At 32.5% G+C, this 57,812-nt stretch overlaps 5 protein-coding genes and 1 pseudogene across 5 annotated transcripts; 4 read left to right on the top strand and 2 right to left on the bottom strand.

Moving 5' to 3' along the window:
* The first annotated feature begins 12,004 nt into the window (after positions 1 to 12,004).
* LOC114736856 (probable E3 ubiquitin-protein ligase RHY1A) lies at positions 12,005 to 14,666 on the top strand. Its single transcript, XM_028924742.1, has 3 exons — positions 12,005 to 12,240; positions 13,281 to 13,468; positions 14,025 to 14,666. Exons 1-3 carry the CDS (start codon positions 12,031 to 12,033, stop codon positions 14,437 to 14,439), a joined length of 813 nt encoding a protein of 270 aa, XP_028780575.1. The 5' UTR covers positions 12,005 to 12,030; the 3' UTR covers positions 14,440 to 14,666.
* A 2,258-nt stretch (positions 14,667 to 16,924) lies between these two features.
* On the top strand, positions 16,925 to 19,326 carry LOC114736866 (probable protein phosphatase 2C 63; annotated as a pseudogene).
* Positions 19,327 to 20,667: 1,341 nt separating this feature from the next.
* LOC114736859 (zinc finger SWIM domain-containing protein 7-like) lies at positions 20,668 to 22,357 on the top strand. The gene is made up of 5 exons (XM_028924745.1): positions 20,668 to 21,003; positions 21,145 to 21,166; positions 21,266 to 21,371; positions 21,873 to 21,980; positions 22,157 to 22,357. The coding sequence occupies exons 1-5, from the start codon at positions 20,943 to 20,945 to the stop codon at positions 22,256 to 22,258; spliced, it is 399 nt and encodes a 132-aa protein (XP_028780578.1). The 5' UTR covers positions 20,668 to 20,942; the 3' UTR covers positions 22,259 to 22,357.
* A 478-nt stretch (positions 22,358 to 22,835) lies between these two features.
* Positions 22,836 to 25,092, bottom strand: LOC114736858 (upstream activation factor subunit UAF30-like). The gene is made up of 2 exons (XM_028924744.1): positions 24,740 to 25,092; positions 22,836 to 23,222 (listed from the first exon to the last, which is right to left on the bottom strand). Exons 1-2 carry the CDS (start codon positions 25,025 to 25,027, stop codon positions 23,103 to 23,105), a joined length of 408 nt encoding a protein of 135 aa, XP_028780577.1. The 5' UTR covers positions 25,028 to 25,092; the 3' UTR covers positions 22,836 to 23,102.
* A 9,658-nt stretch (positions 25,093 to 34,750) lies between these two features.
* On the top strand, positions 34,751 to 37,034 carry LOC114736857 (classical arabinogalactan protein 9). The gene is made up of 2 exons (XM_028924743.1): positions 34,751 to 35,462; positions 36,699 to 37,034. The coding sequence occupies exons 1-2, from the start codon at positions 34,851 to 34,853 to the stop codon at positions 36,780 to 36,782; spliced, it is 696 nt and encodes a 231-aa protein (XP_028780576.1). The 5' UTR covers positions 34,751 to 34,850; the 3' UTR covers positions 36,783 to 37,034.
* An 8,099-nt stretch (positions 37,035 to 45,133) lies between these two features.
* On the bottom strand, positions 45,134 to 48,303 carry LOC114736854 (uncharacterized). The gene is made up of 3 exons (XM_028924738.1): positions 47,521 to 48,303; positions 46,452 to 46,799; positions 45,134 to 46,370 (listed from the first exon to the last, which is right to left on the bottom strand). The coding sequence occupies exons 1-3, from the start codon at positions 47,974 to 47,976 to the stop codon at positions 45,753 to 45,755; spliced, it is 1,422 nt and encodes a 473-aa protein (XP_028780571.1). The 5' UTR covers positions 47,977 to 48,303; the 3' UTR covers positions 45,134 to 45,752.
* Between the last annotated feature and the right edge of the window lie 9,509 nt (positions 48,304 to 57,812).

Below are 57,812 nucleotides of genomic sequence, written 5' to 3'. Positions count from 1 at the left end.
ATAAAAAAAGTTAACACCAATTTAATCTCTAAAATTTGATTTCATTTTAATTTTAGTCTTTAACAGTCTATAATAACAAATTTTATAGTAAAAAATAATAACTTTTGAGACTTTTTTTTAATTATTTTTTTTACTTGGAACCTTATTGTAATTCTTTTTTTTTCATTCATTCATCCCTCCCTCTTCATTGGCAAGAAACTTGGCAGAAGCAGGCAATGGAGCAGGGTCCAAGAAAGCAAGGGCAATGAGGAAAAGCAGAGAGCGCGTAAAGGAGAATTGAGCGATGCTGCCCAAGTGCCTGTTAATTAATGTCCGTCCAAATCTCTCACATTTTTTCTCGGAAAAATTATAATGGAATTCTAAACAAAAAATAATCATTATTAAAAAATCATAATAATAATTTAATTAACTTATAATGACAAATCTTAGAATAAAAAATGAGAATTTATAAAATTTATTTTATAATTTTTTTTCTCGAATCTTATAGTAATTCTCTCCTCTTTATTTGAAGAAACTTCTATTGAGATTCCATTTTAACCACAATGCACGCATATTTTAGCAAATGGAATCAATTTCAGCGGTGACGACCATTATGCTCATTGTGATGAAAGAACCATACCGTATATTTTTATCTGTTTGAGTTTAAAATTTAAAAATTATTTTTTAAAAAAATGATAATTAAGAAAGTATCTTTATTTTAGATCTTGTATAGATGAAAATAATTTTTAAAAGAATAAAACAGAAAAATAAAATCCAATCCTAATAATCCAAAAGCACTTATTCTTGTAATCCGAAACAAAATTTATCTCACATAATTATCTCATATTTTGTAAATCATAATTAAAGATTTATTTTTACAATATCCTACGTCCTTCTAAATAGGCACCAAAATTTAGATGTAGGAAGTAGTAATGAGTTTTTAATACTCATCCGTATGCTCGGCACTGGAACTCATTTCATTCTGTTTTCATTAAGGTCCTATTTGCCATCACGTTTAAAATCATTTGCGAATAAGTTTTATATAAACTGAGACAAAATTTTTCTCATATATTTATCCTGTATTTTGTAAGTCAAGATTGAAAAGCTTGTAATAAGCCTTTCCAAACGGCCCTAATTCGTCCCCTTACAATCCATCCAATATGAGTAGATAAATAAAGCCACTTTTGACACTCAGCGTTGCTTGTAACCGCAGACTAATTTTCAAACCTCCCCCAATGGAACCTATATTTATGAATATGAATTTGTGCTTTTCTCAGTACTGTATTGGAACTTATTCTCTTGCGTGCATCCGTAGTTGTTGCAATAGTACTTGCATGGTCGTGATTATAAATACTAACCTCTCACCTGTGATTCCTAGCAAGTTCACAACAGAGTTTTGATCATCCAAGAGAGACTCATAACTTGGATTGAAACCCAACGCAATACATACTAATATTGCATTATTCACATATTGCCTATGGCAGTTCTCTCCGTGGCAAGAGCAGGCAGCATCGCCAAACCAAAGTTGTTGCGTCTCAGGTAATTTTTACTCCTCTTGTCCTAAATATAAGACCATTATATTTAGGACCAAAGGAGTATTTCTTTGAATATTTTCTTCAAATGCTTACCATATAAACTTCTTCTAAACGCTTATTATCGGCCGGAATGAATTGTGTGAGAAGGTCATTATACAGAGGAAAGAGTGAGCTGAGCAAGATCCGCCAGAAGGTTGAAGAAAGATGTGGGGCTTCAGGAGGAAGCTGTGAAAAGAAAGATAGCGGAGGTGACGGAGGAAGAGGAGGGACAGTGTGGGTCCCACATCCAAGGACAGGAATATATGTCCCGAGAGGGGAAGAGTGGGTTATGAAGGACGTGCCTGGAAATGCAGCCACCTTCACTCCTACTTGCTGGTTCAGAAACGACCAGATCTCAACCATCCCAACTCTTGAAATTTATTTTTTGAAATCATAATTCACTTATCTATGACACTACCTCTTATCCTAATTATAAACCTTTATTTATTGTCTATAAATAATATCTTGTAATTATGACGGGAAGTAGTTTTTTTTTATTTTTTTATGGAGAGTTCTTCGAACATCTCAATCTTATGAGCTATACTAAGTTTATGTATATGTAGTCGCATTGTCCTACGTTTCTAAATAATTTTTATTGTAATATAATTAGCCAAGTGAGAATGATAATATAATATTCCTTCTGTCCTTAATATAAGACCTATTTATCATATTTATCGATATTTTCTAAATTACCTCTATGAATACTCCATTAATCATAATCAAATAAGTGAGGAAGGGAGGATATTAAGAAAGATAATTATAGTGTTTTAAGAAAAATATTTTATATTTTTTATAATTAACTAATTTACCTAACTTTCTCAATCTGATCAAATTAATTAAATAGGTCTTATATTAAAGACTGAAAAAGTATAATTATATATAGATTGTATTTTTGGCCTGAAATTATACGTAGAGTTTGGAACTAGGAAAGTACTGTATACGCGTGAGCCACTTGGTAGCCCCGCCAACGCAATCCGACGATGCATTGGGTCGACAGGTGTACGTTATTTGAAACCGATGAGGAAATTATCGGATTCCTGCTGGTCTTATATACTCCATACGAGTGGTGGTACGGTAAATAAAAAGTTAGGCGCGTGTTACGGAGGTACAACTAGAATCTAAAATCACTATGGGCTCAAAAAAAAAAAAGGTTGAATTGCAACTATCGGAAAATTATATTCCTCCAATTTTTATCATAAGATTTAATTATTAAATTGATTTTAATTCTAAATATAAAATTTATTTTTCATATTTGTTAATTTTATATAATTAACTAACTTACCTAACATTTTTAATTTAATTAAATTAATTAAATAGGTCTTATGTTAAAAACAAAATGAGGTTTTAGAAGAGATGGATGGTTTTTATTATTAGTCACTTTATAATGTATATATTAATTAAGCTTCTTTTCGATATCATTCATATTTAGAGCCATTGATTATGAGAAAGAATGCAATATAATTATCAAAATTTTCTATTTGAATATGGGCAAAATCAAAAATTTATTCTATTTACACACAGAATTAATTAGAGTTAAAATGCAAATTTGTCTTGAAGATTTTTATTTAAGAGCAATATTGTCTCTGATTTTTTTCGGCCTCAATGTTGTGTTGGAAGCTTCAAAACGTAAAATTAAAATGACGTAAAATTTGAGGAATTAAAAATATTATTAACCCTTATAAAAATTTATGTAAAAACTTAAATATTTCTCAATAAAATTCGAAGTCACGGCATTGGGAAAAAAAAAAAATTATAACAAAAATTACAAGTAACAATGGAAATTTAACCCTGCTATATATCAATGATATAAATTTTAAGTTAATTACCTGTCACCAAAGAGGTTGAAAAATTTTGTATGTATGTAAAACTTGGTAAAGCATCAATTCTTTTCTTATTAAAAGTAGAAAAAAGAAATTAATTAAATGTAAATAAGTCGTGTGAACAAAAAAAAACACAATTCTTTTTCTAATTGAAACTAGCATTCACAATGGGAGTTTTTTTTTTTTTTATTTATCCTTACCTAAAATGTTTTGCAAATTCAAATTGGAATGTGGAGGAATGCAGAGTACAGAATGTACAGAATTCCACTAATTGTATTTCAGGAAAGATAGGTGAGGTGATTTCATTCATTCCGTCCTTTTCATTGGCAAGAAACTTGGCAGAAGCAGGCAATGGAGCGGGGTCCAAGAAAGAGAGGGCAACGAGAAAAAGCAGAGAGCGCGTAAAGGAGAATTAAGCGATGCTGCCCGAGTGCCTATTAATTAATGTCCGTCCAAATCTCTCACATTTTTTATCGGAAAAATTATAATGGGATCCTAAAAAAATTATTATTATTATTAAAAAATCTTAACAACAATTTGAATAAACTAGTTTTAGAATAAAAAATAATAATTAATAAGATTTATTTCATAATAATTTTTTTCTTTAGAATCTTATACTAATTCTCCCTTCGTTATTTTGAAGAAACTTCCATTGAGATCCCATTTTAACCACAATGGACGCGTATTTTAGCAAATGGAATCAATTTCAGCGGTGACGACCATTATGCTCATTGTGATGAAAGAACCATACCGTATATTTTTATCTTTTTTAATTTAAAATTTAAAAATTATTTTAAAAATATTTTTAAAAGAATAAAACAGAAAAATAAAATCCAATCCTAATAATCCAAAAGCACTTATTCTTGTAATCCGAAACAAAATTTATCTCAGATTTTGTGAATCATAATTAAAAATTTATTTTTACAATATCCTACATCCTTCTAAATAGGCACTAAATTTAGATGTAGGAAGTAGTAATGAGTTTTTAATACTCATCCGTATGCTCAGCACCGGAACTCATTTCATTCTGTTTTCACTAAGGTCCTATTTGCCATCACGTTTAAAATCATTTGCGAATAAGTTTTATATAAACTGAGACAAAATTTTTCTCATATATTTATCCCGTATTTTGTAAGTCAAGATTAAAAAGCTTGTAATAAGCCTTTCCAAACGGCAATAATGCGTCCCCTTACAATCCATCCAATATGAGTAGATAAATAAAGCCACTTTTGACGCTCAGCGTTGCCTGTAACCGCAGAATACTTTTCAAACCTCCCCCAGTGGAACCTATATTTATGAATATGAATTTGTGCTTTTCTCAGTACTGTATTGGAACTTATTCTCTTGCGTGCATCCGTAGTTGTTGCAATAGTACTTGCATGGTCGTGATTATAAATACTAACCTCTCACCTGTGATTCCTAGCAAGTTCAGAACAGCGTTTTGATCATCCAAGAGAGACTCATAAATCGGATCGAAACCCAACGCAATACATACTAATATTGCATTATTCACATATTGCCTATGGCAGTTCTCTCCTTGGCAAGAGCAGGCAGCATCACCAAACCAAAGTTGTTGCACCTCAGGTATTTGATTTCTTTGAATATTTTCTTCAAATGCTTACCATGTAAACCTCTTCTAAACGCTTATTATCGGCCGGAATGAATTGTGTGAGAAGTTCATTATACAGAGGAAAGAGTGAGCTGAGCAAGATGTGCCATAAGGTTGAAGAAAGGCACGAGGCTTCAGGAGGAAGCTGTGAAGAGAAAGATGGCGGAGGTGGCGGAGGAGGAGGGACGGTGTGGGTCCCCCATCCGAGGACGGGAATATTTGTCCCGAAAGGGCAAGAGTGGGTTATGAAGGACGTGCCTGAAAGTGCAGCCACCTTCACTCCGATTTGCTGGTTCAGAAACGACCATGATCTCAACCATCCCAACTTTTGAAATTTATTTTTTGAAATCATAATTCACTTTTCTGTGATGCTTATTACGGAGAGTTCTTCGAACATCTCAATCCCATGAGGCTGTACTCAGTCTATGTATACGTACTCGCATTGTCCTGAGCTTTTAAATAATTTTCATTGTAATATAATTAGCCAAAGATACACTGTGTGTCAGCAAGTGAGAATAATACTCCTCTTGTCCTTAATATAGGACCCAATTCTTGAGTTGGTTTTGGTCCTAAATATAAGACTCATTTCTTATATTTATCAATTTTCTCTAAATTATCCCTATAAATACTCTCTCAACCATAATCAAGTAGAGGAGGGAGAGGGGGTATTAAGAAAGATGATTATGGTATTTTGGGAAAAATGCGTTACTTTTCTTATAATTAACTAACTTACCTAACTTCCTTAATCTAATCAAATTAGTTAAATGGATTTTATATTAAGGACCGGAGGAGTATAATATAATATTACTTCTTAATATAAAATCTAGTTAACTAATCTCAGTAGATTAAAAAAATTAGGTAAGTTAGTTATTTTTCCTAAAATATCCTTACTAATCAAATATATTGATTAAAACTATCATTATTATAAAAACTATCTTAAGAAGAAATGAATAAATATGAGAGATAAAGTGGATTAGAGTCTTATATTTAAGATCAAAATAAAAATTAAACAAATTTTTATATTAAAGATCAAAAATAGCATAATTATATATAGATTTTGTTTTGGCCTGAAATTATATATGGGGTATGGAACTTGGGAAGTACTGCCATATATGCATGAGCCACGTGATGGGCCCGCCAACGCAATCCTACGATGCATTGGGTCGACAGGTGCACGTTACTTAAAACCGATGAGGAAATTATCGGATTCCTGCCGGTCTTAGGAGCACGAAGGAACCTTCGATTTTCCATACGAGTGGTGGTACGGCAAATAAAAAGTTAGGAGCATGTTATGGAGGTGCAACTAGAATCTAAAATCAGTATGGGCTCAACAAAAAATGGGCTGGTTGCAGCCATCAGAAAATTATACTCTTCTAATTTTTACGGTATAACTTAATTATTAAGTTAATTTTAGTTCTAAATATAATATTTATTTTTTATATTTATTGATTTTATATAATTAAATAATTTATCTAATTTTTTTAATTTAATCAAATTAGTTAAATAAATCTTATATTAAAGATAAGAAGAGTTTCTTGAAGAGTCAATGGCTTTTATTATTAGTCACTTTATAGTGTGTATATATATTAATTAAGCTTCTTTTCGATATCATTCATATTTAGAGCCATTGATTATGAGAAAGAATGCAATATAATAATCAAAATTTTCTATTTGAATATGGGCAAAATCGAAAATTTATTCTATTTGCACACCGAATTAATTAGAGTTAAAATACAGAATTGTCTTGAAAATTTTTATTTAAGACCAATATTGTCTCTGATTTTTTTCGGCCCCAATGTTGTGTTGGAAGTTTCAAAACGTAATTACATCTTATTAAAAAAATTGATATTGATCATTAAAGAAATTGACGTTGATCGTTAATGTTGAAGGACAACATTACTCCATTTTAGGGGGGTAATCTCAAACTAAATTTTTTTTTTTTGGGTTTTTAGGACAAATTTGCATTTTAACCAGTAAATTATATCACATCTACCCGCAATCAAACATGACACTATCCCTTCTTTAGTTTTGAAGTACTTAGATGTGAATATAAGAGGAAATACACATGCATATGAAAACAAGTTTGTTAAAGCTAAAATAATTTTTATCTGATGCTGTGGCTAGCTACCAGTTAGCTACCAACACGTGTGCTTTTTAGAAAAAGAATTTTTTTTTTGTTAAAAAAGGTTTAAGTAAGTTGAGTTTCGAAACCTTATCGATCAGGATTAAAACTTTCCTTCAAACTTAAAAAACGCTTACAAAGGTGTTTACAAATCGCCCGTCAATAAAGTCCTTACATCAATAGTAGGATTTGAACTCACCACCTTGTAGGTTATGAGTGAACTCCTTACTAATTGAACTAACTCTTGTTGATAAAAGAAAAAATTGATCATGAGTATCTAATTTTCATTTTTCTGCCCCCCTCTTCTGCTTTTGCCTGTACCTGTCACCTCATTTTTGTATCTGGGTGCCTTATGAAACGAAAGACCTCATCAACGGTATATATTGAGTCGACACGTGTATATATATTCTTAGAAAGCTATGAAGACCATGCATTTGGATCGGCCATGCGTGGTTAATATAAAAAGTATTTAACCAATTTAAGTACATTAATAAAATTTATTTAGTTTATTATTTGTAACAAATATAAGTTAATTTTCTCAAAGTATCATTAATAAAAATTTCGTTAATATGTATAATCAATAGTATACTTGAAATACTATTTCTGATCCTTAATATAAGACCCTGTTTGGCTTTTATTTTGATCATAAATATAAGAGCCTAATCCACTTTTTTCTCTCATATTTATACATTATTTTTCCAAGTAACCTTTCTAATAATGACAGTTCTAGTCAATATACTTGATTAGTAAGGATATTTTAAAAAAGACAACACCTATTTTGGACAAATAACTAACTCAATTTACTTCCTTAATCTCCTCAAATTAGTCAAATGGCTCTTATAAGTAGGACCGGAGGTAGTAATAAATTATGAATTTAAGAGGCAAAATGAATTGAGGTTTTAAATTTAGAATTTAGAATTAAATTCAAACCTAATTAGTTTTTATATTAATAATTGGAGGTACTATTAAAAAAGAATAACTTTTAATGTTCTGCAAAGGATGATGGGAAGAAAAAAAAATAAGCTGGGAGTATTACGTGCGCAGATACAGCCGAAAATATGGCTCCGGTTCAAGAGATTGACAAAATTTTAATGATACTTGATTAAGATAAAAATATGGTTAATTCCAAGGAGGATGTGTCATGTATGACAAATTAACTTATTGCATTGGCTTTATTTTCCTGCCTATAATTCATGCATGCTTCATATAGGTTAGTACCAAAAAACAAAAAAAGAAAAGATCAGGATGTTAGATGCATCTGAAAAATAAAATTAGGGTGTTGAACCAAAATATTTATACCAGTACAATGAATACGCATATGGCAATTCATTACTCCCTATTAACGCACGGTTACAAAACTAAAACTGTCAAAGAAGATAAAAATTGTTTGGATATTGCTATTATCATCCATTTCAAGAGAAAGCACTTCTGAAATTGTCACGAACAGGCAAGAATTTATAACCACTGGTTCATTTTCAAACATGTGTATCTGAATTTGTTCTCTAGCATGCACTTTCACAGGCGTATACTATAGAACTTATTCTCTGATTTTATTGCTTCTATTTGCATGAACATATTATAAATACTTCTTAAAGAAAAAGTTCTAATTGCTTCTTAATTGTTAAACTCATTCCAGATCCTTATACTCATTCCAAGTCCTTATTAATGAGTCTTGATTTTGTAGGGATGAATGTCTAGTTAACAGTGTTAATGCCACATCAGTAGAATTAAACCAGTTAGACTTAGATCTAAGTTCTTAGGAACTTGTAGGGATGAATGTCTTGCACAATGTAAAAAGTATAGAATAGAGACGGAAAACAATGAAACCAAATTATAAGAATGAAAACCAAAATTCATTGAAAATATGAGTTTAACTCAAAAAAAAATTGGGTAATATTAACTCAAAAATTATTTAGACACAGAAATAAATTGTTTGCTTTGCATAATTTTAACATGCACTGCTTCCGATCTTAATTATAAGATTTTGTTTATAGATTATAAGTGAGGTTTTATAATTAGGACCAGAGATAATATTATATTTAAATAGAAAGGAGTAATTACTCTTTGGTTGTACTTGGAATATGGATGGATAAGGATAAGACCATAACTACGTTCAGAATATGCTAGGAATAGAGAGGGGTGGGAGCCAGTGATTTTGGCCTTGGTGAGGACGATTAATATGATTATTGCCCCCGTTCAACGGTTAACCTCGTTGAGGTGTTGGATCTTTTTTAATTTTTGCCTGCCATTGAGAGTTCGATATGCTTTTCAATGTTGGCCACATTCTGGAAAGATGCTCTCTTAGGCCTCGAATATAAAAAATTTTAGGATTTTTCTATTGTGTTAATTATTTTTTTATCAAGCCAGATAATTTTGATCAAGAATTATTTTTTTACAGTTACCTGCGCCCTTAGAGCGCAGTTATTTATCTGAATTTGTTCTTTAGCATGCACTTTCCTGGGCGTACTGTAGAACTCATTTTCTGATTTGCTTCCGAAGTAATTTTCATTAATATGCATAAAAATATTTTTTTAAAAAAACAATCTCGCCGCTTCATTTGATATATTAGCTGAAATAAAAAACGTCTGAGCTTTGAGAAAATATCAAAATTGTTGGCAAAAAAAAAAAGAGCAAATACTCCCCCGATCCTTAATATATGAACCAATTATTGAGTTGGTTTTGGTTTTAAATATAAGACCAATTTCTCATATTTATCAATTTTTTCTAAATTATCCTTATGGATACTCCCTCAACCATAATCCAGTAGAAGAGGGAGAGGAGGTATTAAGAAAGATAATTATGGTGTTTTAGGAAAAACATTTCACATTTCTTATAATTAATTAACTTACCTAACTTTATTAATCTAATCAAATTAGTTAAACAGATCTTATATTAAGGATTAGAGGAATATCAAAATTTTCTGCTTCTATCTTTTCAGGTTATATGAACTCGCCAGGATTAAGAAAGAAGGACGCATACCGGTTAATTTATGACACAGTACAGGTAGGATTAACGTAAGTATAGTATCTTAAGGTATTTTTTTAATTAAAAAAATATATCTAGTATTTTAAAATATTTTATCATGCATTTTTTTTAGTGTATCTAGCATTTAAAATTTTTTTATACATTCAGCACTTTAAATTGTTAAGTATATAAAATAAAATTAAAAAATATTCTTAACGTGCTAGACGTAGTTAAAAAAATAATTTAGAATACTAATACATCACAAATTATTTTAGGAATGTATCTAAAAGAATACTCTTACGCTGTGTTTGACCGGAGGGAGAGGGAAGGAAGGGATTTTAATCAAGGGAAGGGTAGGGGAGGAAAGGGGAGGGTAGCTACAAAAAAGAGGGGAAGGAGGGAGAAGGGAGGGGAGGGATTTTAATGATCTTCTGTTTGGATTGATTGGAAGGGAGGGGAGGGAACAATTTTAATAATACCTTATTTTGTTTTAATAGAAAATTGACTATTTTAACCTCATAAAATTTAAATGAATTTTCTCACTTTTTTATTTTGTTAAGATATAACTATATATATAATGCAATTCACCAATTTTGATTTACAAGACACAATCACACACTTATAGGATATCAAGATAAAAAGTCATGAGTGATAGATTTTAATCAGAAAAGAGACCTTGAAGGTGAAAGAAAATACCGACGGCTTCTTGGAATTAGAAGAAGAGAGAAAAAAAAAAGTTTACAAATGCTCACTAATTTTGGAGACAATTATCTCAACAACCTCTTGTTAGATGTTCAAAAGAACTCTCTTATATAAAAATGTTTACGACTGATTAGGGGTTAACAAATCGAAAAGGTATATGAGGAATTAAAATATTATCTTTCATCTCTCCTTAAAAAAAACCGCACTTTTGGAGGGGAGGCTAGAAGGGAAGAGGAGGAGAAAAGAGCATTTCCTCTATTTAAAAAATATCTTAACCAAACGAGGAGAGGTCTTCCCTCCTAAAAAATTACCCCAGCCAAACAAAAGGAGGGGAGCAACTTCCCTCCCATTCCCTCCAAAAATCCCGTACCAAACATAGTGTTAGATGCCGACCCCATCAACTTGGGTTCTTATCACTTGGCTTTGATGGTAAAATTATGCATCACCGCCCCTCTTTCTAAATATAAGAGTTATAAAATCGTGTATTCTTAATATAAAAACTAATTGATTAATTTGAGTAGATTAAAAAAATTAGTTACGTTAATTATTTGTAATAAATAAATATATTTTTTAAAAAAATATTATTACTAATCAAATATATTGGTTAGAATTATCATTATTAGTGCGGACCTTCTAGCTAAAGCTGCTCATAGTTTGGACACCCCGTTTTGTGTTTTCAATCACCCCCCACCCTTTCTAAGTAGGGAAGGAGGATGATGAGAGTTTACTTGTTTCTGTTTTAATTTGTTGGTTCTGTATTGCTGTTACTTTTCAATTCAAAAAAAAGAATTATCATTATTACAAAGACTATCTTTAAAAAGGATAAATATGAAAAATAAAATAAATTTGGGTCTTATTTAGAATCAAAATAAAAGCTAAACGAATTTTTATATTAAAAATCAGAGGTAATATAAGAAATTTATTTTTATTCTAAATACAGAATATTAATTTATTTTGTCTCCATATTAATTATGCATAATAAATGTGTTTTGGAGGGGTAGTTACTAGTTACAACGCATTGTAATTACGTTGCTCTTTCAATAAATTATTAATTGTTATTTGTTTTTTCTCTGTTTTTTTCTTTTTCAAATCAGTTATTCCATTTCGCTGCGCTTTCCCCTCCACTTCTCGGAAAAGCAGGGGAAGAAACACTGTTGATTTATCAACATCACTGTGAAGCGCGAAATTCACAGAAACCTTCCTTGCGCTTCGATACAATATTTTCGCTCTGTTTCCTCTCAGATTCGGGTTTGCTAGTGCATGACGAGTGCTTCGGAGCTATTCTACAATCGGAGGTATCGTTTGGGACGAGCCTCTGATTATCTTGGGAACGATTCGTTGCCCGATAGATACCTTCACTTCGATGTTAATAACCGTCGCCATCATCACCATCCACACGATTTCAGTGATGGTGAGACTCTCCGACGGTCCACGCCAACGCAGCGGCTATTCCATCGTTTGTCCTCCACGGTAAGCCTTTTTTTCTAATAACATTTTTATAGGCTTAATTTCTCTGAAAGAAGACCGAAGGGAGTAGACTTTTAGATAAAAGTCGAGCTACGGTACTTCTTTGGGTGAAATTTTGCGTGCAATTGGTTAATTAGACACCTGCTGTCAGCTTTGGGCATGAACAGCTCCTGGATTTTCATGGAATTGGATTATTGATCTAACTTCTAAGTGATGGCTATCAGAAAGCTAGTATAAGTTCTTTTACGCATATCCGTGTCTTTATTTATGTTTGAAACTGGATCAATTAGGAAATCAACGATCTGGTGAGGATGCAAGTCTACAGGATTTCATTCTTTTCCCATTCCATCGTGGAACCCTTCCTACATAACAAAGGAAGCATACAAGGGGGGCTCTTCAAGGATTTGGTTTTGTTTGATGTTGCAATTGTTATAAGGCTTAACGTTCGGCTTAGGGATGTATCGAGGGTCCATGTTGCAAGTTTTACCCAGCTCAATGCCTCACTTAGATCTGGTTCCCCCATTAATGTTATCCCTGAATCTTATCGACTGGATCTATTTTGGGTTAAGGTTTGGGCATGGACCATGGACGATGTAGAGCTCAAGTTCACCATCCGATAGCTCATAATATATCACAAAATTTGAGAAGGTCGCCCGAATGTTAAGATCATTGTGCATTCGAGGCCTTCATGGATTAGCCTTTTAAGTTATAGTGTGCCATGGAGTTTTACTTGTCAGTCAAGCAGCCTTCTGCATCTTCTTTGAGCTAAAAGTTTTTAGATGTTTAATGTGTTTTTTCTGGTTAACCATGCTAAGCTTTTTTTTCTTTTTCTCCCCCCCCCCCTTTATGGGTTTGGTGTTAATGTGAATATGCCCTTGGTTTTGTTTATTAACTTTTGTCATTCCTCAAAGCATTACAGAATTGTCATTTGTTCACTTCTTTCCGTTGGTAGGAAATTGATAATAGTGTTAATCTTTTATACCGAGGTTTGAGTTTGACTATTATGGTCTGAGTCTCCTAACTTGCTATATTCGTTTCCTTAGGAGCGGGAATCAGCTAGACTTGACCGGTGGCATAACCGATCTCTTTCAAACACGAGCAATTCTGCTGAAAATGTTAGCAGTTTCAGGGGCCCTAGAGTGACTGGCAATGACAGGCTACCCGTAGCTGTGGTACATGCAAGGGCAAGACTCCTTCAGAGGCTGAGTGCAGCACCTCCGTCCAGAAACAGGTTTGCATTTAACACATTGTTTTCTTAGTTTGTTGTGGCACATGGACATGCGGTACAGCTTAGAAGCATCTGGTAGCTTATTATCTTGATATACAGTACTTCTATATCTGTGAAACAGAGAAGCTGGTAAGTGTCAATGTAATCTATGTGCCTGTCTGAATATGTGAAGAACGGATCTGGGTAAATGATCTAGTATCAATATCATATAGCCTAGGTGTATTAACCTGATCAATATATCATTATAAAATGTATGACATGTCTAGCTATTTATAAATCAGATGGTGCAGTTTACTTCTCATATTTTGTGTAATACACGGTCTTCTTCTTTTCCTCCCCCCGCCCCCCGGTGGCCGGGAACGAAACAAAATCGAGCAACTAATTTGGGATATATACGGCTTTTCACGGCTTGATAGGGAGCCAATATCTTAGATGCAGCTATTGGTGTCTCTTCGTTTTGCTGTTTCTTGGTGTCATTTTATGATTAAGTGGTAAATGAAAACCATTTTTGTTCTGTTTGCACTAATAGATGTCTTTGCTTCCCTCTTGTTTTTCTTAGGCAAAGAGGTAGAGCCTCTCTAGATATTGACGACATGAGGCATACTAACTTCAGGGATGAAGAGAGCAGTGAATCATCAACAACTGGTTTAGCTGAGGGTTTCTCATTAACTGACTTAACTTTACAAATGGAAAGGTCCCAACTCTCACATGAAGTGAACAAAAAACCACCAGGACTCAACCAGGAGGCCATAGACCGTTTGCATATGGAAGTATTTGGCAACAGGGAAACACAAACGGAAGAACTGGAATCTATAGTACTGCAGGATTGTGGCATATGCCTAGAAACTTTTCTGGATGGAGACAAGCTGATACGCTTGCCATGTGGGCACAGATTCCACTCTGTCTGTTTGGATCCATGGGTTCGAAAATGTGGCGATTGCCCGTTCTGTAGAAGAGAGATATTTGTAAACTAGAAAAGCCAATGCGCATTGCATGAAGTTTGTGGACATGTTGCATCTGCATACAGGGTAATGTCGTTGTTTTTGATGTTGTATTGCTGTTTTTGTGGTTATGAAAAATACCATGAAGTTGCATTTTTTCCGTAGTCATGCGGATTTGTATTGATAAAATTTGGTGCATGCTAGCATTTTTACTCGTACTTGTGACTATGAAATGAGAGCGTTGTGTTTTCTTGTTCCCATACCATAAGGATTGCGATTTTGTTCACCAAAAAATAAAGAATTGTGATTTTGTTGGAGAACATGCAACGTGATTAAAAAGAACAGAGAGTGATTATAAATCCCAGTACCAGCCAATAAACAGAAATCCTAGGCATGATATAAATTAATGGACAATGGAATCAGGAAGATCAGAAAATACGTACGAATCATATTTACGTGACCATGATTCAATTAATGCGAATGACGATGATACCTTTATTGAAGTCGTTTCCCTAAAAAAATTGAAGTCAATCAAGATGAGTTGCATTATTATTATGCATATGAAGCCAAAATTTTTTTAAACATCTGCATATAGATATAGATATTGTACTAAAAAAATTGGAAAAGATTTTAACAAGTCATTAATTGGAAATATTTTTTGATACGTTAAGAGATTTTAGACCCTTAACCTTTTGATGGCAAGAAAAAACCCTTGACCCTTGCATGCCCATCCTAAATCCCACCGTTTAATTGGAAATATTTAAATGATACAATATAAAATTACACAAGATTGCTGGTCAAAAAAAATATATATATAAAATTACACAAGATTAATTTTGCGCATTACGTATTACGTATTAAAATGTAAATAATTAGCCAATTGTATATGAATCCCAGAAATTCTAAAAATGAAAAAAAATTATCCCACAACTAAGTGAGAATATTTAAATATAAATTTTTAACTTAAAAATACGATTTTTTTTTTCCATTTTCGTTTTCGTTTTCATCTCTATCAAATTGCTTCCAGCAAATCAAATGCGGCATTAGGACTTTAGTAAAATGTTTATAATAATTTATAAGACTAAAATGTCATCAATTTTTTTAATTCCCCAGCTGTCGTTCCCCACTTTTGTAAACTACTACTACATCCGGTTTTTAATATAAGAACTTGTTTGATTTTTATTTTAGTACTAAATATAAGACCCCAATCAATTTTATCTCTCATATTAATCTATTTTTTTTAAGATAGTCCTTGTAATAATAATAGTTATGGCCAATATACTTGATTAGTAAGAATATTTTAGGAAAGACAATACATATTTATTACAAATAACTAACTTAATAAACTTTTTTATTATAAAATCTAAATAGAAGCATCAGTCTTACCGAATTAGCCTAAATCTTGTAAGCCAACAAGACCAACAGAAAGCAGCAAGTCTCTCATAATACAGCAAAATTTCAATTCTTATTAAAAAAAATGTTTACATTTAGTGTTCAACGGCTACTTGAACATGATTATTTTTAATAAGAAGATACTTGTGTTTAGTAAACAAAAATTCTGAGATAAAATAGACAATTTACAAAGCATCATAGTTTGCAACAAACATTCACACACCTCCTTAGAAATAAGTATTACCAAAAAAAAATGTGCAATTTGATTACCAATACAATTTTTATTATCATGATTAAGTCCAACCAAACATGCCTTTAACGATAACGGGATAAAAATTACTAACGGGATTAAAATTACTACTCCTCCGGTCTTTAATATAAGACCCATTTATCTAATTTGATTAGATTAAGGAAGTTAGGTAAGTTAGTTAATTATAAGAAAAGTGACACATTTTTCCTAAAACACCATAATCATCTTTTTTAATACCCCTTCCCCCTCTTCTACTTGATTATGGTTGAGGGAGTATCCATAGGGGTAATTTAGAGAAAATTGATAAATATGAGAAATGGGTCTTATATTTAGGACTAATACCAACTCAACAATTGGGTCCTATATTAAGGACCGGAGGAGTATTACGGGTCTGCAAGAGAGTTAAATCAAAGGGGCTCTAACTCTTTCATAAAAGTTACCCAAAAAAAAAAATCTTTCGTAAACGTGAGATTATGATTTGGAATGTAAGATATAATAAAGAAGTGAATTATAATTAAAAAAATAAAAACAAAGAGAGAGCATGATCCAAATAGATGGTTCCGTTGTCATATTTGCCACATATCAATTTGAATATTATTACCATTCGCATTCAAATATTTTATTTGGTGGTTATCCATAAAAATCATGAATTTTGTATTCATGAATAAAAAATTAGTCATGTTGGTGATACGACCAAACTCTAATAATAATAATAATAAATTAAGAAAAATGAATACCAGGAGCCGAAGGGGGTTTAACAAAACCACCAGATGAGGACACCTTCTTTGGGAACTGAACCGTTCCCAACGCGCATACAGGACGCACGCGTCACCTATAAAAGGCGCCACTTTAGTCCGTCTTCTTCGTTCTTACGCGGCAGAACACTCCTACTTTCCTCTGTACTCTTGACTTCTCACCCTAAAACCCCGTGGTTTCTATTTCTTCGTTGCCTATTTTACCTCTGTAAAACCTTACCATTCATTCTTCACACAGATATAAACCCTTTCGATTTCATCAAGCTCAAGTTTATGAGTATTTAATTGTATCTGTTTATCTATCTACGTGAAGATGATGATGATGCGTTCGTTTCATGGCTTGCTGGAACACTGTTTTGGCGGGCTTGGGGATGAATGCGATGGTCTTCTCTGGCACTCGGAATTGAAGCCACACGCCTCTGGTGATTTCTCCATCGCCGTCGCTCAAGCCAATTCCAGCCTCGAAGATCAGAGCCAAGTCTTTACTTCTCCCTCCGCCACCTACGTTGGTGTCTATGATGGCCACGGCGGTCCTGAAGCTTCCAGATTTGTTAACAAACGCCTCTTTCATTATTTACAAAGTAATTTGCTCTTTCCTTGATTGATTAGGTTGCATTTCAGAAAATTTTCGTAAATTGAAGGGAAGTTGTTGTGTGGATTCGTTGGGATTTGTGGTCCAGTGGTATGATCATGAGCAGTTATTTTTCCTTTCTGTAATAAAATCTATGAGCACTGCTTACTAGTTATTTGCTACTCTTTTCTAGAATTTTCCGTTGAAAATGGGGGATTATCAGTGGATGTGATAAAAGAGGCGTTTCATGCAATCGAGGATGATTTCTTGAGCTTGGTGAAGAAATCGTTGCACACAAGTCCCCGAATTGCTTCCGTAGGATCGTGTTGTCTCGTTGGTGCAATTTCTGACAATCTATTATATGTTGCGAACCTTGGTGATTCTAGAGTAGTTCTTGGGCGGAGAGCTATGGTGGCCCACAATCATTCGGTGGTGGCACAACGGTTGTCAACTGACCATAATGTATGTGAGGAGGTGAGGAGAGAGGTCGAATCTCTTCATCCTGATGATGAACAGATAGTGGTTTTTAGTCGCGGAACTTGGAGGATTAAAGGCATCATACAGGTATAGGGCCTTTTTTTTTTCGTTGATTTGCTTATTTAATTTTTCCTGACACAACCTTTTATCTAAACATGCTTTTAGAAAAAATGCCTAATCAAATTTTTGTTTAATATATGATGATGATAGATTGACTTTCTCACTCGGTTATCTATTTACAGTCAACCATGCCCTAGTCCATGATCGTTATAGTCAGACATGCGTGTCTAATGGTAATAACCGCTGTGAATTGTGGTCATGGATAGAATCGTGGAATAGCCCTCCCTTGTTTCCCCAGAGATTCATTATGTTTGATATCCTCCTAGGTTTCAGCGAGAGCATTTGCTTGTATATCTCACATTCTTTACTTTTCATAGCCTTTGTGCTTTAAAATAAAAGCTTATACATCAGAGTGTTAATGCGGACAAATAACACAAATTTTGAGTAAATGAGTACTAGTTTGAATCTCTTATGTAATTCCTACTAAATTGTGGAGAGAGATAAACGTATATGTCAGAAATGAAACACATTATTATATGTTTATCCTTCTCTTCACTTTAGGGATTTTAAATTCCACACATGTTATCTACGATTTTCCTTCCAATCTTCTAGTCCCCTTTAACCTAATTCTATGGTTGTCATGAACTTAAATGTACGTCCAGCATTTTATCAAAAAATTATCAACACTCAACATATTAACCTTTTTATTGCATGTGTTTGACTCCAACTCTTAAAAGCAACTGTGATGAAAAGGTCCGGGAAGACGATCTAAATTCTGAAGTTCTAAACCTTTTTGTTCTGCAGGTGTCAAGATCTATAGGTGACGTGTATCTCAAGAACCCTGACTGTTTGTAGAGACCCTTTTTCCAGAAATTTGGCAACCCTCTTCCTTTGAAACGTCCTGTAATGACAGCTGAACCATCAGTCATTGTCAGGGAGCTTGGGTCACAAGATTTGTTTCTGATATTTGCATCAGATGGCCTGTGGGAACAATTAACTGATGAAGAAGCGGTTCAGATTGTGTACAAATATCCAAGAGCAGTAAGTTCCTTGTCTTATCTATAAGATGCTTTTATACTTGTAATGATTTGAACTGCACTACACAGTTATTAAATTGAATCTAACTTGTGTTTCTGGATCGATCAATCAGGGATTGCCAAGAGATTGGTAAGAGCTGCTCTTGATTCGGCTGCAAAGAAGAGAGAGATGAGATATAATGACATGAAGAAAATAAAAAGGGAGTAAGAAGACTTTTCCATGATGACATTACTGTTATAGTAGTGTATCTTGATCACCGAAAGAAGTCCACCTTCAAAGTTAACAAAAATGCTCTCGGCTCGATAAGTGCTCCTATGGATATTTTCTCCCTAAAGAGAAATGAAACGGAACAGAGTATCTTTCCTAAAGCTGCCTGAAGAATAGATCTTCCCATGTCTCTACATGATATCATCGGACTAATAATGGATGAAGATGAGTGATGTAGGTGCATGCATGCAGGCTGAGGATCCTTTGGAAGAAGGGATGAAATTTCAGGGATGGTAACAGTGGTTACTGAAAAATTATCATTGATGCCAATAAGCATGTACATAGTTTGAGTTCTCTTTTTTAGGTCGCTGATCTCAATTTTGTTTCTCAGGTTCTTTGAGATGGTAAGAAAATAAATTTCAATTTGATTGATTTCTAATCATGTTGATCTCCTTCTATGGGCATGACCAGTGGTAATTTAAGAGCAGGGTCATGATAATGAACTATGATTCTGGCATTTGAAAGACATTTGGTGATCTGATTTATTTTATTAAAATTAATTATTTGCATCCATCGTCTTTGCCATAGATATATGTGTGTGTGTGTATATTAAAATTGTTTTTGTTTAACTATTTTTTGGCTCGAAACTATTTTTTTTTTTTTAAAAAAATATCTATCCACGTTGAACTAGTAATTTTATATTTCAATGATTAGTGAATTTCGAAGTGTTAGTATCTGATATTGAACAAACATGTGTTCTAATGTTCTAAATCGACTAATTCATTTTTTTTTTTGGGGGACAATGACATGTTTATCAGAAATTAATTTGGTTACTTTTAAAATTTCCAAAAAATCCATTCCCTGGAAAGGGAACAACAAACATTGTCATGATTTCTTTTCTTTTGCCCCCCGGCCCCCCGGGGGGTGACAAAGTTAGGAAATTTAGAGGTAAATGTATTTAATTCAATAATAAATGAAAATGCTGGCAAAAAATAAAAGTGAAAATAAAAATACTCATGTATACTTAATTTAGGATAGACCCAATTAAACATCAAAAATTGCTGATAGAAAACATGTTTTTTCTTGTTACAAGATCCACAGGATTTTTAGCCAAGGTGGAGGTGAATAGGTGCCATTATGCCACAAATGTAATTTGTTTTAGCCAAATGCATTGACATAAATGGTTTTTTTTTTCGCCGACATAAATGTAATTTTTTAATGATAATGGATTGGGTTTAAATATAAGATTCTTTTTTTGACAAAATTTAATGAAACATTAGAAAGGTGTTTCAAATCTCATCAAAGGTGATAATAGGTTTAAGGGGATGTTTGGAAGCACTCAAAAGTGCTTTTCAAAAACACTTTTTCACAAAACAAGATAAACTCCTCTACATATTACCTCGTATACCATAAAAACACTTTTAAAATCATGGTTTGGTTTTCATCCAAACATCCCCTAAATCATATCATATAAGGCATGGAGGAAGTAATACAATGCTCTGCCGACTTCCAACAAACATCAAAAGTCCGATGAACGGCTCAATATCCGTAGCTGTTCAAGCTACTGGGGTTCACCCTGCGAGCTTGCTCTGTGACAACATCTTTACGGATATAATGCCCCTTCTTCTTTCAGGCATTCAGTCAAACAGTTTGTGGCCCATGCTATCGCCGACACTATTCCCCTCTCACGCTTCCAAGTTCCAACATCCATCCATCCCATCCCACGACCCACTTTCAAAGCACGCTTCTCTTGGAATCATCACTCACTTTCTCAGATCATAAGCAAATGAGCGCCAGCAATTTGGTGGCAGAGGCAATCTGGAAGGAAATTGAGTCAGAACGTTCAGGTCCGCCTCTCTCTCCCCTACCTCTATAGTTCTGTTGCTGATATTGCATATTGATTGTTTACCTAAATTTGACTTTGGCTTTTCAATCATGCATGTCAAACGCGGCACGGCATTATTGTTATCGAACTGCGTTGGCCACAGTGACCGATGATCATCTATGGACGTCAGTAGATTTCTTTTGTTTCGTGGTTTTGAAGTCATTTGTTGAACAATGAATGGGTTTTCACTCGTGTTTAACAACTCATTTACTTTTTGAACCCAGATTGCACTTCATATTTGGCAAGAACTTTGAGCGAGCCGCCAGAATTTTGGATCAAAGAGGTGTCAAGAAGATTTCTGGGGAGCCCAGCGGAAGATCCATCTTCCAGGTTTGATTCCATTATTCCCATTCTATCTCCAAGAAATGCCAGGAAACTCAGGAATAATCCGATTTTTTTCCCCTCCATTTTCGTATTCATAGTCATCCCCGGGAGGTTTCGAGAATAGCAATTTGGACATTCTGGTCACTTTGCATTAAAGGTTATGGATATCTGAAAGGACTTGGAAAGAGTTTCATCATATGGTCTGATTAGGTACACCCAGAGAAGGCGCATTCAGCCTGTGTGCTGATTTCAAGTTGGCAATCACTGTTTGCTAATTTCTATACATCCGAATATGGCATTGAGTTTCGACTGTTATAAGATTTTTGTCTCTTTATTTTATATTGATATTGACATTCCATATTACTGAATTATTAACAAAATCTTTGCGTTTAACGAGACAATAATTGAAAAACTCCCTACAAGCCTTAACCATTTTGGCCATAGTAGTAGTTGAATGCTTATAATGTCGAATAGAGTTTTGACAACTCGAACTTGTGTGTTATCCAGGTAATGGGAGAATCCAGAAGAAAAGAGGAGTATCTATGTTTTCCTGAGAACTTCTGCTCCTGTTATTCCTTCTTCTATGACGTCGTCAACAGAACAGAACAGCTTTGTGTGAGTCCACATCCTTGCTTCTCCATGCTTATCTTGCTTCTAACTTCTGCATTGGCAAAACCTTAAACTCAAACTTAGTAGTTTGCAGGTGTTTTTATTAGATGAGTTAATAATAAACTTTTCACAAAATTGTTCAAGTAATTTGTTTGCTTCACATATATCTTGGTGTGTTGTAGTGCAAACATCAATTAGCTGCAAGACTTGCAGCATCATTGGGAGCTTACTCAGAAGTGAAGATGTCTGATCAGGAACTAGCCATGTTGCTGTCCAAGCTATAGGCATTCAACTAAACGTTTTCCAGACTAAGATTATACAATCAAGACCTTTTACATTCATAAAGACGAATGTTTATAACACATTGAAAAGAAAAGGCATTAGAAGCATAAGCCTCACACTTTATCTATTTACATTTCTTTACAGAAAGTGTTATTATAGCTTGGAACAACGTTTACGATGACAATGGTCTAGCTTGGAACAACGTTTACGATGACAATGGTCTATCCCCTCTCGCTTTCCGAATTGTTTTAGAGCTCTAAGTACACTGGAACTCGATTTGCCTCAAAAAATTAAACTTCAGTTGGTAGGTTCACACACAACCCTTCATTCGGATGATTACAGATGTTCTTTGATTAGATGCAGCAGCAAATTGGGGAGAAAAGGAAATGCTTATTGTTCTTCTCAACTGCTGAGTTTATCAATTTCGTTCCCCAATCTTTCCACTAGGGTTTCCCGAAAGAGATAAAGTGAGAGACCCAACATGCTTATTTAATTTATCTCTTCATATTGGATTACTTGGCTTTTGCAACCAGAATCGAGAACGAAATCTTCAGCACAAAGCAACTCGAGATCTAACAAGGAAACCATGAGGTCAAGTAGAAACCTACATGGTAGTACCACAGCCTGTTAAACAGCTACATTGCTCAAGCAAAACCCTTTAACAAAGCTTGTTCTGTTAAGAAACAACCAAAAAAAAAGAAAAAAAAAAAGGCTACTAAATGGCAGGACATAAATTAATATTCAAATTCTACTAGTTCCATAGCCAAAACATATGACCTGCCCTACAAAACACAGTTTTTTCCCTTCAACAATTGGCAAGCTTCAGAGCTAATTTTTCACTTGCTATCATTTGAGGAAGTGAGGGCTGATCAATCCGGCAACCTCCAGAAACCCAATTTGATCTTTCCCCGCAAATATCTTCTTCAGCTTCTCATCACAGATGATAATCTTCTTGTTTTGAGGGTCCTGTCAGAATTTGATGGCGCAACCAAGTTAGGACTAGAATGAAAAGATCGATTCATTAGTAAAAAAACAATCAAAATGTAAAACATCATCCATTGCTTTTGCCCAGAAGCAAGGCATCCAATCAGATAACCATATGAGACGACTACAAGCATGACTGCAGCACCTCTCCGTCAACCATACTTATATCAACTTAACAGAAAGGGATATCAAAAGAATTCAGTGAAATCACACAAATCAATCAAGAGATTATAAGGAAAATAGAGGTTCAAATTGCAAGTAGTCAAGCTTGCTTGCATAACAAGTAATCATTGAAGCATCCATAAGGCTTAGAAAGAGGTAGATTAGATTAGATACGGTTGACTCATGTAGACAAGTAACTTTGACAGCACCCCCCAATATAATATGATATGGCCATTCACAAGTGAACTCATGCCATATCAAATACATATAATAACAGAGCACATCCCAATCCCACAAAAGGAAAGCATTTTTGAACTTCATCAGCTAACCAACCATCAATTTCTCTCACACACACACACAAACAAAAAATAAATAAATAAAGATACAAATTTGAATGCCATCATTAACAATATCAAAAAGGTTAACACCCATAATAAGTAATTTCAATCCACTCAGATAACTAGAGATATTGAGCAAGAATTCTTAGACAGAAATGTACCTGCAATAGTATGACTTTAATCAATCGTTCTAAGAACTAGAAATTATTTTTTTTTTTTTTTTTGAACCAGCATAAGAACTAGAAATTAGCCAAAACGTTAAAGAGGAGATCAAATTATGAAGTTGACAATAATGGGAACACCACTGTAAATACCACCATTCCGTTGACCTACATCTACTCCAAGATTGGGAAAATGGAGAGGCAGCTAGGACAGATGCTAACTGAAAAAGCGTATAAAAATCATCAATAAACCAAAAATCTGCATCAACAAAAAATGAAACCATATGGAAAATGAGGCTCAAACCCATACAAGATCAATTTAAGTATACACCTGTCAGTGTATAGGTTCATTTCTCGCATAGGGAGCCTATACAAGAAATGAACCAAGAGCCATTGTATAAGATTGTCAATATACAGAAGCATCAAAAGAATCCACCACGATTAGGTTTAGCTCGGTTAGTACAATAAAATAGAATTTCTCTTCAGAACCAGAAAACCCTTCTTGTAATCCAAAAATTACGGGGGAAAAAAACAAATGGTAGTAATATATTAACATGGTATAATCATTACATTAAGGAAAAAAAATGCTGTTCTTCTTTCTCTCCTTAATTTTAAGCAAGGCGCGTGTTTAATTACCAGAGGAAAGCGCCTAATGTGCAAAGAAAGGGCAGAATTAAAAAAATCCCAAAACACGCAAAACAATACCAGAATATTAAAAAAAGGCATCACCTTTCAGGACAACGAGTACTTAAAACTCGAAAACAGAGGGTGAAGTTAAACACCTGAAGAACATAAAAGAGAAATGATCAAGAAGAAAAAGAAGAAGGAGATGCTTCACCTGAAGATTGTTCTCCTTAATGTAAGCCCAAATCTGCTTGAGAGCTTGGGTTCGAGAAATTTCGGGAACCCCAACGAGGGCTTGCATTTCGGGGGAGACTCTGCGAGGCCTCATGATACCTCGAGGCTGCTTCCCAGTAGGGGGTTGAGACACAGTAGCAGAAGTGGGACTTCGAACCAGGCGCAACGTAGGAGGAGGGCGAGCGAACATGGTGTGAGAAGGGCGAGCGAGGGACGCCGTTTCGCCGGCGAGGAAGTTGGAGAAGAGACCGGCGGTCGGGATAGCCATGTCGTTTAGCGAACTCTGAGCGAAAGGATAGAGCGCCCAAGGAAGATGAAGATGATAGTGATGTCCTTTTGCTTATTGAGTCGCTCGGTGTTCACTAGACCCGATTTTTCAGCCCTCGCGGCCCTCCTACATTTACCACAATGCCCTTGATCTTGTTGGCAAATGGCAATAATCAGGATTTTTTTTTGCAGTCGATCTTTTTCCGCCTTAAAATTTTTAAGATTTTTTGGCGGAAAATTGTTTGCGTTAAAAAAAGGTGAGTTTTTGGTACCTATGCCTTGACTTGTGAGTAATTTTTTTGACTAAAAAGAATTGACTACTTTTACAAATATTCATATATATTAATTTTTTGAATTGTCTTATGTTCCTTTTTTAGTGGAGAAAAATTAGTGAATGGTTGGAAAAAAAATTTTAAATTTTAAGGACATTACTAAAGGCTAAAGCGTTGGTGTGCACTGCCAACAAGAAGCATGTTCTCTTACTCCCAAAAATAAAGCACATTATCGTTTTTGAAAAACTTTATTATAATATTCGATATAATGAATAAAAATGAAAACAAATGGGAGGGAGGGAAAGGAGAGCAACACCAAAAAAACAAAGCTACAACCCAAAAAATTTCAGTAAAAATATAAGATACTTTTTTCTTAAAACAATGAGGGCTAAGCCCAAAAGGACCAAGATATTTTTGAAAATAAGACATGGGCTTGAAATTACAATCAGCCCAATCTTAGCTTATTTTGGTACAAAGCCCAATCTTAGCTAACAATTTGAATAGTGTGACGTGTGGTTTTAGAATTGGGCTACATATGGAGGCCCAAATCCAAAACATTGGGCCGATTAAAATACGGGTATAGAGTTGTACATTGGGCCAAACTGTGAAATATTCCTGGGATGTTTTTGGTCCTTATTAAATCATTTAATTTACTCTTTTAACAGTAGTAATCTCTATAATTTCGCTCTATTAACACTATCAGACCACGTACCAAAACCTAATTGTGCTAACAAAGAAAAACTCATAGAGATCAAATTAAAAATTAAAGAAAGTTATAAGTACCTTAAGAATGGTTTTCCCTACTATAATCCTCGAAAAACCTTATCCTTCCAAAAGATGCTACATTGAAGACCGGGCTTATATTTGATGTCAAGACCTCTGAACACATTAACCGGACTAATCCAAAGACCCAATCATGTTTTTTTAAAACCCAAATTTAATGCCAGTTAACTTGAATTTATCAGCCAAATTTTTGTGATCCTTGTTGTGTTGGGCTTTACAAATTAGTTTACATGGATGTTTGTTACATTAAAACAATGTAGTACTATAGGATTAAGTTTAGCAAAAGTAACTATTCTCTCGTAACTTGATAAATTAATGTTCGAATCTCGGTTAAAAGAAGTGTTTATATTAGTCCACAGTTTTTTTAAATAATTTTTTGTGCATTTAACGTCCTAAAATTTTTTTTCAATAGCATTTAGTATTCAAATTTAAGGTGCTCACTATTGCAGAGGAAAATACTTTTAACGGAAATCGCAGTAAAAATATTTTACAATAATGATTGCTAGTAAAAAACTATTTTAAGATATTAGCTAAATCATAAATTAATTTGCATGACACTGATGTGCATCTTAACCCAGACATATATTAGCTGTTTTCAACAGTCACCAAGTTAGGTGTATGTGACCTTATTTAAATTGAAATAAATTGCACCTGCCTTCTATGTGAAATCCAAATACCTGAGCATCACTTTCGATCTCTCAGTCTCACTCTCTCAGTGCCATTCAAAAGACACATATTTCCTTTTTTCTTATGAGACAAAATATTAATTAGCACTCACAGAAGAGAAGCTGCTAGAAATTAAAGAACAAGGACGTTGCTCCTAATTACTCCCTCCGTTCCTTATTATAGGAGACATTTGATGCTTATGACATGTTCCTATATATAAGAGATACTTAAAAGTTGTCTCTACTTTTTTGTGTTGATTTCCTATTTTACTCATATTTATTGTCTCCAACTCACACTCTCTCTCCCTCCCACTTCTCTTTCTTTCAATAATTTAATTGTTCTCTCTCATGCTCTCTCTCCTTATTAATGAGGGCATTTTTGGAAAAAAATTATATTTTTCACACATTGATTGTTCTTAACTAATTTTAACTGCTTTTTTGATCAACGTAATTCGGTTATTCGTCTCTTATAATAAGAAACGGAGGGAGTAATTACTAGCTCCGGTCCTAATTATAAAAGTTAGTTGACTAATTTGAGAAGATTAAGAAAAGAAGTTAAGTTAGTTATTTGTAGTAAATAGATATTGTCTTTTCTAAAACATCCTTGCTAATTAAATGTGTTGGCTAGAATTATTATTATTACAAGGACTATCTTAGAAAAAAATATATAAATATGATAGACAAAATGGATTGGGGTCTTATATTTAAGATCAAAATAAAAGTCAAATAAGATTTTATATTAAGGACCGGAGGTAGTACTAAGTTAAGAGTATATAATTATTATTATAAAAGCAGCAACCAAGGTAGGCAGAGTCAATAAGAAGTTGAAGGGTAATTGATTGATTGAGAGAAAGCAAATTAAATGAAAGTAGATGCAATGTAACATGTTACCTTTAAACGACACAAAAACCCTACACACACGTCTCTCTTTATTTATTTATTTCACGTTCTCATCAACTTTATTTTTTAAAAAACTATTTATGCAACCCCTTCAATCTTTTGCTTTTAATTGACCTCAGGTTATTGAGATATTACCAGCATAGTGTTTTGTCTTTACAGATACTATAAACTATTGCAATTATTTGATCCTTCTAACAAAAACAACAGTGATTTGATCCGCCTTGTAAATTCAAGTTGTTGGTATCTATCTATCTATCTATCTAATTTCAAAAAAAAAAAATCACGTAAGCAAAAGAAATATATATATATATATATGTTTCATAATAGATATATGTACAAATGACTCTCATGATCTATGTACATAAAAAAAAAAATAGAGGACACACCCTATTCCTCAATTCAAATCTTCAGTATCACATATTACTTATTCGACCACACTTATTAATTAGGTCAAGTTTTCCAATAATATATAACCACATGTCCTATTTTTAAAATATTATCATTTAATAATATTTAATTATAAATTCATATGAAACAAAAAAATAACTCATGATCATATGTGATTGAAAAATTTAACATAATGAATATAAAGAATTTAACCTAATTTTTTTATTTTAATTAAATAACAATAGTCTTTAATATAGGACCCAATTCTTGAGTTGGTTTTGGTCCTAAATATAAGACCCATTTCTCATATTTATCAATTTTCTCTAAATTACCCCTATAGACACTCCCTCAACTATAATCAAATAGAAGAATAAGATGAGGTATTAAAAAAGATGATTATGGTGTTTTAGGAAAAATGTGTCACTTTTTTTATAATTAACTAACTTACCTAACTTCCTTAATCTAATCAAATTAGTTAAATGGGTCTTATATTAAGGACTGGAGGAGTATTATATAATAAAATTCAATTATATATGTGTGACGACGTTATCTACCTAAGTTTGAAGGATGATGTTAGTCACTTTCATCGCGCCCTGCTTGGGAATGAAGGTACCCACATAAATGTACACGTGGCATTTACTGACTGCCCCATCAAAACCTCCGAGGTTCAAACCAACGGCTGTCAATGATCTTGCTGGTGAGAAATCTAACGACTGAAAATTCAGTTCCACCTTTTCTGAAAAGTCAACTCCGTACATTTTACTCCTTTCTTTTAAGGTGTGTTTGGGTGACACCCCAAACCATGGTTTGGAGACCCAAACCATGGTTTGGAGAATAATCTACCCAAACACCCCCTCCAAAAACCAAAACCATGGTTTTGACTCCAAAACCATGGTTTTGAAAAAAGCAAAATTTTTTTTGCTTTTGGAGAAAAAAGGAAGAGTGTGAGGGCCTATATGATATGTATCTTGTTATTTTTTTATAAACATATTTTTTTATAAATATATTTAATCTTATATTTTATAAATATATATAAACATTAATTATTTATTAATTATATTATCTTATGTATTATTAATTATGTTGGTAAAAAACATATTATTAACAATTTTATTCCTTCAAATTAAAATATATCATAAAATCTATTTTTTCTGTAATTATCATATTAACTTATGTCTTTTTTTTAGTAATTTGTATATAGAAAAAGTGCTTCTGATAACAACTATCCAAACACTCTCACTTCGCAGAATCACTTTTTTACAAAATCTATTCTTCACAGAATCTATTTTCTCTAGAATCTATTCTCCAGAATCACTTTTCTAAACCACAGTTTGGTTTCATCCAAACACGCCCTTAATATTGTTTTCCCAACCTAGTTTAACCTTTTCACTCCTTTGTGTTGTGCCTTTGTGAACCACCACAACAACTCCCTTTTAGGGACACTGTGACAATTCTAGATTAGTTGCTGATAGAAATTGGAGTTTTAATTAACATATGTAGAGAAGATTTTAGCGTTGTGAACTATTTGATTGAATTAACAACTTTTTGTATCCTTAATCACCCATTATTTATCAGATGAGAAACGGAACTTGCATAAGTCGGGATAGAGTTTGATACGTTATTATTGAATCTCTTTTAAACAAGGATATTGGGTATTTATTTCAAAAAAAATTGATTTGTTCTTATTGAATTTCTTTCATAAGCAATGATATTCAGTTTTTATTTGGAATAAATTATTATTTCAGTAAGGGTTAATATAATTTTTTATCCCTCAAATTTCAAACTATAGATTTTGGTCTCTTAGGGGATAAAATGGTCTAAATTTTTATTAGATTATAGGAACTCATATTTTAAATAAATAAAAAACTTGAGAGACTAAAATTTATAGTTTGAAATTTGAGGGATCAAAACCAAAATAAAAATAAACTTAAAGGACAAAAGTTTGTATTAACCCTTGCAGCGATCTATGTATATGTTGATGGCGTAGGTAGAGGAAAATGCTACAATATCCCTCCCAATACAAATTAATGTTCAGCAGAATATATGTTCCTATTTACGAAATCTAGGTAATAATTAATATATTTTTCTAGAATGACATTATGTATGTATATATATTGTTGAACTTTATTCATTTATTGGGTTGCGAAGAAGTATGAGTATTTTGGAAGTGATTAAAATGATATTTTATGTAAACAAGCACAACTACTCAAAAGGGCTTCAACGTCGACGTTTAATCATAACACTATCCCACCAGAAGGAATTAATGAGCATCATGGGAGCATGATCCAATAAGAATAATTAATTAGCAAAAATGATAATAATGGACTTTGCAAAAGGTGACAAAAATCCATGGATTGCGTTGAAAGCAAAGGTGTTTGTTAAGGCCATCACTTTTTTGCTTCCTTGCTACTGTACGATTCCCATTTTCATCAACTTCTTTCTCATCTCTTTTCTTTTCTTAGCTTTTTTTTTTTCCTATCTTAAATATAATATCTCAATCTATTTTCTCTCTCAAACTCATAATAGTTTTTCAAACTATTTTGGTTAACTGTATGTGTTAAAATAGTTTTTATTAATGAATAGTTTCAATGCATATGATAAAAATAATATTTTAAAAAAACTGACACATATTTTCAACAAAAAAACTAACTTAACCAACATTTTATATTTAACTCTTATTTTAAAGATGGGATGAAATGTTATATATTTGATTGAAAAAAACAAAAGCAAGACATGTGCATCCAAATAATCATGTTCTTCACCAAACACTGCAATTTCATCAAAAGCTCAAGTCCCCACCATCCTGCCTGTAAATCATCACCAAAGTTCTACTTTAATCATTCATCAACGCTAATTTTCATATATGAAAATCCAATATAGAAATGGCAAATTAAGATGAGGATGTTAGGATATTGTTATGTGATTTTTATCGGTAAAATTGTTGGATAATATGCGCTGTAACCACATTTTCCAACTCATCAAAGCTAGAAAATGTACACCCACCCCAGAAAAGACCTTCAAATATGTCCCATATTTTTATTTTTGTTTTTTACTTTCAGATTTTGATTAATTGGTTCAATTAAATAGTTTTCCTTCTTTTTTCTGATAAAAAACTTAAGATGTTTTATTATTTAGTTTCTTAATATGCTCGTGAGTAACATTTACATAAATAACTAACACATTCCAGTTAGATACTCACTAGTTAGAAGTTTACTTTGATTTTAAATATAAGATTTTTATTTACTTTATCTTCTAAATTTATATTTTTTTAAAATTTAATCTATATAAATTACACATGTTAAAAGAAATTTCTATATTAAAGTGTCCATTTTAAAAAAAATCAATAAATATTTTTAACAAACAAATAATTAATTTAACTAATTCTTTTAGTCTCTGTAAACTAATTGGCTAGCACCTATATTTGTAACCAGAGGAAATATGTAATATTTTATATTACACTGATTCTTTTAGTCGCACTTCACCAAGCTGCATCAACAAACTTAATCGCATTTCACTCGTTGACATCTCACTAATAAGACCTCGTCAATAATAATAATAATAATAATAATAATAAAAGCATGTAGACAGGCAGCTTTGCGTTCACATTACCAACATGCAACCTTTTCTTACTGATCCAAAGTCTTAGCGTACAATTCACGCATTACCCCACGCATTCTTTCTTTCATATTTGCTCCTCCAACTATAGGGTTTATTTATATTGCTCATACCAACATTTGTTCATACTAATATCAAATTTAGCCAGGGTTAAAAATATGTAAAAGTTATATAAGTGCTTGTATCTATTCATATATAGCTGTCAGATTTAGAACTCAGTTTTTTATTTCTGCAATGTATATGATGACAAATGTTAGGGCAAAAAGGAGAACAGCACGCGATGATTGGGTTATAATTCTTGTTTTTGCAAACACAGGAAGTGTTTCCTATTGGCTGCGTCCTTCTTTCATTCTACCAGCTTATGTGTGTGCGTGAAAAATTAATCTTTTTTCTTTTGGTGAAGATGAAAAATTAATCTTTTAGTACCTATTGTTTTCACTTAGTTGTAACCTGATTGTTAAATTTTAACTTAGTGTCAATCAGTTCATACACTTTTTTATTCCAAGTCACTTTGGACTTGAAATGAGTGTTGAGATTAAAACTCGCTTAACAAGTACACTTATCAGGATTCAAATTTGTATTCTCCTCTTTATAAGGATGAGATTACTTATCATATCAACTAATCGCTTATTTGGTTCAGTCCATGAACTTTAAACCGCTACAAGTTTGTCCTTATAGTTTAACCATTTAAAATTTTAGTCCACAAATTTCATGAAATATACAATTTTATTTTTTAAAATATAGTTTATGAGACTAAATTGCATCAAGTCAAAATTAACTAAAAATTGAGTTATAATCGAATCAAAACTATAAAAATTGAATTATATAGAATTAGAGTTTAGTGATTGAGTTATAAGTAAGTCAAAATTATAAAAACATAAAATTACTTTTTCCTATATATCACTAATTGCAAAATGCATTTATATAATTTTCATTTCAAAAAATTAACAATTGGGTTATAATCTCACACTTCATCTCGCGCGCTGTGTGTTTGTGTGTGGTGTTATTCTGTGTTCACATAAATAAAACTTAATTGTCCATTCGCCGAGATGAAATCATAAGGATTATATTAGAGGAATTTGAATTCACATACATTAGAAGAAAATTTTTAATTTTTCCCTAAATCATACTCTTCTGGTCCTAAATATAAGACTATTTTATAGTGACCGGAGGAGTAACAAGTTATTTATACTTTTTCAAACAATAAAAAAAAAAAAGTTATATGAACCCAAAGCAATATAATTCAACCAAAGCCTTAATGATTATCTATCTGTAGTTGCATTTAACCCTTTTTTATATATTTATTATCAATGTCTCAGCCCAAGTTGCAATGGCTCACCAGAAAATAACTGTAGAAATTAAAGAAACAATCAGAGTTCTTAGTTGACAAATGAAAAAGAACATAGCACGTGTCGCTTCATGATTATGGTGGTTAATTACAGCCTAACATGCTCTCATAATTTAAAAGTGGGCCTTTTCCCCATTTTTCAATCCAAAAGGAAATTGAAAAAAGAAAAAGGAAAAAAGAAAATATTTCATCTCGTATATATAAAATTATATATATATATATATATATTTGTCCTTCAAATCATTATCAAACATCTCCAACCTAACTATAGAAAATGCCAAGAACAGTGAAATCTCACTATAGATAATAAACCCAACTTAATTAGTACATTTAATCCGTTATAGAATGAAGAATTTAAATTGAGATTTAATTAAAATGAACCATCTGAGCAAAGAAAGCAATCCAAGCAATGAGAACTAATCAGTCATTAATTAATCAATTACTTGAAAGAGCTTGCAGACAAAGAAGAACGCCAGTGATGGAGGCATGCGTGTATATATATACACAATACCACACACACACACACACATTCATGCTATCGTAATGGAGATTTAAGAACAAACTAAACAGCAGTGGCCACAAAAATATACAAATAATAAATTAAAGCTTTGTGATTGATGAGGATGGATGAACTAATTTGAAAGGAATAGGGTACCCCACATGTACATATGATTAAATCCTGCGTAAATAAATCAACTTTCCTGTGTTCAGTGCTGGCAAATTTTTAACTTTATTTTGAATGGACTTGATTTAATATAATGTGAGGGAAGATTTTGTTTTATCTTTTTATCTTTTTATCTTTTTTTTGGGAAGATATATATATATATATATATGTTAATGATATCAATAATCTATTGCCATCAACTTCCACTTCTTCTAAAGAGCAGTCACGAAGATCCGGATCATAACATATCCTAACTTCAAATACAAGACATCCATGCCGTCTTTCCAATCTTTGACGTAGTACCCTCACCCACCTTTAACCTTGCTAGCTCGCCTCCATTAAGTAATCCTCAATTTTACTTTCAAATTCTTTTTTTTTTAATTAACATCCATATTAATCATTTTTTAAATTTATTAAGAAATAATGCATTGTGTGTGTGTGTGTGTGTGTGTGTCAAGACAAGCACGTAGAAGCCCCTTTTAAGAAAATTAATGCAAAGCCTAAATTATATTACAAGCACTTCTATTTAAATTCCACGTGCGTCGTGGTTCCGTTTAGCTTCTAAAAATCACTTTTATGATATATTTATCTCGAACAACATAAAATCACTTAAAAGAAACTAAGTGAAACACTATATGAGACATTTGATTAACTTTCCCAAGCAGTGTTAGCCGGAGAAATTCCTTTGTTGGAATGTGACCAAATGGGACTTTAAAATAATTTTGTGAGAACTCCTCTTTGTACGTACTCATGAAAGAGGCAAGAGTTTTTTATTACATAAAAAAGGATTTGATCTCTAAACCTTTCCACACGTACACATTCCAACTTATAGATCCTAATTAACCACATCTGAGTTAACCTAAGTTTATTGATTAAGGTAAAAGTTGTTAAAACTTGGTGAGTTAAGCTTAATTTGTTTGTCGAGGTAAAAGGGTCATTATAGGGAATTTTTTTCTTTTCATTGTATATTTTGTGGCAACACATTTTTATCCACGTGGCAATCAGAGGGAGAATGCGTGGCCAAAAGATCAAATCAGACGCTACAGATGCGTTTGGTAGCTGTTGCAATATAAGCCCCCGCAATCCCTCCCTCCCTGCTTCACCCAGGCCTTCGCTCTCTTCTTCTGGTTCTTCTAGCTGCGCAGGTTAGCCACAGAGAGAGAGTGTGTGTGTGCGTACGATAGCACGTGATGGATCCCAAATCCATCTTTGTCCTTGGTCTCATCTGCATTGTCGTCGCCGTCGTCGGAGGCCAATCTCCTCCCACTTCTTCTCCTCCTTCATCTCCCGCTCCTCCTACTCCCACCACTCCCACTGGTACTCCCCCTACCAACACTCAGCCTCCGCCCACTCCTCAAGGCTCTCCGCCTCCGGTTCAGCAGTCTTCTCCTCCTCCAGCTCAATCTTCGCCTCCTCCCGCTCAATCATCGCCTCCTCCGGCATCGACTCCTCCGCCTGTTAGCTCACCTCCCGCATCGCCTCCTCCAGCTTCTCCCCCACCGTCATCCCCTCCTCCAGCCTCTCCTCCTCGGGCCACTCCTCCTCCTTCATCTCCACCTCCGGCCACTCCTCCTCCGGCATCTCCACCACCATTCAGTCCCCCACCCGCAACTCCACCACCAGCTGTTCCTCCGCCGGCCCTCACACCCACTCCACTCTCAGCGCCTCCAGCTACAACTCCGGCCACGACTCCCGCTTCCTCTCCGGCTTTGAGCAACGCTCCGGCACTATCGCCAGGGCCGGCGACGGCCGCTGCTCCGGGTCCAAGCCTCTCCACCCTGTCTCCGGCTGGCAGTGACTCTGTAAGTCTTCCCTTCTTAGTTCTTATGTACAGTTTTCCTTTGCCGTATGGTTAGTTGGTTACAGAGCGCGAAGTAGCAAAAGAAAAACAGAGTATTTTTTTCCTAGACCAAGTCATACTTATAAATATAAATCTTAAGATATTTGGAATAATAATACTCTGGTTTTCACATTTCATGCTCGATCTTTTAATGCGATCCTAATAAAACAGTAGATCTGTTGATTTACCACATCATTTAATTTAATTATTGAAATGGCTTTAATTCTGTAATCTTTAATTGAATAGTAGAAATATTTAATTCTTTTTTTCCCACCGAAGAAATGTGTAATTCAATTCATATAATTAGTTTTATCTATACAGTTCCTGATTGTCAAAATATATAGGCTAAAGTATATATTTAGTTCTCTAACTTTGTACAAGGTTTCAATTTGATCCTTTAACTTTAAAAAGTATATGTTTGGTCCTTTAACCCTAAAATCATTAGATTTCAATGATGATTTTTAGCAACAATCATGGATTTTTTAAGAATTAAACTTAATAATGTTAGCATTTGAGAATATTTTATCAATATTTAAGATCTTAATGTCTTCATTTTTTGAAAAAATTTTAGAGTTAAAGAACTAAAAGTATACTTTTTAAAGTTAAAAAACCAAATTAAAACCTTATACAAAATTAAAAGATGAAATGTATACTTTAGCCAAATATATATTAATAAAAATTTATATAAATAGATTTAAGTTTAAAATTTTTAGAATCTGTATAATGGATCCAGATCCTCTCTTTTTCTTATTTATTATTTAATCTTATCTCTAACCTAAGATAAAAAAAAATTAGATGGTTGAGATTTAATATTTTTAAAATCTATTATTATAATATTTGGTAAATTATTTTTTATTTTTTACATTATATTTATGAACTATGCAGGTCAAACCTTAATAATTTAATGAGAGGGCATGGTATGGATCCCTGTAAAATACATAAAAAGTAAAAACCATATTTTGGTTAAGGATTTTTCCATGAAAAGTCAAATAAAGGATAACGTACGTGTTTGGGAAAAAAGGTCAATATGAATAATTTTTTTAAAAAAAATAAATTTTAAAACAAAAGAAGAAATTAAAATATTACATTCAGAATACTATTCATGATTTATGAATGTAGCTTCTTGCAAATTATATTACATTATATATACATTGGGAAGATTTTTAACAAAAGTTGAATTGTGAAATGATGAATGCAGAGTGGAGCAGTGAAGTTGTGGCGGTCACAGAAGATGATAGGAAGCTTGGCATTAGGATGGGCTTTGCTCTCAGTGTTATTCTAGTCATTTGCCTTTGTGCTGATCCATGATGGATGCCTCTGTTATTTCCACATTTGCCCCTGCTATAGCACTATTATTATTATTATTATTATTATGATTAATTTGTGGCTATCATTTTAGACTATATTCACCTGTATTTGCTTTATTCTATACCTTTGGCTTGTATTCTTTGGGAGATTTTTGAGGCCACCTTTTGTATTTTGGAGGAGTTTTCCTTTTCCCTTTTTATTATTACCATGTGACTTCCATTCCTTCCTTTTCTTCTTGTTTCTCTCTCTCAAATTTTCCTTAATGCACTTACCAAGCAAGATAGAGTAAGATTCTAAAGGAACACAGTGAGATTAAATAAATTAAACACAAAACATACTTAACTTATTAGTGGTTGGGTTAAATGAAAGAGATACAATAGGCAATAAAAATGGTACCTGTTATTTAACAATGCTTGAATTTGGATGAGTTATCGGTATTATTGAACATTAGATCATCTTTACCACTTTTGATCCTTAATATAAGAGTTATTTAATTAATTTAGTGTTTAACAAAATAAGATGAATTAGCTAGTAAGAACAAACATAATATATAATCTTCCTAACATATCTGTATGTAACGTTCAATCATATATTGGCTTATAAATTAGATAAATTTATTTGGGAAAAAAATAAATATATGAGACAAAATAAATTAGAATTTTATATTTATAATCAAATTCAACTTTCAACTAGCTTTTATATTAAATATGATAATGAGTATAATGCAAATTATAATCAGAAACGCATGGATAATAACAGTTTCGTATTGGGTGTGGGAAGACAAGTAATGGGTATGTTGTCAAACTGCAAATATCTAATAAAATTTTAAATGGGATATTATGTTGAATTGAGAAATCAAAGTTACTTCGTATATACACATATTTAATAATTAAAGCCAAAACCATCACAGAAAGACATAGTTTTGGCATATATGTATTTACTATCTTTGATCCTAATTATAAGACCCGTTTGTAGACTACAAATGAGGTTTTATAAATAAAACCGGAGACAGTATTTGTTTAAGATCTGACTTTCTTGGATAATTAGGAAACTTATTTCCATTATTCTTACTAAAATGTCCTGAATTTCTGGGAGATGACAAAAAATCTAGTAATCTGAAAGCTTAGATGGGTATGCTGTTGGTGCAATTGTATTTTTATGGTAACTTTAGGTACAACAACCAGTAGGGGACACATTGAAGCATTCAATGAATTACTAAGTCTGAAGTGAAAGTAGTTAGTTTATTGATATCATAACCTCATCCACCGCCACTACTCACAAACTTTTATTCTCCTTTTTGTCATATTAAATGTAAATTGATAAAATTATATGTGTATTATAAATGTATTTGTACACACAATCCTCTGATTTTATTTATGAAGCAGAAAGAGAAGTTTTTCTGATTTTATACACAAAGCCCCATTTTTAAATTAGGACCGGTGGTAGTATTATAGCCGTACAACAATTTTACGGTTAAAAAAAAGGGATAATAAACTTTTGATTTCTCAAATCTGCCTCAATTATTGATTTGATACCTGAAATTTAATTTTTATCAGTCATATCTCTAAATTTTCATAGTTGAGCATAATCAGTCCTTATAGTTTTTCTTTTTTGGGTAAAAAATCCTTAAAGTATTTAAGAAATTAAGTGAAGTCCAGTACAGGATAGACCAATTAAAGAACTTCAAAGTCCAGTAAGGACCGAAGCCTATATTGTTTTGGATGGGCTATCTATTTATTTTGGGTCTCTTAATTTTTGGTAACCTATTTTGGGCCTCTCATACCAACACGGCAAGTGTAGCCCATAAGTGTCCCCCACCCCCCCTTTCTACCTCTGTTTTTTTTTTTTTTGCCCAACTACTTCTTCTTTTTTTTAAGTTACTTTAAGATCAAAAAAATCCCCTGTACTGTTCACCCTCAAAAAAATCCCCCGTACTCATAACTATGTAATATAATCAAGAGGGTATAAAATTTTTTTGAGAATGTGTATTATTATTTTTATTTTTTATTTTAAATTAAATTACAATATGTAATTTTCATGGTAACAAATCTGTAATATTATACTATCTTCGGTCTTAATTATAAGACATTATTTATGATATACAAACGAGGTCTTATAATTAGGACATGAGTTGGTATAATATTTAATATTACAGTGGTGAACAGCTTTTTTTGTTTTTGTTTTCATATAATATGTTGATAATTATAGTTTATAGAGTAATTTCGTGACAAGATAAGATCTAAAGTAAACAATAACTAATCACGTGGAACCTCACATGTTAATAACTACAGAACCCCAAAATGATTAAAACAGCGGCAGCTCATTAGGCAACAAACAAGTGGGCTAACTGTGGTCCAATAACATAGGGCTAATTTCCTAACCTTTAACCTTTCTCTTTATGGCATCCCCCCCTTGCAATAATATTCAATATGGCTTTATCAATATAAAAAATATAAAATTTAAAAGTAATAAATAACATGGTTTTATATATATATATATATATATATATATATGCACAGAAGGCTTGCTAATTGATAATATTACAGATTGCGGGAGAAATATTTATACTTCTTGTTTTTTTTTTTTAACCGAGAAATATTTGTACTACTTATTGTCTGCCCAAAAATATTCAATACGTTGAAAATGGGACTTTCGCAGTAACTTCATCACCATTAATAATCTCTCGAGTGATTTTTATTGTCATTTAATTGACCCATTAGTTATTTGGTGCTATCGTCTACAGACAAAATCAAGTCAATGCCCTACCGGCTAGGATATTCTTCAGTACCACAGTGCCCTGCCCATTTGGCTGCAGCCTGCAATAAATAATCATAAGCTACTAATTTATTTATTTAAAAATATATACTCCTCCGGTCCTTATTATAAGACCCAATTTGACTTTTTATTTGGTCCTAATTATAAGACTGCAATCCATTTTATCTCTTATATTTATGCATTTTTTTTCAAGATAATCCTTCTAATAATGATAGTTTTAGCCAATATACTTAATTAGCAAGGATATTTTAGGAATGACAACACTTATTTATTATAAATAACCAACTTAACTTACTTCTTTAATCTCCTCAAATAAATCAATTGGGTCTTATAATTAGGACCGGAGGAGTATCATAACAACTGATGATTAATTTTGAAATAAATTGGACAAAATGATTAAAGAAATTAAATATGAGCTCCTAGTCCTCACATAGTATGGGGTCCATTGAACCGAAGCAAGAGATTATTGACAGGTTGTATATTTGATAATTGACATCAGTTGACTGTACAAGAAGCGTTGGATTAAAATATTTATTGTATATTGCAACCGTGACCGCTCACCATTCGGTACCTTGGGGCCATCTCTGCGGTTGAGTTGTGCCCTGTGACCATTAAGTGACAAGGCCCTACCAATTTAATGTGCAAAAGCTAACTCAACTTCATTTATCCTGCAAGTTTTTAGGAGTAATGTTATGTTACCTTGAAAATTTTTTGCGGTCTGAAGTTGTTTCCCAAGTGTTAAAATGAAATAATGTTGCCTTTTACAATTAAAAATATTCGTAGGCAATGTCAATCTTTTAACTGTGAGCCTTAATTTTTTTAACGGAGTGAGATGATATTGTTATACTCCTCCGGTCTTTAATATAAAACCAAATTGTTGAGTTGATTTTGGTCCTAAATATAAAACTCATTTCTTATATTTATCAATTTTCTCTAAATTATCCACATGGATACTCATTCAAACATAATCAAGCAAAAGAAGGAGAGGGGGTATTAAAAAAGATGATTATGGTATTTTAGGAAAAAAGTGTCACATTTCTTATAATTAACTAACTTACCTAACTTCTTTAATCTAATCAAATTAGTTAAATGGGTCTTATATTAAGGACCGAAGGAGTATTTTGCAACTTCCACTTGGCATTAAACCCAGAAAAAGGTTTTTGGGACAACATTATTTCAGAGTGAAAACTTTCAGAACAAATTTACACCCCAACATTTTATTATAATATAATTGGATCTCATACAAATTAACTTTTTAGTTTTTCTTTGTCAAAATCATACAAGTTTATAATTAAAAATACATGTGACTAGATTTTACATTTACGACTGCACCTACTACTCCTTCCGTCTCTTATTATAAGATCTAATTTTTTGAATAGGTTTATCTCTTTTTATAAGATCCTTTTTAAGTTTGTCTTAACATTTAATGTATTATTACCTATTTTATCTCTAGTTTAATGCATTTAATATATTCTCTTTATTTATTTATTTCACTATTACTCTCTCACATTTACCCATTTATAATAGGGGTAAATTTGGAAAAAAATTATATTTGCTATATATTAATTGCTTTTAATTAATTTTAACTGTTTTCTTAAATCGCGAAATTTAGTTAAAAAGATTTTATAATAAAAAATGAAGTAGTACCAAATTAGATTCTATAGGGGTGTTCAAGGAGCCCAGTGGCCCGCTATGCCCGTCCAAGCCCGCAAAAAAATGCCCAACCCGCCCTAAAAAAATGGCCCAAAAGATATATTGGGCATGTTAGGGATGGGCATATTGTCAGGCAGGGCTGGGCATTAGACATAGTATGCTGCCCAGTCCATTTGGCCCTGCCCGCAAAAATATATATAATTTTATTTATATATATTTTATTTGCCTCATATTTATCTCTTGAATCAAACACTCTGTTGCATTAATATTCAATATTCATTATACTTATTTATTTTCAAATGATTTTGAAAGTAAACGTGTTATCATTTACTGCGATTTGTATAACCATTCTCTTTTTTAATGCAAACATTATGACCATTAGCAATTTGTATAATTGATCCATGATCTTATGAGTATCTAAGAGTTGTGGGGAAAAAAATTATTTGCATTTGGTTAAGAAATTTTAAAAACTAAAAAAGCAATCAAGTTTAATAAAGTATACTAATAACATTTTTGTTTTTCATAGTTTACTCTCTTAGCAACTATAAAATGTTGTTTCATAATATATCAATTGCTAATAACTAAATTAAGGTCAAGTTACCATTTTAATATAAAGTTACATTTTATTATCTAGAAGAACATAAATAACTAATTAAATAATATAGTATATTGATTTTTTAAGCATGGAAGCCCGTCCTGCCCAGCCCGTATTTGCCTTGCCCGAACTTACTAGGGCTTTTCATGGGCAGGGCAGGGCAATGAGCTGCATTTTTCAACCCGTTCATTTTTCGGGCTGGGTATCTGGTAAGGGTCCTGTCCTGCCCAGTCCTGTTCACGTGCAGCCCTAATGGTGAGAGTTAGGTATGAAGATGAGAATGGGAGGGATGAATGAAGAATTCGGTGATTAAATGTGCAAGGAATGAGAAAAGGGTCCTACAAAAATCAAAGGGGATCGTAACAGAATTAATCGGACAGGACAAAGTGGTTTGGTCCTAAGTAACGTCAACAGTAGGACACCGCCCCAACTTCTGAGACAGCGAGGTTCAACCTTCTATGTGCTTTGACGGATGATTTGGACCCTTCCTCAAATCTCTCTATTCACAATTTATTTATTTAATACAAATAAATTTCAAGTCTTTTTTTTTTTCGTCCATCTTTTAAAAGTTCATGACTTGGGATTAAAGATAGTTTAAAAAAATGAATAAAGATGCAATTTTATCTCTGATAAAGAAATTCACCAAAAGATCGAGTAAAATTAAAAAAAATTAAGAGTAAAATTACATCACTAAACAGACCATGATACAATTGCACATGAAAAATAAAATTAGAATTAAAATTGCACTTTGACCTAAAAAAATTAGATGACTACATCGAAAATAAAACTAGTTTAAATATGAAGAATTGGAATTATGTCAACATTTTAAGCTTCTTATCCTTTGTCAAATTTTCCATTCAGGGGTATTTTGTTGGGTCGGATGTGATTTTCTTGTCGTTATTGGTACGAGAGATAAGAATCGACACTGAACTCTCAACCAAAAGCACACTTGAATTTTTTATTTGGTGTCGCATAACTAACTAGTTCGTTTCGAAGGAATTCTTTCCAATATCCTGTACAGGAGCTAACTAATAAATTTATGGGGAATTAATAAAATTAGTTAATTTAATTATTTATTAAAAATATATACTGATTTTTCTAAAATACTTTTTAACCATTTATGTTGAAATTGCTCCTTAAATGGAATCCCTTAAAATATAAATCATCTAACCACTACCTCCGATTTTTAATATAAAACATTATTTAATTTTTATTTTAATCCTAAATATAAGATCCCAATCTATTTTGTCTCTCATATTTATATATATTTTTCAAGTTAGTCCTTCTAACAATAGTAGTTCTAACCAATACGCTTGATTAGCAAGAATATTTTAAAAAAAACAACACCTATTTATTACAAATAACTAACTTAACTTCTTTCTTAATTTCTCAAATTAATCAACTAGCTCTTATAATTAGAATCGGAGGTAGTAATTCTTATATTTATGATGGAACGGGTATATTTTATGGACAAAATTTAATTTTTACTTTTTTTTTTCTATTTCTTTTGGCATAAATTTATAACGATTGTTTGGAGGCTATGTGCATAATTCCTTCGGATAGAGGTCGCTATAAGTGGCCGCTAAGATGAGTTATTTCTTTTCAAAATGTGGTACTTCTAGAATGAAAGCCCTCCCGCTTAAATGTGTTATGGGCCCACTTCTCAATAATTATCTGAGTGGTTCGTATCATTATGATTGTGTTCCTTTAAATTCGTAGTTTAAAATGGGATATGAGAGTTCATAATTTGGTGGAGAGACTCATAATTCAAACCCTCCATATATGTATATAAGGAAAAATTAATAATTTAGAACTGTAATTTCAATTTAATTACTGTCAATTTAATCTCTCGAATTTCAACCATTTAGTTTGTCGTGTTTTCCTGCTTTGTAACATGATTATAACTCTATCCCTGAAGGATTATATAATTTTCTAGAAATGTAGGAAGTAAAAATTAATTAAATAAACAGCGGAAACTTGAAAAATTGAGTTGGATTAAGTTACTACTTTCGGTCCTTAATACAAGAGTTCAATTTAAATTTTATTTTGATCATACATATAAAATCTCAATTCATTATGTATCTCATATTTATTTATTTATTTATTTCCCAAAATAGTCATTGTAATAATAATAGTTTTAGCCAATATACTTGATTAGCAAGAATATATTATGAAAACGTCTATTTATTACAAATAACTAACATAACTAATTTTTTTAATCTAGTCAAATTAATCAATTAGCTCTTATATTAAGAACCAGATGTAGTATATTCTAAGTATCATATTGTAACTCAATTAAGATTACAAAGACTATTGTAACTCAAATTAAGATTATAAAGACTAAGTTCTCAAGAAAATCTTCTGAAACATGAATTGCAAATGTCGATTCAACTGCAAGTGTAGGAGTTTTGATTGAAAATAAAGCATCTCAGTTTTATATATAACTCTCATTTTGCAGCTGAGATTCCTGTTTGCGACTGCACTTATCGATACTCGCATATATTTCTTTATTTTTTTGCAAATCTAGCTATCATTTATTCAATATTTTGGAAAATAATTTCTCCTTCAGGAAATCCACAGTCTTCATCGGAAGCCATGGACAATACCCCGTCCCCTACTGCATGCAAAACATGTGATCTGCCATCCAGTGTTTTTTTTTAGTTAAAAAAAAAACTTATTTTGTGTTATATAAAAATTGCTTCTCGTGTTGAAGAAATCTGTGGAAATACTTTGAATGTTAATAACAAAAGTATTATTTTTTATATACATTTCACTTAAAGAATTTTAAATCATATTTCATTAAATATACCTAATTACGAATGGTTTTAATATGCTTACAACCTCGTATGCCGTTTTAAAAAGAAACGAAAACCACATTAATACAATGCACAGGCGCACATGGGCGATCCAAAAGAGCCATAAAGAAGGTCAAAGGCCAAAAAGAGGAAACAATACTTTGTTGACTATCTTGAACTTGAAGCATCATATCATAATGAGGTGGAAACTTCTCCTAGAGAAGGGGCTGTAAAAAATAAAAAATAAAAAATAAAAAAATAGAGACATTCCAGCACACAGTGCAATCAAAGAGAGAGACAATCCCTGCTAAAAGCAGGTGAAATGTACTAGTGGTAAAATTAAAAGCTGCCCCAAGAGTGATCAACAAAGCAAAAGCAAGCCTGACCCTGGAATGCAATTTTTTATTTTCCTCACTAGTAAATATATATATATATATATATATGTAATGAGCATTAACTGTCCGGTGGAAGTAAATCTTGATATTCAGAATCAGCACTGACAAAATAGCACAAGACAAACGCTGAATCCATTATCTCAGCTATCCAAAACACCATGTCAAAATTATAGGCAAAAAAATTAAAAAAACACCACCACATTGAACTTTCCAAACCCAGAAAGGCATAAACAACTACACTGCGTACTAAAACATTGAAACATTAGCAAATTCTTCAGAACTAGAGTTAACCAACCTAGTTGTTAGTGTCAACTCAATCTCATTGTTGTCTATGGCAGCCTCTTTAATATTACCACCACCGACACATAAACTGAACTAGAAGTTGTAAAGTAACAAAAGCTTATAACGTTTCTGCTATACCACCTTCTCTCATTCATGGAAGGCAAACTAAAACTCAACCTCCATTTGCTCTATTCCTACTGGGAAAACCGAGCTCCAACTCCATAGTTGGATTCTGCATTGAGAATAAAGATTCACTTTGGTCATCACCCTCATCACCTGGGTGAAGTGAAACCAGTGAATTTTTATGCTCCATTTACAGATTAAATAGAGGCATAAACAAAGTTTCATGGAAGAACCAACTGGACACCTACCCTAACTTCTACTAACAGTGTTAGTGGTCATATACTTCTATGAACAATTGTTTTGACTTCTTCAATCCTATCCCTTGGTTAGACTTCCATCTTCCACGTCATATTGTTGATGCTGCAATCTTGCGACTTCTCCAGCGCAGCAACTTTGGCTCGGTATACTGTGAGTGAGTTCTTCCCTTTTTCATCCTGGGGAAGCTCACTTGCTTCACTGATAGAAGCAGTTCTCAGATCAGCCGGGGGAATGAAGCAATCTAATGAGAGACCAGGAATGTTGAATGCAACCTCTTCGATTGTCCATGCTTCTTCCATTTTCGTTTTGGTATGGCTCATTGCCATCTCCCCGAACCTGAAAAGAGTAACAACAGAATGGCCAGAGTGGGCAATCATGATGCCTTCCACAGGCCTATAATCATCCAGGAACGAATTGATTGTGGTTTCCCAGTAAACTGCATCACCCCCATTAGATTGAATTCGAGTCAGATGAGAATCCTCTATGTGAACCAGAAGTCCGGTCTTTTGGCTGAAGTAGCCAAATAAGACGTGCCTTATGATCTCTGCAGGGCCTTCACTCCGAGCCTTCAATGTTTGAGGGTCAGTGCAGAGCTTAAGGATGAAGCAATCCTCACCATTTATCTTCTTCTCCCCTATGCATCTTGCATCCGCAAACATACTGGCAGTGGTTCTAGGGTCAAGACCCTAATTGAAGAAACAAACACAATTCAGAAATTATAGATGATAAAGTGGAACACTAACACCACATAGAACACAAAGCCTAACCTGAAGTGCACGACGCAATGGTCTCACAGGTCCCTTGGCTGTGTGAGCACCGAGCCAAGGAGTGTGCCTCCAAACAAGCTTGCCATTACAACCTGCATGAACCTTACTTCCCCCAACTGCGAGCTCTACATACCACATATCGGGATTCATCTGCCAGAGCACAAATCCACCAGACTCGGCGCACCTAGAGGCATTCCGATTCTTCACTACTCTTGTGGCAGTTTCAAACTCAGAAGCTACCATTCTCACCTTACCCATTGCATAGGCATTCCGAATAGAGTTCTGCAGCCTCTGGCCCCCAGAAGCAGCTGTGTACTGCTGCAATATGTACTGGGCAGATGAAGTTTCCTGCAGGTTCACCCACCCAACCACACAATAAAGTATTAGTATATAGAAGCATGTTAGCTGAAAATTGAGAGACTTTCAATGTTTCAGAGAGATGATAATCAATAGGGTAGTCAAGATAACCACAAAGCCAAAAACCTCTTCTGATTTACTCTAAGTAGGCAGGGAAAACTACATCAAGACATGATCACCATGTTTCAAGCTTAAGCGTTTACATTTTGGACAAAACAAAGCAAAATATGTAAATAGAACATCGCATCAATATAGAAGTTTGAGTTTTCTGTTCTTATCCACTTTTACTCAGCAGCCAAACATCCCGTGAACCAACATGAACCGAATTTATAGCGAAGAGTCCGGACATGAACCATTTCAGGATAACCTAGGAGGCAGGTAAAACTAAAATTGGAGGGCTAAAAGTTTACTAAATCTTGAAGTGACTCAAAACGTGAAAAGGTCAGTAAAAACCGCCGAATTCGCCGATGGCTTGTAAGAGAAAATTTTCCCAACGCCGAGGAAGCGTCCAAAATTTTGAAACAACATGCATCCAAAAAAGAGAGAATCTTCTCTAATTTGCACATCATGTGCTTTCACTTCTCATTTTCCAGTTTTTGGTTAGAAAATAATCGAAATCAGAAAAGGAGCTTGAATAACCCTTCTGCACACAAAGACAGAAACATGCTCACTCACACACAGAAGTAGAGAACGGAAGGGGGTCGAAGCTTACAATGGGAGTGTCCTTGATGCTGAGATGAGGCAACGGGTCAGTGGCGCTAACATGAACAGGAGCGAGAGGAGCACCCATCACACCAAGAAGAAGCCTCAGATCAGACCTCTTGAAGGACGTTGAGGCTGGTGAAGGAGCCCGAGACAGCTGACCCTTCATCCAGTGCCCAATACCCGACCCGACTCTCTTTGCATCCCCGTTTTCCCCGCCGTTCTGCTCCGGACCCTCTATCAACGGCGTCAGGGTCTCTCCCAACGGCCTCATACTACCGGATCTTCCGATCGACGAGTCGGGGCTGACTGCTAAGTTGCTTTGGTTGCTATGCTTTTTTCTCCGAAGAAGACCCGAAATGGGTGAACCGGTTCTCCCCGGACTGCTAGCCCGAGAACGCGACGGTGACAAACCACGAACTACCTCTTCCTTCAAAGCCGAGAAGAAACCCTGCTTCTTTTCCATCTTCAGGGGGTCCAAGAAACAAGAATCTGAAGCTCCAAAAGCGAGAGAAAGCGGGATTTCCGCAGCAAATCGAGTAATGGGTATGAACTCTGAAGCCAAGAAGGAAGCTAAACTTGGAGAGCGGAGGGAATGATGAAGAAGCAAGAGAACTTCATTGAAGCAGAGGTTGACGAGGATGGAGCATCCGAGGGGAAAGCAATAGTGGGGAAAATGGGAAGAACGGAAAAACGGTTTGGCGAGTGCGTCTCGTGAAAGAGGCAGGGGGCGGGACTTTAGAGAAGTGTGCCGTGTGCGTTGGTGGGCGTACGATTTCCAGAGAGAGAAAGAAAAAGCAAACGGAGGAGAGAGAACGCTTTTGGCCAAGCAAGCGGGCGGACGAATAATATATAGTTACTTTAATTATAAATAGAAAATCTAATTAATAACAAAAAATGTTAATATCACTTCTTCAAAACTTCATTTTCACTTTAAAATTTGAAATGAGTTGTAACTTCATAAGCTAAAACTATTAGTTTTAAATTTCAGAGCTCAGGTTCAAAAAAAATTTCAGAGCTCAAAATTAAAATGAGACAAAACTATAAGAATCAAAAATAATATTAACAAAATAAAAATTAAATAATAATGAAAAAATAAATCAATTTAAAAACCAATTACTTATATCTAAGATAGGATAAGTTGGCAAAAAAAAAAAAGATCGGATAAAATGATAATACTACCTCCGGTCCTTAATATAATACCCTGTTTGATTTTTATTTTGGTCCTAAATATAAGACCCCAATCTATTTTGTCTCTTATATTTACTCAATTTTTTTCAAGATAGTCCTTTTAATAATTATAGTTCTAGTCACTACACTTGATTAGCAAAAATATTTTAGAAAAAACAATACCTATTCAGGACAAATAACTAACTCAACTTACTTTTTTAATCTCCTCAAATTAGTTAACTGGCTCTTATAATTAGGATCAGAGGTAGTATAACACAATAACATAACTCTCTTTATCTTTTTCATGTTTTCTGGCTATTAAAAAAGGAGCCCCTTTTTGGGCCTATGTTGTATGGGGTAACTTAATTAAACGTTGTTTTCCTCTGGGCAATTCATTGGGTCAGAATAAAATAAAATCTTGTCACCCCCACAACTAAAATTTTTTAAAATCCTTGTATGTGGGGGAAAAAAAAACCTGATAAACTTGTTTTTGAATAATGTCTCAGTAAAAAAGTTGTTTGTTCAACTCCTGTAGTTTTGTGGTTATCCTTACGTGTATAATTGCTCATTTCAAAATTTGTCCTTATCTTTCCGGAAGCCCCGCATTAAATATTTTTATTCCTGATTCAAAATTTTGACTTGATGTGTAAAATACTTATACAAGTGACATCAAATAGGCAAGATTTTTTTGGCAAAAAAAAAGGCACAAATTTAGAAGGGAAAATTGCAAAAAAAGACCTTGGAATTGTAAAAACGCAGATAGGGACCCTTGACAACTTCACTTTAGGTTTTGACAAGAATAATATGCCCTGAAGTTGTCAAAACCCAAAGTGAAGTTGTCAAGGGTCCCTATCTGCGTTTTTACAATTCCAAGGTCTTTTTTTGTAATTTCTCCAATTTAGAATCACAATTTTAAGCACTTATAAGTATATTTTATGTAAGTTGAAATAAATTTTTTCTGAAAATAAGTACAGAGTTAATTAAGAGGCTAACACTTGACAGACTAACTAAGAAGCAAAGGAAGATTCAAGATTCTATGGAACAAGTATAATTTGCGTTTAATTAATTAGTTTAACCAAAGTAAAACTTTCAAGATCTTACTAAGCACATCTTTTAAGTCTTTCTTAAGTATGGGAAATAGAAAATAATTTAATAAAATTCCCCATTAGGTTGCCAATTTTCAATCATTTACAATAATTTTCTGTATTATTATTTCGGGGCCAAAAAAGTGTATTTGTTTTTGAAAAATAACACAAAATACCTTAGAATCGATGTAATATTGTCATTTTTGACAATCGACAACAAGATTAACAATCAACTATTAATGCGACGTAGTGACTAGTTTTTACCCAATATTTAGTTAATGTTGATTATTAAAAAGAAAAAAGCAACCTTACATCAGTTTTAAAAGATTATATACTCTACTATTTTATAATTTTTAAAGGGTATTCATAACTCTTTCGAAAAGAAAATTATTTCTTGAGAAAAATGCACTTTAACCTTGTTTCTTTGGTGAAAAACCATTATTGTATCAAGACATTATGTAAATTAATAAGAAGTTGTGCTACATTTAATCCAAATTATAACTAAATACACCAATAAGCTTGTAAAGCTGAAAAGTTTACCATCAACATAAAGTTTAATGCTGGCCAAAAGCAACAGCTTGTCTTCTACATATAATCACAATATCCCTTTATAGATTTTCTCGCATAATATTTTTTTTTAAATAACAGTTGAATAAAAATTGTGGTATCCTCCACAGCAAAATTCACAAACAAATTTCCAATGGATCTCACATGCGAAAGTATAAGTTCTTTGTATATGGAATATATGTTGGGTGCATAAAATGAGCTATATTATTAATTATTTTGTGTATTTTAAAAATCTAAATTGATATTAATAACATGGACATTTTTTTTGCTTTTATTTATCTTAACTTAGATTAAACAAAATTTGAAAAAAAATCAATCATATAAATTAAATTAGAAGGAGAAAAATCTAAAAGTAAGATAGTTGCATGATTTGAGCATGAAAGAGACTAATCGAATAATGTCACAATGGGAGATATATAGACAATGAGGCTATCGATTAGGTCAAAAACCAGAGCCGACTAATCCCTCCAAACCTAAACGTATAGTTCTCACATGGCTACATTGCTAATAATTGTTTGATGAGACCAAAGTTGATATATTGTTTAAGTGTTTCTTTGATTTTTTTTTCTTTTTAATAAAAGCCTGTACGGCATCTAATCTTACTTTACAGGTGCACTCAGTGTTCTTATGTTTTTTATGACACATCCAACACTCTGATTTTATCTTTTTAGTACATATAGCACCCTAAACTTTAAGGTGTTTAATGTAATTAAAAAATAATATTAAAGTACTGGATGTATCAGAAAAATAAGATCATGATATTAGGTACATCATAAAAAAATTAAAATGCCGAGTGTATCTGAAAAATAAGATCAATGTATTAAATATATATTTATCCTTTTCAATTGAAAAGAGCAGGCACTACAGTTTAGGAATTAGAATTAAACCCATGATGTTTTATATAGAGTAGCTTTCTATGAGGTTATGATGTGGGGTTTGAATTCCACAATGTGATATCACTGAAAAGAATTATGTCCTAGGATCAAGTTTATAAATTTTTGTTTGTGAGGACACCTAATGATAAAATCACTATCCCATTTGCAAATTTGTATTATCTGAGTGGTAAATAGTCTTAAATATATTTTTGATTGAAAAATTATGTTATTGAATTGCAAATACTGGTAATTCGACTGTTAAACTTACACTGTGTGAGTGGTAAATTTGAATGCATTCTTAATACTTAATTTGTGAATTTGTTATAATTCTCCCTTATTACATATGCATATAAGCTATATTGTTTATAACTTACAAACATTAGGACTTAGTTATAAATCTCATGTTTGGTATTAATACTAATGATAATAATTTATTGGTTAGTTTCCTGAAGTTGGATTTACAAAGTTGGGAGAATAAAGAAATGGTCCAACTGTTGAAACCACATGGTGAGCGGGTTGTAGAAACGGAAGGAAGATTTTGAGACAGGAAATAAGACAAACTCACAGATATATAGGAGAGCCCATATATTATTTTACTCTGATCAAAGCATTATTTCACGTTCAAACATTCCTTCTTAGGGAGTGTTTGAATAAAAAATGAACCATGATTTTAAAAGTACTTTTACGGTATACAAAATAAATATATAGAGGAGATTGTCTCGTTTTGTGGAGAAGCACTTTTGGGTGCTTCCAAACACTCCCTTACCCCTTTTTTTTTGATAAAATTCCCTCTTTTAACTTCCTCTTAACTCTTCTTATTTCCCTTTAGGCTGTCGTCATAGTTTTTCTTTTTCAAAAAAGAAAAAAATCCCACGGCTGCTGTTGCTCTTAATAACAACAACAACAACAATTATTATTTTTTAATTGTAAAATTCATTTTAACCATAGGTTTTGGACATAACATTTGTCAAGTACATTTAAAGAAGAAGAAAAAGGGGACATTGTCTTTAGGCTAGTGATAATCACTGATATCATCAATCAACTCATAGCCTAATATTTGGTACATTTAATTTGCTAAATAAAACAATGCATCTAGCTTTTCCTAAAAGACGGTATATAAATCACAAAATCTCAAATTATTTTTTAACAAAGTTCATATATCACATTGTTGACATGGGCTTTTTAATTCATGTCAATGTGGGGTTTGAACCAATAAATCCATAGCATAGTGGGATTTATCAAATCAACACCCATTCATTGAAGATATGAGTTACATCGTTATAAAAAATAAATGAAATATACATGTGTTTAAGATTAGGAATTTGGGATATATATATATATATATATATGAAATACTATCTCCAGTCCTAAATATAAAAGCTAGTTGATTAATTTGAGTAAAATAAAAAGATTAATTAAATTAGTTATTTGTAATAAATATGTGTTGTCTTTTCTAAAATGTCCTTACTAATCAAATGTATTGGTTAGAACTATAATTATTAGAAAGATTATCTCAAAAAAATAAATAAATATAATAAACAAAATAGATTAAAATTTTATACCTAGAATTAAAATAAAAGTTAAATAAAATTTTATATTAAGAATCAGAATAACATATATATATATATATATATTTATATATGAAATGATGATGAAGTGCGGGCGAAATGGGGATGTGAAAGGGCAATGGTTTTGATTCGGGTTTGGGGCCCAACAAAAAAACGCGTTTATAAGCTTTATTCCTTTACGGTGCACACTGCGTCCAGCTAAGATGTTCCCTCTCCCAAAATAGGTCACTTCACCCTTTTCTCCTCTCTACATGTGAAATCAAACCCAAAACTCCTTTATTTATTTTGTCAGCTCTTAGCCTCTTCTAATTTTGACAAACCTTCTCTCTCACATTTCATCACTCTTTTTCAACTTGTCCCCCAACTTGTTTCCTATCCAGTAATAACAGAATACCCATATGGGGTGTTTGGAAAGAAACTAAACTATGATTTTAGAAGTGATTTTATGGTCTACGAGATAAATATGTGGAGGAGTTCATCTCGATTTGCGGAAAAGTGTTTCTAAAAAGCACTTTTCAGGGTATCTAAACACCATAGTATTAGTTGTCAATCCTATCCTAAGTATAAAAATTAGTTATAAATATAATATCTTAATATATTTTATTTCACATATTTATCAATTTACCTAACCTAATTTATTTAACTTATAAAATGAATTGCAAGAAGAGAGTGTTATACACGAGTATTTTAAGAATATTATATCATATTTGTTATAATTAATTAATTTATTCAACTTTCTTAATTTATTTAACTCAGTTAAGCGGTTTTCACACCAACAATCAGAATGAGTGACTAACTTAAATGTTTGTTTTAATTTTAAATATAAGATGTCAATTTATTTTATCTCACAAATTTATAATTATTTTATCACATACACACTCCTATTGATTGCCTATGCTGTCAGGTTTTCATCAATGGGCTGGGGGTTTTCAAATGTGAATGACTAAAAGGAGGCATTTTAGGAATATCATCACATTTATTATAAGTAACTAACATAATTAATTTTTTTTTAATTTTTATAAATGAGTTGTCTAGCTATCATTTTAATGATTGAAAGATACTAACTAGATTAGTTTTTCTCTCTTATCTTATCTTTCCATTCATATCTATGACATTTTCTTTTCAACTTTATGTGGGATACCATATATTCCATACTTTTTGTTATTATTATTAAATAATAAATTTATTCTGGATGGAGTGATTTTATATACGCATTAAAACAGTAGCACAGCACCAACTTGTGAAGCAAGACTTTCTCTTTGATCTGATTCTGCAGTTTCTCTTTCTTTCTTAGTGTTTTTTTCCCTTAAAATCTTTTTGACTGACCCTTGACTGCATCTGGAATCTGCATATCTTTCAATTTATTATTTAATTTTATCCTCCTCATTTTTAATTGAACCAAAGAGCTCAAAATTGAACGAGACAATGCCAGTCCATTATTGGTTATTTGGTTTTACTGTTTAAATCTACTCATCGCCCTCATGGCCGACAGTTCTACACAAACAGAATAAACTCGGTTATAAGCTGGTCAAGAAAAAAAACCTTAATTATAATTTATAAAAGTAGTATCATGATAATTAAAAGTTTTTTTTTGGAAAAAAAGTGGTTGTTAAGATTAAAAAAAAAAGAGCGACTGTAATACACCTTAATGATATTTCAAGGTGCTAAATATAATCTAATCAAAATATAGAATTGCTTACCCGAAAAAAAGATAGACAAACACTCCAGAAGTATCACCTCACCAAAATACAAATTGATCTTTTTTCCCTGTCAAAAAATAAAATTTGATGAGATTTTGTAGATATTAATTTATGGAATTTATGGAGTTCTTTCATAAGTTCACTTTGGGATGAATGATGAGCCAAGGCGGGATCGATCACGGTCAAAGAATCCCAAACAAGATATTGAATTTTTGCGAATATAAAATAAGACGGCCTTAAAAATATATCGATATTGGTGATCAAGTCTAATTTGAATATGACCCCATAATTGGAAGCTCTTAGTCCATATTTTTAAATTTAATTTTTAGAAGCAAAAGTTATATGATTGTTTTTTAATATATGATTGGTTTTTAAGACTCGTCCGAGTACAGGGGCAGGCATCCCTCTCTTTAAGAGAATAAAAAATCAGGTTTAATAAAAAGGGCTGGCTTAGTAAATTTAAGTTAAATGGGGACAAAACAGGATTTATTGTAGGAAAATAATAAGTGGCATATATTTAATAGAGGTAAAAATAGAAAAATTAGTTTATAATTTTAGATAAAAAGAATTTGTTTCTTATATCTGGAAACATCACGATAAGAAATTGCGTCTTATAAAAAGGAGATAGAAAGAGTATCATTTTTTATTAAATGAAGCTCACGGTATTAAAATTAAAATTTATAAATTTAAAAAACTAAATTAAAAGTGTTATTATTAATATTTCATTCTCCTTATCTAAACGAAGGATAGGACCAGTATCTTGTTCACCAATCTCAATCAATTCCACGCAGATCAAAGAAGGAAGAACAAACAAATTAAACTTGTAACAATCTAATCAGCCCATTAACGCCCATTAACGGGTGAAAATTAAAAATTAATAATGCTACATTCACTCCCAAAGAACATCTATGTGATATTCTTTTGTCAGATTTGAATGCTTGCCTATTCTCACAACTCAGCAGAAGAGTCGAGTCACGTGGTAATGTGAATAAAAGGGATATATGTTGGGGATGACTGGTAGTAAAAAGCTGGGGGCAACTATAAATAATACTCTGCCATGTTTGGATTCTAACGACCACTTTAAAATATTATTGCTGTCCATTTTGTGGATACCATGTTTGTTTATTCTTATTTTGTTCAAAGCAAACATGTGAATCCTTGTAACTTTTATAATCTGTCAATCAATCTAAGTCACCGTAACTCTATATATACGGTCCTCGTTGTATATAAGAGTCGGATAAACCGATTTTTCCCCCCAAAAAAGGTTTAAATATGTTGGTTCTCCGAGTTATTAGGGTTAGGATATGCCTTCGGACTTGAAGAATTTTTACAAAAGTACTTACAAATAACTTACCAACAAGGTTTTTATATCGGCAATAAGGTTTAAACTTACGGCTTTCATGAATTATAGGCAACTTAGACTAGGGGTTTATTTTTATCCCAAAGATAAAATTCTCAATCAATTTTGTTTTCCAAATTTAGAATTTCTTCCTCAAAATATTTATATTGGTTGTACATAGTGAGACAATTCTCATCAATGGGTAACTACACTAAACATGATTAAGAAAGATATTTTTAAAAAATCAAGACATATTTGTTGCAAATAATTAATTTAATTAATTTATAATATTTATAAATTAATTATCTTATTCTTATATTATAAAATGAGAGGTAGGATGGACATGCGGGTGCCCTCATATGATATTTTACTCCCTCTTTTCTACAACACAACCAAATGAGGCTTTTCTTTTGGTTTTGCCTCAACAACAATATATAGCCTTCCTCGTTGTGCGCCCTACCGCGTGCTTCATCTATACATATATATGAGCAAACTACACACGCTCTCACAAGTAGCCAAACTGAGTGGTGGTGGTGGCCTCACCTTTACAACTAATCATGTTACATGTATATATAATTCATTAACTAATTAACCTTATAGTATTTGGTACCATCCATGTCATATGAAAGAGAGGAAGCCAGAGGATCATAATGCTTGGTTTGCTGGAAGCAAGTTTTCCAGGCATATGATGTTTTATTGTAACAACAACAACAAACCTTATTTTATTAGGTAAGGTTTGGTGATATAATTTCTATGACCTCATCGTGATTTATCGTCAATCCAATCATCAAATCGCTGAAAATATTATTAACTAAAAGGCCCAATTAATGACTTTATTGAGTTTTTTTTTAAAATCGTTTTCTACTCTTCAAAAGACTACATTGCTATCTAATCTAATTTTTTGATCAACGTTTCAAGTTAAAGAGTTATTTTAAGGGTTGGGTTTAGTCCTAAATATAAAATCTTAGTTTATTTTATCTCCATACTTATCAATTTTTAAAAATATTCTTATTAATTATACATGTTAGGAAAATTTATATTGAGAGATAGTTAGTTTTAATACAAATGATTTAAGATGATATTTTAACAAAAACCAACATATTGGCTAAAAACTAATTTAACTAATTTTTTTTAATCTGCTTAAATTAAAAATTTGTAGAATGTCATTCATATAATCAATCAATTAATACGGTGTGAGGCCATATTTTTTTTTAATTTTCATTCTTTTATTATTTTTAATTATATATGTATTCATGATATCCTAGTGAAATGATTGAAGACATTATGTGTGCCGCTTTATTTGACATATTGTAGTGTTGCTTATGGTCCACCTCCGATTTTTTTCATCAATAATGGAATTGAAAATTCCGCAAAGTCCTATGCAAGATGAACATTTGAAATTTAATCTATGGTCACATCAAGTTTATTTATCAGCAATCAATCATAGTTGATTTTTTCACTCAGTAGGTGAATCTGGTTTGTTTTTTATAGGCTCGATGTGCGTACGAATTAACTGACTCTCATCCTTAATTTGAATTTGAATTCAAACATAAATCATGCACATAATGTGATTAATTTGCATATTCTCTGCTGGATTAATTCTGAGTTATAAATATAACCATGTATCACATGAACTAGTTAAACTATCTCCCCTGCTGGTCAAAAAAAGTTAAACTATCTCCCCTTTGCTGGTAAAAAAAAAAAAAGAAGTTAAACTACCTCCCCCTTAACATAAAAAATAGATAACTAATTTAAAGATATTAAAAAAAATTAGTTAAATTAATTATTTGTTACAAATGTATGTTAATCTCTTTAATTATCCTCTTCAACCATGTGTATTAGATTATTGAAATTATTTCTTAATAGAAACTCCTTACAATCAATAATGATGTCCTACGAAAGGGTTAAGATACAAATTTATTTTGAAAATTTTTGTCCAAAAGCGTGGGGTATTTAAAAGGTTTTTTGGTCCAAATTTGCCTTGAAATTGTAAATTGT

Source organism: Neltuma alba, unplaced genomic scaffold (assembly GCF_004799145.2).
Source record: "Neltuma alba isolate B1F8T4 unplaced genomic scaffold, ASM479914v2 tig00013377_pilon, whole genome shotgun sequence".
Lineage (NCBI taxonomy): Eukaryota > Viridiplantae > Streptophyta > Magnoliopsida > Fabales > Fabaceae > Neltuma > Neltuma alba.
The sequence above is the reverse complement of the archived record's forward strand: the minus strand, read 5'-3'. Positions and strand labels throughout refer to the sequence as shown.

Bases quoted from the DNA above. Each gene is read 5' to 3' on its own strand.
- LOC114736859 (XM_028924745.1), top strand. From the start codon at position 20,943: ATGAGCGCCAGCAATTTGGTGGCAGAGGCAATCTGGAAGGAAATTGAG. The intron at 21,372-21,872 runs GTTTGATTCCAT...TGTGTTATCCAG, and splicing joins GCGGAAGATCCATCTTCCAG to GTAATGGGAGAATCCAGAAG. The intron at 21,981-22,156 runs GTGAGTCCACAT...GGTGTGTTGTAG, and splicing joins ACAGAACAGAACAGCTTTGT to TGCAAACATCAATTAGCTGC.
- LOC114736854 (XM_028924738.1), bottom strand. From the start codon at position 47,976: ATGGAAAAGAAGCAGGGTTTCTTCTCGGCTTTGAAGGAAGAGGTAGTT. The intron at 46,800-47,520 runs GTAAGCTTCGAC...GTGAACCTGCAG, and splicing joins GCATCAAGGACACTCCCATT to GAAACTTCATCTGCCCAGTA. The intron at 46,371-46,451 runs GTTAGGCTTTGT...TTCTTCAATTAG, and splicing joins CATTGCGTCGTGCACTTCAG to GGTCTTGACCCTAGAACCAC.
- LOC114736856 (XM_028924742.1), top strand. From the start codon at position 12,031: ATGACGAGTGCTTCGGAGCTATTCTACAATCGGAGGTATCGTTTGGGA. The intron at 12,241-13,280 runs GTAAGCCTTTTT...TCGTTTCCTTAG, and splicing joins TCCATCGTTTGTCCTCCACG to GAGCGGGAATCAGCTAGACT. The intron at 13,469-14,024 runs GTTTGCATTTAA...TGTTTTTCTTAG, and splicing joins GCACCTCCGTCCAGAAACAG to GCAAAGAGGTAGAGCCTCTC.
- LOC114736857 (XM_028924743.1), top strand. From the start codon at position 34,851: ATGGATCCCAAATCCATCTTTGTCCTTGGTCTCATCTGCATTGTCGTC. The intron at 35,463-36,698 runs GTAAGTCTTCCC...TGATGAATGCAG, and splicing joins CTCCGGCTGGCAGTGACTCT to AGTGGAGCAGTGAAGTTGTG.
- LOC114736858 (XM_028924744.1), bottom strand. From the start codon at position 25,027: ATGGCTATCCCGACCGCCGGTCTCTTCTCCAACTTCCTCGCCGGCGAA. The intron at 23,223-24,739 runs GTGAAGCATCTC...AAATTCTGACAG, and splicing joins TTAAGGAGAACAATCTTCAG to GACCCTCAAAACAAGAAGAT.